At 38.2% G+C, this 72,089-nt stretch overlaps 3 protein-coding genes across 3 annotated transcripts; 2 read left to right on the forward strand and 1 right to left on the reverse strand.

Annotated features, from left to right (window-relative positions):
- The first annotated feature begins 6,473 nt into the window (after window positions 1-6,473).
- On the forward strand, window positions 6,474-8,730 carry LOC128736930 (transmembrane protease serine 9-like). The gene is made up of 4 exons (XM_053831442.1): window positions 6,474-7,366; window positions 7,434-7,680; window positions 7,735-7,922; window positions 8,230-8,730. Exons 1-4 carry the CDS (start codon window positions 6,496-6,498, stop codon window positions 8,613-8,615), a joined length of 1,692 nt encoding a protein of 563 aa, XP_053687417.1. The 5' UTR covers window positions 6,474-6,495; the 3' UTR covers window positions 8,616-8,730.
- A 6,341-nt stretch (window positions 8,731-15,071) lies between these two features.
- LOC128737149 (heparan sulfate glucosamine 3-O-sulfotransferase 5) lies at window positions 15,072-44,542 on the forward strand. Its single transcript, XM_053831714.1, has 7 exons — window positions 15,072-15,136; window positions 35,502-35,679; window positions 37,374-37,505; window positions 37,654-37,869; window positions 38,527-38,690; window positions 39,131-39,324; window positions 44,319-44,542. Exons 1-7 carry the CDS (start codon window positions 15,072-15,074, stop codon window positions 44,540-44,542), a joined length of 1,173 nt encoding a protein of 390 aa, XP_053687689.1.
- A 6,188-nt stretch (window positions 44,543-50,730) lies between these two features.
- On the reverse strand, window positions 50,731-51,156 carry LOC128736065 (uncharacterized). The gene is made up of 2 exons (XM_053830547.1): window positions 50,940-51,156; window positions 50,731-50,894 (listed from the first exon to the last, which is right to left on the reverse strand). Exons 1-2 carry the CDS (start codon window positions 51,154-51,156, stop codon window positions 50,731-50,733), a joined length of 381 nt encoding a protein of 126 aa, XP_053686522.1.
- Between the last annotated feature and the right edge of the window lie 20,933 nt (window positions 51,157-72,089).

Consider the following 72,089-nt stretch of genomic DNA (forward strand, 5'->3'; position numbering starts at 1 on the left):
ATATGTGTATGTGTGTATGTATGTGCGGGATGCTTCTTTTCTATCGCTTGTTGCTCGGAGATGGCTGATCCAACTCGTCCGCTATTACTCAGGGTGTCGATTACCTGGAAAATCATGGAAAACCTAGAAATATCAAGGAAATTCGTTTCAACCTGGAAAAGTTCGGGAATTTCATTTGAAGTCAGGGAATTTTGACATGGGAAGAAAATATACCGGAAAAGTTAAGACTTCGCAAGAATAACATTTACTTCAAATATCTGGTGCCTTTTCATTCAAGGCCTTCGCGTATGCCTAAATCAAATAGAATGCGAGACGTTATTTTTACTCACGTGCAACCAATCTGCAGTGTACAAATTTCCGAGTTTCGAAATTTCGAATTTCACGAATGTGCGACTGACGTGCTTTAAACCTCAACGACGGTTAAACCGATTTGATCGATTCTGGTTTCAAAGGGAAGTGCTCACAATCTATCGATCATTATCAATATCTTTTGAATTCTTTGATATTAATTGGATATTTAGATCAAAATTTGTGGATAGAAAATTTATTTATTTTGTACGGAAAGTGGCATAAAAAGGTCATACCAGCAAATTTTGCCTTTTGACCGGACTGTAACTGCAACGAGGACTAATCGAACTGAAGAAAGATCAGCCTTTGAAACTTTACTAGGTACGATGTTCAACCTGAACGGGCCAGAATCCGGACAACAATTTTTATTCTCATGTCGATCACTAGTGAAAACCTACGCTTAATGCGTATTCGAATGAAAGACCATCTCAGCTTCAAAATTCTGATTTAGTCTAACAAATCAGTCATATCTTCGAAATTCGACTGCGAGCAGAGGGTCGATAGAGTCGCAAACCCGCCTTTTTCCTGAATATCAAAAGCTGGCTACAAGTAGGTCGAATTAAAACAGAAGATCAGGTTCTAAATAATACAACGATGCTGTGATGCTCGTTGAGTCATTTGGCCTCGAAAATTTTTATATTCCTGAGGAACAATTATTTCCTCAAATTTTAATAATAATTTCAAATGCTCAGACAAATCGGTATTTGTGTCAGAAAATATCTTCAAATTATGTTCTAAACTAAAAACCAATTTTTATATTTATTGTTTTGCATAGTTAGATGTTTGAAGCGGATTTATGCCCATTCATTACATGTGGTCTAACAGGCAAAACGGCTCATCCCACAGATAAACCAGCAGACTATTTCATTTTTTTCCGAAAAGACGTCTAGCAATTCTAATTTGGCTTGATTCTTGATTTTGATAAGCGTTAAATAAGTTCGAATTAATTTTAATTTTGCACGTAAAAGTTTTGCATAAAAAGATGAATTTGAATTAAAAAGGAAAATTGAATTTATTAGAAAATGATAATTCAAGAGTAAACAACCAGTTAAGCCAAATAAACACTTTAATAAGTGAAATTAAGGAGATATTTTGCGTCTGGAATTTTTCGAAATACACCTGGAAAAACCTGGAAAAGTCAGGAATTATTTTCGCTGGGTAATCGACATTGCCCAGTATATCACTATTGAATTGTTTTGTGATCCAACGTTTCGTTTAAAAGTAAAAATGTGAAAGCTACGTGACACGGTATTCTCCGGAACCACACAACCGATTTCAACGATCGTAGTAGCAAATTTAAGGGGACATGAACGACTTACATTCTTTAAAACATAATTATTTTTTAATTTCAGATTTTAATTCTTCAGTATTTTCTGCTTAATTTGATACTAGTTTTGTAATGATCCGACCACAGGAAGTGGACGAAAAACGATCATACACATAGGTATTTTAATGCGGCGTGGAATAACCTCAGCGCCATACAACGTCGCTCCTGTAAAACACAAGTTGCAACCTTTATTTACCTTTTTCTCAGAAACTACACAACGTATTGAAACAAACTTTTTTTTGTTTTAATAGCAGAAGCTTGGCAAATGCATTTATAACTATTGAGCTTTGTAAATGAAATACAGCTTAAGCAAAAAGAAAAAAAGAAGGTCGAAGAAATTAAATTTTGTATTCCTTTTCTTTATTCTCTGGCTGTGTCTTGTATACAAAGCTCAAAAGTCATAAAAGTCCGCCAAGCTTCTGCCAACAAACGCCGCACTGGAATGCTTATCAGCGCCGTAGCGTGGGGTTGGCCAGACTGGCCCCCGCTAAGGGCGCTAGCTCTTGGTGGCGCTAAAAAGACTAGTATTCAGTAATGCATTAGCAATAACATATAGCGAAGCGAAAAAGTTGTACATGGTGAAACACTTCGTACCCACTGAATAGAACCAATCTGGCATTTACAACATCCTCCCCCGCGTGAGAGCCGAACGTTGAAGTTGAACTGAAGCCTGGTTCCGGACGCCCGACAGTACTGCGCGGCCGTAACGAGCAGCAGAAGCTGAAAAAATTAAGACTGAGGGCAAGATGGTCTCATTGTTCCGCACCTTAGGGCGGGATGTCTTAGCAACCGGCTAAACGATGAAGAAGTACTTAGCCAAAATTATCATTCTTATGCGGATGCGCCACTCAAGGCAGATTATGTCTGAGTAGCAGGCAATCGCCCAGAGAAAGGCTGAAGGTGCTGGTGAAAAAAATCTTTTCGATAAAGTACGATATCGTAGTCATAATGGACGACGAAAACTACTTGACGCTGGATAGCAATGACTGGCAGAGGACCGAGTATTTTACGTCCCCCACCAAGAAGGCAAGTGATGACGTCAAGTATATCTTCCGCACCAAGTTCCCGAAGTAGATCCTTCTGTAGTATGCGATCAGCGAGAAGAGAATGTTCAAGCCGCTGTTCTTTCGTTCGGGGTTTACCGTGAACGAGAAGATACGAACATGTAGTACGAAGTATCTACCGGAAGTTACCGCCTTCATCAAGAAGTATCGCGTAAAGGATGAAGTCTTTTGGCCGAACCTGGTCTCCGTCCATTGTCTTAAGAGATTACTGGAGGAGATGAATCGGCTGAAAATAAACGTTGTACAACAACAAAGCCATGGGTACGAACGTCCTTCAGAACTTGACCCTTCTTTAGCCGGTTATTAGAGTACAGGAAAAATACGAGGCTAGTGCAAAGATCGTATTAACTCCGTAGCGACAGCGCCCAGTCGAGATTCGAACATACGAGATATGACGACTGGCTTGTTAGACCAGCATCGTACCTCGGAGCTAACTGGGCGGGCATGCTTATGGATCTGGATACCGTGACCGCCAGACATAAAATGTATTGTATTGTCTGGTCTAGCAAGAAGCCAAGTGTTAAGTGACAAATTGACTTTAAATAGGAGTCCCGCCGTCCTTCGTCGGCGCAGAACATTCGAGCCTCCTCTACGAAGCAAAAACTATACGCAGCATAAAGCGACATGCAGGTTAACGGGCTTCAAATTATAATAACTTTGGATATGACACCGAATATGTTACGACGAAGACTTAGCCTGCACTACAAAGGTCAATTATATAGTTTAGATTATATGTATTTATAATCTACTTAATATTAATATAACTTAAGTCAATGTTTTTTTTTATAACTGTAATTCAATTAGTGTTTAAGGGCAAAAAAAGTTTACAAATCCCACCACAAATACACATATATCTTTTGATCGACCGTTGCGAAGGTTCCAGTGAACCGCTGTAAAGCCATCGAAACATTGTTATAGAAGGCTTAATGTACATAGGATTTCAGGAAAATCTGTTTCATTGAATTAGCTTTTGTATTTTTTTTTTTCATTGCCATCCGAAATGAGTCCATTTTTCCATTATATACGTTAAGTGCAGTGAAGAATTGGATGAGAGGCGAATACGAAAAAATGATAAATTGAATTAAGTTCTGAAGAAGTATTGATTTCTAAATGAGCGCTTTTGAACATTTTGACACGATTATTTTTTATTGGAATAAAGTTTCACTGATATGTTGGAAACCACACAAGGATTCATTTTCCGTTAAACATAATTTTTTTCACCAAAAGATTTTCCTTTTAAATTATGTGTTAAAACTACTTATTTGATCAAAATGGTGTCAAAGGAAAATTTATGGGAAATAAAGTGTATTTTCAGAAAAAATTACGCTGAAAGAAAAATGGAAATATCAAATGACAAATTAAATGGTATAACAAAGGTTCCTTTCACAAATAGGTAGATTAAAACGGGGTTTTCATCCCAAGCAACAATGTGAGTTTTATTGTACTCTTATGACGGTTTTCAAGACCAAGTTTGGTATTAAATGCCATCATAAGAATGTAATAAAACCCAAATTGTTACTTGGGATATAAAATATGGCGCAATGGGATGTTACACTTATTGTATTCGTTTGGTTACATTTAATTTAAAAATATGTTTGAATCAACATGATATATCATGTTACATTATTGTTTACCAGTGACATTATAACAATGCGATGTTGCGATGAAGTTTCATGTTACTATACATTAATATATATTGGCACCTAGGATAAGTTTAGGGCAACTTGATTCCACCGTCTTAATAACATAAAGCTGCTCATATGCTATGTATTTCAATACTGTAACCTGCAAAGTTTTTTACAATTTGAACAAGATTTTATAGCAACATGAAAGATCTTGCAAGTGCTGCTTGGGTAAACACCCTGATTACTTTATCAGGGAGCTGTACACAATTACGCGGAAATTACGCGCGCTGTTCCTACGTAACCGATTTCACGACTCGAATGCACGAGATACCAAGTTTATAATACTTCAAGATAAGTTCCGATTTGTAAACGCGTCATTGCTAAGTATACCCAAGTGAATTTTTAAATGACCTTTAAAAACAAGCGCGGTTGGAAAAATGCGACGAGCAAGGCAGAAAAACAAACGATACTAAATTGCCATACGAAACGATACTCATTATGTGTAAGCACCGGCTATATAATTATATAACGAAAAAGAAGAAAAGATGCCTGAAAAAATAAAATTTTGTATGCTTTCTCTTTTTTCTCAAGCTGTGTTTTGTTTACGATACTCAAAAGTTATAAAAGTCTTTGCCAAGCTACTACCAACAAAACAAAAAAAAACTTTATTCCAATAGGTGGTGTAGTTTCTGAGAAAAAGGTACAAAAAGTTTGAAAATCGTGGTTTTCCAGGAGCGGCGTTTTATTCCGTTGAAGTTGTTCCACGCCGCACTGAAATGCTTATGCGCATGATCGTTTTTCGGCCACTTCCCGTGGTCGGATCATAATAAATTTAATATCAAAATAAGCAGAAAAGACTGCAGAATCAAAAACTGAACTAAAAAAATTATGATTTTTTCAAAAATTTTAGTCGTTTATGTCCCTTTAAAGGAACACCAGCTTAATTCGCGGAATATTAGCGCAACTATTGGTGCAATATAATTGAATCGAAAAATGCATTTTTTTCTTCATAAAGCTTCTCGTACAACGAATGTAATTGTCTTGCCTTAGAACAAATACCTTGTGTTTGATAAATTTATATCTCACAACCACAAGCATTAATTGAAGCATATACCTCAACAAGCAAGAAAAAAATATTACATTGTGCTTAGCTACGCGACTAATGGAACGTCTACCCTAACGCTAATATGCAGAGATATAGCACCCTACACGCTTGAACTGTCAACAGAGTAACAAATATACTAATCTGACGAAATTCATTCGTTGCTATTAGGGAGGGTATTTCAAGCATGCTTTTAAATTCAGCCTATTTGCCTTTTCTTTCGCCATTTTTTATTAAAAGAACGTCAAAACCACCTGTTCTTCCACTAGATCTAGGCCATGGGCCGAAAAAATAAATGCAATAGCTTAATGGGCTGGAAATATCCTCCCGTGCCTTAGGTTTATTTCCCAAGCACCTTATTTTGCCGATAGATGCGTAAATCTCCGGTTTTCAAAACATTCTACTGGGCTCTTTTAAAGACAAACAGAGTGTTCTATTAGTTCTAGCAATAGTAGTACTACTTAATTCTAAATTGCAGTGTTACCGGCTACGGTCACATGGAGGCGCTAAGGAAAAACTTGGGACGGCCAGAGCTGTGTTTGACGCTATCTGTTAGTTGCCTTCCCCATTTCATACCCAGCAGAGTGTTCTATTAGTTCTATACACAAATCTTTCTCGCAAAATTAGACCAATTTCTACATTAAATTTTTATATTTGTTGACAAAATTGAATTCATACTGTTCTCGAATCAATCCATTTTTTTAATTTTTTGACCCGGAAATATATTTAATTCGAATTCTTATAACGATGGCATTGCAATAGTCTTTGTTCCGTATGTTGAATGCATAAGGTAGGAAACCTAAAGAAATTAAACAACTGTAAACAAAACATGTAGCGAATGGTATATTATTAACCGGTTTGTTTTGTACGAACCTCTCGGATCAGCAGTCAAACCTGACACCAAGAGCATGCTACTAACACAAGCATTCTTTTCGATGTTTGCTGAGCTTCTTCAGTTACAGTCTGTTTCTCAATATAATCGGTTCATTGATGATAAGAAATGTTTCATAGTACAATTGCTGAAGTCGAATGCCGAAAATAACTATGTTAGCAAAAATAATTATCATTTCTATGGTATTGGCTGCTGTTTTTTGCGATCGAAAAAGTTTACTACAGTGTGGAATCCCTATGATAGAGGGTAATGAATTGATAGTGAATGGACAGGATACCGCTCCAGGAGACTGGCCCTGGCATGCAGCCATCTATCATCGCAAAGGACGTTCGGTTGATTACGCCTGCGGTGGAACTATTATCAGCGAACAATATATCTTGACTGCAGCCCATTGTGTTATGAATGTGGCGAACAGTTTTCAGCTTGCACCGAATCGTATTTTCGTTCGACTGGGGATTCACGATCTAGATGTGGTGAATCCGATATTTGTGCAACAACATGAAGTGGGAAAGATTTATAAATTTGAAAACTTTACTCGACTAATAGATGACATTGCATTACTTGAGCTTAGTACTCTTATACGCTTCAACACATACGTACAACCAGCGTGTATGAATCTTGAACCAAATGCTACCGGCGAGTATGGCACTGTAGTTGGATGGGGGTTGACGGAAAGCGACGAAGTATCACCAGTTTTGAAAAAAGCTGACATTCCTGTAGTGGATCCAGTGACGTGCCTAAAAACAGACCGAGTTCTCTTTGGTCAAACCCTGCACGAGGGTCTTTTCTGCGCTGGGTATACAAACGGAACAGCAGTCTGCAATGGCGACAGTGGAGGAGGATTGGTTTTCAAAAGAGCCAATACGTGGTTTCTGGGTGGCATAGTAGCATTCTCCCAAATTCGATCCGACGGATCCAATCGCTGTTTTACGAAGGGTTATGGAGCGTTCACCAAGGTGCACCATTATTTATCATGGATTAGTGAAATCACAGGGATGCAGTTTCAGCGTAAGTTTCATGGTAAATCGCTTGCAACCTGGCTTTTATGAAAAACGCGGTTTTTATCATATTATAGGCAACAACGAAGTTAAGATTTGCAAAGCGGTAGAACCCGATCCAGCGAAAACATATTCCGAACTGCTACCTCGACACTGTGGCGTGTATGTTCCAAACCGCATCGTAGGTGGTGTTAAAACTAAAGTATTTGAATTTCCTTGGATGGCAATTATGTTGGTAAACGACGACGAATTTCTTTGCCCGGGAACGTTAATCAACAGGCGTTACATCCTTACAGTAGCTCACTGCTTTCGAAATCCCCTACCGTAAATTACCACTTTGATTAACAACCGATTTGAAATAATGGTTACTTATTCTAGCAATAAAGTGCGCCTAGGAGAACATACAATCGGACAGGAAAGGGATTGCAACGAGTTGAATAAGGATTGCGCTCCCCCTGTTCGAGATTATAACATTGAGTGTATCACAACGCATCCAGGTTACTCGTTCCGAAAACGTTCCGATGACATTGCGCTTGTACGCTTGAGTGAAGATGTTAAGTATGAAGGTATCGGATGAAAACTTAACTAACGTCAATCTTGAGCTATGTGGATCATTTGTTCTATTGTTTGATTGTATCTGAGCATTCTCTTGCTACGAAATTTTAATACATTTTGAATTTGTTAACATATTATGTGCAAACTGAATGATAACATATTTTTTATATTTCACAAATTAATTGCTGCAAAACAGTAGAACAAATCTTCGATGGATTCAATAATTATTATAGGTATTGGCGATGTTAAAGTAAATCAGTATAATTTCCTTTCTAGAATATATTCACAATATATAAATATGTATTATTGCATCTATAGATCATGTTCAACCAATTTGCCTACCGCACACGCCGGAACTCAGGGACTATCGTCCTCCTCGGTATATCATCACTGGCTGGGGTCAAGAAGGTCTTAGTTTGATGAAGGAAACAGTTTTTTTGGCCAACAATTCCGAATGCCAGGCCTGGTTGAAGGGTAGAGGAAGCTTCAATATGTCCGAGAAACAACTGTGCGCAGGAGGAGAAAAAGGCGACGCTTGTGCTGGTGATAGCGGTGGTCCGTTGGGGTATGGTGCCAAACTCTATGGCGTGCGATTCGTACAGTTTGGTATAACTTCATTGGGCGCACAGTGTGGATTGGTTCCATCTATTTATACCAATGTAGCATATTACATGGATTGGATCATCGCTAATATGAAGCCGTAACAATTCGTAGTCATGTTTAGTTAAAAGTGTCATCACATCACGAGCTGTGCCATAATATTTCTATTGACTTTTGTGTGTGTTTCCTATCAGACATCAACATATATTTATCATATTTTAGGAAAACAAAATATCTACAAAGAAATCCTATATTAACCAATCAAAGGCTAAGTTTTAAATAAATTACAAAATATTTGCATATTTGTCTACCATTCTGATAGGAGTTAATGAAAAAGAATTATGAGAAATATTCGACCACAGATTCACAAGGTACTTACTCGCTTGCTTCATATGTTTGCTGAATGTTCATATTTAATGAGTCATGATTACCGAAAACATACCAACTCCAGATTTTTTATCGAATTTCATAGAATGCCTATTGGATGTGCAAATTGGGTCGGTCCATTTTTAAAAGATGGCTCTGGCTGTTTTTATAAGTTGTTTTATAGGACAGCTGAATAAAATTTCTATGTCGAGAAACTACAACAATTTGGAAGTAAAATGATCTTAATAAGACAATGTATACAATTCGACTATTCGCATGATTTGTTTGATTCGTTACAGCATAGCAATAGTTATATTGAAAGCTAAAACAATCTCCGTATAGGAAGCGCTTTCTTTATTTAAGCTATCCACCTTTTAATTTTCTCTTTTCCTTGAAAGTACCAACGAAGTTCCACGTAGAATGAAATAAAAAAATTAAATAAAAATAAATTCATAAAACGCTTTACAAAATCTTCTTTATATTTTGTTATACAGATGATCTCGAAAGCAATTGAAATAATAAATTATAACAAAAGCATTTCTGGTCCCACTAGTGACACAGAAGTATCGTATTAAATTGTGATTTTAATAGTAAACGTACTGCAGTTGCACGAACAAGCACAAGGCTAAAATGTTACACATAAAAATAGCTAAAATGTAATCTTTACCCAGCTCACTGAACAATGAAAATATGTAGCGGCAGAGGGGCATTGATGCCCACAGTCCACCCCCACCGGATGGTAACGATGACACCTTTTGTACTCGACGCGGGTGTTTGCATTGGACGCGTAAAACGTGTAGTGAACATAATCTGACGCGTCAGTATGAGTGAACAGGAGGAAACCCGGCTGATAGTACTACAACCCGCATACGTCATCGTTTCTCTCCGCTCAGCTACGAATGAATGAGCTTTCGCGCTCTTTCTCCCAACGTCGCAGCTGCTAATATGTATGGCTATTTGAAACCAGGATCAGGAAGTGTGTGAATTATGGAGACAAACTCGATGGAAAGCATCGACGTTATCGTGAACGGAAAAGGTAAACGGTTGTTGTATGGTACTGGATACCAGATGTTTGTTATGTGGATGATGGTTTTTTAGAAAAGAGCAACAAAATGAAAAAAATCTTTTTCCAAATGTAGACTGTAGAAGCAATGGATATATCACAAATTTTACAAAACTTTTGTAACCTAGCCTTGTGATGCGTGAAGACATTTTGAAAATATTTATATATTGCAATTTTCATTGGTTCTGGTCAATAACTGTGTAGCAGCACACGGGCGGTATCCTATGCTTATGCTGCTTATGCTTATACTTTAGCGGTACGAAATGTTTATATCACTTTTAAACTCCCTAAATAAATGTAAAATCTTAATCTTTTACAAAATAATTTATTGTTACCATTGTAAACTTCACAGCAAACTGTTAGAGCACATGACAATTGCGGGACTAGTGGTATTGCTATCGAGTCTAATAGCCTCTCTCAGCCGAGATTCGAACGTACGACGTCTAGCTTGTTGGAGTAGTGTCATGCCTGGAAACCAACTGAAAGGCTAGTCTCTTCCCTTTTGCATTTACAGCAGTCCCCCGAATAAGGTGGTAAGTGGTGGTGTACGCCCACAACGATTTCTTAGTTGTCCATTAATCAATAAAGTTGATTTTTGGTGTTAGTATTTGGTATAACCTATTCAGTTGTCAAAAATGAACTTTATTGGTTAATAGCCTTTTTGGGGGGATTCCTGTATTATAGTCAGTCGTATAAAGGGTCATCCATATACCACATGGACAGCTTAGAGAGGAGTGGGGGGTACGTGAATGTCCACGCTTGTCCACTGAAGGGGGAGGGGGTATAGAAAATGTCCACGTGGATAAGCGACATTTTTTGCAATAAATAGAACTTTCATTTGTGCCTTTTGAATTAATTAAAATTAGGTCACGACATGTATTGTATTTTGCCTTACAATCAAATGCAGCTCGTCACGAAAAAGAAAATCCATTGACAACGTATTTGAAAAATAACTCGTCTTCCTAAAATTTCACGAACCACAACGGAGAGGTCTTGTGATGTGTTAAAGTCAGCGACCAAGCTAAGGTACTCTGGTTGAACAGGGGTTGAAGCAGATGAATCTTCAAGCGAAGATTAAGCTGGAACAGGCTTTCCTGTAGTCCATCATTTATTTGCAGTGGACAAGATCAGCATGGATAGAAGAACTAGATCTAGATAACATGCCTAGTTTAGCTTGCATTTACGTAAGCTTTTTTCTAAATTTTTTTTATATTACAGAATAACGCAAATGAAAACAGAATTGAGCACAGAATTTCAGATAAAAAAAAAATGTCCACGTGGACAAACAATGGAGGGGGTGGGGGTTGAGTCGATGTCCACGTTTGTCCACGGAGGGGGAGGGGGGTGTTGAAAATTGGCATTTTTGTGTCCAAGTGGTATCTGAATGGCCTCTAAGGAAATATATTTGCTAAATGTGGAAAGGTGATAGTTTTCAGAATTGCTTAAAAAAAGGAAAATAGTTACACAAATCAGTAATAATCGGCAGAAGAACATTTTTACATAAAAATTCTAGAGAGCATCAAACAAAAAATGAACCGAAACAACAATGGAATTTTCCCGCATTAATTTCCGGTTTGGATCCAAAAACACGATATTTTTTGTATTGACACCAAAAAAACAAATATTGTTAGTAAAGAGCACTGACAATTTTAAAAGAACACTTGAGCACTGAAGGAACTTAGAAAAACTAATGATTCCGCCTGGATGTAGAGCCAAACTATGTGCCTTTCAAATGAATTGAAACTTTACCAAACTTTCTTTGATATTGTCGTATAAAAAGTATATTTATGCCTTTCTGCTATATAAATATATAGTATAATGGTATACTGCCCGTAAATGGAAGACAGTCACATCTGCAAAAAAGTGCAACTACGAAAAACGCTGTTGTTTTTCTTTAATTTTGAATCGATTTTGAAAACAAATCGTCCAAATCGTCATAAAATCAATTGAATGTACATAACAGAATACTTTTACAAGCAATTTGTTCACAAGTGACCTAAAATTTGTTCCAAAACTTAGAAAAACTGCCGAAGTTACTGATACGCGTTTATTTGGGCTTGAATAAGCAAGAATAAACGCATAACAGTCACTGGCACAGGGCACAGCATGCCTTGATCCTTGCATTGTCGGTGACTCGGCAGTATTTTCAAGACCACGTGTCGTTGTTTTGATAATTCACGTACTCGTTCAATTCAATTGTTCAAAATGTCCTTTTTGGCTCAAATCTCTTCCTGACCTTTTCTCCTTTTTATTGTAATTTGTTATCTTGAGTTTATAGTGAGGTCGCATGATGGGGTTTGTTTGACTCAGAAGCTGGTCGCTTTCCTGTGTGTCCGGAACACTCCCAGAACGTAACCGAGTATGACCAATGTGAACCTGGACACTATATGTGACAACAAATGAACTATTTCAAACTAGTACTTTCGAGTACCGACTTAGAGATGTCACATGTTGTATTTTAGTTAAATTCAGAAACTGATCCCCGTGGAGGATTCCGGAACATTCACGGACATGTTTAGATGTGGCCAATGGCGTCTTGAACACTTTATACGACTACCAATAGTTTAGATTTGCAAGCCCGTGTATTTATAGGTGTCACATGATGGGTTTGTTGTGATTCAAGGTGCTTCTATGTTCAAGTCCCATATATTCCGGAACTTGTTCCCACTGTAACTTCGGAATCGTACATCCGATCCAAATTCTCCTCAATAGTGTTCTTTTAGGCCATAAAATCGTTTGGTAGTTGCTACAGGTGAATCGGTCCAGGCATTTCCCAAAAACAGATGCTTATTGATATATTTTTACTACTGTGACTGTTATGCGTTTATTTGTAATATGGGACTGACATAGTTTGATATTTTTTTCAACATCTTGGGAACAAACATAACTTTTTTGTTTGAAATATTGAAAGAATAGTTAATTTAAAGATGATTCCCAGGTTTATCTCAAAAGTGGTGAAAAGTCAGATGGGACTGTTATGCATTTATGGGCAGTATAGGAATCACTTGGAAAACCGAAAATGGAGAGAAGGTCCTTCGAGCCGCGTGTGTGTGTGTGTGTGTGTGTGTGTGTGTGTGTGTGTGTGTGTGTGTGTGTGTGTGTGTGTGTACCCACTTTTCTCGGAGATGGTTGAACCGATTTTGATGATCTTGGTATTAAATGAAAGGTCTAGTTGCCTCATAGATCGCTATTAAATTTCATATTGATCGGACTTATTGCATTTATTAAATAACAAACATCCTAGAATTCATTATTATTTGAAAATTACCGTTTACATGCAAAACCAACTTATTGAAAATCGGACGATTCATTCAAAAGTTATTTGAACTTAAACATTTAAGCACCGTATGTTAAACCAGGCTTTGTCTTAGGACGGCAAGCCACCTGAGTAAGTAAGTATGTTAAACCATGCAAAAAAAGTGTGGGTATGTAAAGGTATATATGCGGAGCTTATTAGATGCGTAAAACTATTTACAGCTAAAGAAAGAATTTTTTTAATGTATATTTTTTACATGTTTTCAAATCAATTTTCACAGCTCATTCTTAGACATAATTTTGGTGCAATCGATAGTCTTCGAGATATGATTTTTCAGGCTTAATACCCATGGAAATAAATATGGTCTTGAATCAAAATGGTGCCAATATTTGTGGAAGGTGCATGTTTGTTTTTATCAAACACGTAGGTAAACTTTAATCCAAATTAGAGAGGTTTACTTCAGATTCCAGCCTTTACAGGACGATTTCGCGGGAAATAATGCTTTGCCAACTTTGCCAACAGGGTCGACCTGTGGGGTATAATCGAGAAAATAAATGTACCCCCCAACGGTTACAACTCGCAATCCATTTGCTAAGGGACACACCTTTTCCTTACTCTGCTGGCTAGAAATACCTTTACCCCTGCTTGCATAGGAAAATTTGCGTCATTTCAATACTAACATCATCACTATGCACGTGCAGAGCTAACGTTTACCACGCCCGTTATGCTAATTCAAATAGCCAGTTTTCTTTTTTGTTGATGTAATTAATGAGGTGATTTGGATTACCATCGAAAGGAATGTAACGTTACATTTATACCGATAGCAGTTTATGAACCAAGTGCTTGGAATCTGAACTCAATGCTTGATTTTTGATTTCTTGATCTTCAACTTCTAATTCTTTCATATTTGGTGCGGTAGAATTCAATGGAGCTTCTCACTTTCTAATTGACTATAACAATTTTTAAAGAAATTACTGGAGATCCATCGATATAGCAAACATCAGAAAAAATGCCTTGTCCTTAAAAACTATTCAGCATATTTTCAAGCATATTCTGATAATTTAAATCCAACGAAATTTAAATTCAGTACAGAGATTTGAATATAAACAATAGAGTAACGCAATGAAACCAATTTGTTATTCAATTATGTAAATCATTATGTTATGCTTTCAAAATAATATACAAAAAAGCGTTCAGGTTATTTCGAATTCCAATAAATATATGCAAAATTTTGTAATATTATGGTTATCAACTGCAAGGGTTTTAACAATACTGCAAATTGGAGAAACTTTTACATTTCTTAGCTAATATTTGCTTTTTATTTTGTTTTAGGTTGACGTGAATATCGCCGATGGTAAAAATACATATCAAATCGAATGCCTCATTTAGCAAAGTGCTGCAGTAGTTTGTTCTTATTTTTTGTGTGAGAAGTGGATAGAAGAAATGTTTGGCTTTAAAATAGAAAAATAAGCTTCAAATAAATCTTTACAAAAGATTTGCATCCGGATACATATCAAATTATGTGGCTTTAATAGTGATTACGGGGCTGTTTGTGAGACTGATTGCAAAGTGAGGGATGAAGTAAATGTTTTATCAAATAAAAAGTGCCAGTTGAAGTATCGTCCTTATACAAAGTCTGTGAGATGCGCAAGAGAAGTTTACATATTAGAGTGCTAATCAAATCGTATGAGTGAATTTGTATTGTGTCAATGAAATATTTGAAGATATAGGTGAATAAAAGAATCAAACGTAAAATTGCATCTCGCCACCTCCAGGCAGTTCCGCGCTACAGTTGGTTGTCCGGGATGCACTCACGCGTCCAATGGAACCTAGAAGAACAGAAGAATTAGGATTAAATTGCCACAGATCATACCGATGCCCACAAAACGACGCGGTGACCAATTAAAAGATTGTTTTGTTTCGGTGCCGTTGGACATTCTGTAAGTACAATTTATGATATTTTTATTAAGCCATTTATCTCATAAACGCATTACATCATAATTTCATATATCCCGCTTCAACAATGACGCAAACAACTACTGCTCTTATGATTACCCACGCTTACAACTATGTCTATTTTTCAATCCTAGATCATCATGGCAAAAGTGGTCCAAATTAATTCAATTTTGATTTCTATTGGAAATAGGGACAACTTTTCTCTATCATCGGTTTGCTTGAAAATTTCGAATCCTCGATACCGATTTTGATAGTTTAACCAACTCTTTCATCTGCACGTCCTTTTGCAATTAGGAGGACATGGCTGACTACTAATTTTGTAATGTTTCGACTCGACCACGGGAAGTGGGTGGAAAACAATCACACACAATCTAAAAACACTATTTTCAAACTTTATGTATCATTTTTTAGGAAACTAATCAACGTAATTAGAACATTTTTTTTTGTTCTGTTCAGCGCCTTGCCTCCGTGAGTCCACAGGAAGGGCTTCTAGAGGCCCTCGTCCCGATAGATTTGCTCGTTGATGGTATCCGTCGTGACGTATGGCTTGCTCATCTTGCTGACGGCAAACGGCTAGCCAGACCAAGAGCTTTTTAGCGAATTTGTGCATATGTGTGACAACGTAAAACTCCTGTCTCGGCAATTGCTTTGTGTCCCTCTTGTAAGTGTCGTCATCCTTCACGACGCACCTCGGTTTCGTCAGCCACTCTCGGTACAGATTTTTGGCATGGGTCTTAGCCATCTTGTTTAATTTTTCGTTTCGATCCGATGCCTTCCAGACATTGAAGGTATCTTCTGGGTAGCTAGGTCGGCCGGGTCACCTTGACTGACTTCACCACCCGGGACACCATCAATTGATACATTTCCAGGTGTTTTATCTGTGGGACGCATTTGAATTTTCACGACAGTGCAAATGATTTTTTGAGGGGCTCTGTTGCCGCAAAGCTACCGAGTCTGCTTTGATAAGCGAGTGGTCGTAGGTTCGAATCCTAGTAGTATCAGGTAATTTGATGTCGAGTGACTTAACTGGAAACTAACAATCATTAACTTTTCGTCGGAGAGCCCAATTTCGGAAGCAGTTTTTGGATCCAAAAGTGGGGGTCTATTAATAAAAATGTAAATACTGCATTCTTCTTCCCAATCTGAACCCAGCGAATATATTTTCATGAAAAAACTTTTTGTTTCAAACACAAAAACTGCTTTTGAAATTTTCAAAATCGATGACGACTAATATCACCTTAACATGGGTTAATTCTCAGGTCCCTCATTACCCTTTCTTCATGCTGAATGCTATACAGTAATCCCCCCAATAAGGACGCTAATAGGGACCGCGTTAATGGAAACCATGTTAATGGAGTCTACGTAGCATATGGGAATTGACTTAATTGGTTCCACCATGGAATAACTCGTGATATTGACCGTATAGAAAGTTGGTGTCTTTGACAAAGTTGTTCAGCAGATCGAGGGCTTTTCGTTGGATTGTAGTATTTCGGAATTGCCTCACTACTTGGGGCTAGCGTAAATGTAATAATTTTGTATAGGCTGTATCTTGCGTTGCTGACTATCTAGAAAGTTGCGGTCTTCGGAAAGGTTACTCAAATGGCTGTCACCTTCAAGATGATACAGAAAATAATGCAGAATTGACTCAATGGACGGCGCTAGTGTATTTGTGATTTTTTTGTGTTTGCCATAACTCATGCTTTTGGTAATGTACAAGAAGTTGCTTTCTTCGGTAAGGTTGTTTAAGTGACAGTGGTTATTTAACTAGTTGGAAAATTAGCTAATAATTTGCTCATTATTTAACACAATGCTGGTTGCTTACAAAAATTCTCTGCAAAATACAACGTTGGCAGTCGATGAAATTCCTTAGAATTTTTTCACTCGCACTCGCATTTAACTTGCAATGAACCTGAAAAATAAACCGCAACACGAGAGAGCTGAATTACTAAAAGTAACATTACATATGCCGTTGACTTCACATTATTAATGCTGTGTGACCAAAAATGCCTGTTAAGTTGTTCCAAGTTTCGATTAAAAAAATAGTGATAAAAATGAAAATATAATCGTTCATGAATCATTAAGAATGTTCAGAAAGTAGCTGGAAATGTATTACCGTGACTGAGACTAATTGAATAAGTGAATTGGTGGGATTTCTCTGGCCATTTAGAAAGTAGCATTAATAGTTGGTGAATTAGCACGATAGATTTTTTTGCAGGCAGTAAATGTTGCTAGAGAATAAAATTGAGCGTCGAGCGTTCAGCATCGCAAGACACAACCTGTATAAGAATACTACACATACGCGCCGCTAGTGAGTTATGCGCTATTTTACATACCACCTTGAAGGTGTCAGTCATTTGAGTAACCTTCCTGACGACCGCAACCTTCTAGATAGTCAGCAGCGCAAGATACAGCTTGAATAAGAATATTACACATGCACTAGCGCCACGTAGTGAGTCAGTTCTGTGCTATTTTCCATGCCATCTTGAAGACGGCAGTCATTTGAGTAACCTTCCCGAAGAACGCAACTTTCTAGATAGTCAGTAGCGCAAGATACAGCCTGTATAAACAAATCACATAGACACTTGCGCCACGTAGTGAGTCAGTTCTGCGCTATTTTTCATGCTATCTTGAAGATGGCAGTCATTTGAGTAACCTTCCCGAAGAACGCAACTTTCTAGATAGTCAGTAGCGCAAGACACAGCATGTATAAACAAATCACATAGACACTAGCATCACGTAGTGAGTCAGTTCTACGCTATTTTTCATGCCATCTTGAAGGTGGCTGTCATTTGAGCAACCTTCCCGAAGACCGCAACTTTCTAGGTAGTCAGCAGCGCAAGATATAGCCTGTATAAGAGTGTTACATATACGCTAGCGCCACGTAGTGAGACAATTCCGCAGTACTATAATCCAATGAAAACCCGTTGATGTACTAAACAACTCTGTCGAAGACAACAACGTTCTATATGGTCAGGATCACGAGTGTTTCCATGTTGGAACCAATTAAGAGGAAACCCAAAATGGCTTAAAGATGGCTGGCACATATTTCGCTGCACTAGCGCTTTCCGAAAAAAACAACACCGCGATCTCAAAGTTTCGCCACATCAATGAGCCTCTAAAGAGCTTGCTGTTTTTGCCGAATCGATAAGCTTAGAGAATGTAAACAAACAACAGCTGACCAGCAATCGATTTGCAATCGAGAGCGATTTGCGACTTCTGAGACGACTAGGAAATTGGCGACGAGTGGCCCAAGACCGAGTTGAATGGAGACGAGTGCTTGAAACAGCACGAGCCACCCCGGCTCTATGCTGCTGAAGAAGAAGAAGACCAGCAATCAAAAACTCGCCTTCGATGCAAACGGATTAATTAGCCATCCTATTGAATGCATAGGATCAATAGGATTGCTGCTGCAAATCTTAGATGAATCGGAATGTCTTGATAAAGAAAATAAACCATATTTCGGAATGTTCGTAGTCGGTGCGGTTGGCTGCGGATCAGCTGTGTTTATGTTTGCAAGCTCTGCCATTTGACATATATCACCAATACTAATGCAACATTCAAATAAATGTTTAGGTTTTTAACGAACACATGAGATATACAGTACAGTGTGTGTCGCTCTAACACAATAACGTTAGCCACTTTCGGTGTCTCCTTAAGCCAATTCCCATATGCTACGTAGACTCCAATAAGGACGTTCGACCACGTTAATGGAATCACTCGATACCGTCCTTATTGGAAACGTTCTTATTCGAAACCGCGTTATTCGGGGGACTGCTGTATTACCGCGATGAAGCCTCTTGACAGTGCAAAAGTCACTCTTATAGTTTAAGTATACTTGTCAGAGGAACGCAATGAGTCCTCGCCAGGGACAGTTATAATATAGGATAGTACTGGCAGTGGGAGCGAATGTGTAAAGTAGAGCAAGCTTCGAAGGACAGGTAAACCCAGTACACACAAGCACGCATATTTTAGTAAGCATATCGCTTACTCAATATTGATTTTAACAAAAAGAAACGCAGTGCGGGTTATACAATAAACACCCGGACGATATCAAAATAGATCAACAACGGCCGCAGTGATGAGTCCATACAGAAAAAATTTTTTTTTTGGTACATCTGCTCTTTCTCCGATGCCATCTTGATAATCACTCAGCAGATGGTGATAAAATTCTGTAAACGTTAACACTCGTTGCTAGTTACAGCTAATATTTCATCAATATACAAGTTACAAAACTAATTAATGTGTCTCGCTTTTTTCGAGTACAGTCTCTACAGCACCATCAGTGCTATGTAGTTTCATAATCTGATAGGATGCATGCGACTGCAAAACCTATAATTTTTAATGCAATTCAGTAAATCCAATATCAAAGAAATATATCCCATAGTTGATTATTTGGTGTTCATTTTTAAGAGATGGCTCTGGCTGTTAGCACTGTTTCATAGGGCTGCTGATTTCTGTGATTTTGGGGAGGTTAAACATCAGTCAGTAAACTTCAGTTTATATTGCCTCTTGTTTCATGGTTTTTTTTGTTTACAGTTGTGGAAATGTCGAAGTTTGTGGTAACTAAACGGCATTGGCGGGAAGTTTTAATTTTCTGCTTTAATTGGAAGAAAGCGTATAAAATGCTTGTGGAAGTTTATGGCGACAATGCTCCTACTGATAAATCGTGCAGGAACTAATTTCGACGTTTTAAGCACGGTGATTTCAGTGTTGTAAACAAGGCTGCTCTGGTTGGCCAAAATAATTCGAAGACGAAAAGTTTAAGGCATTAGTCGATGAAAATCTAAATCAAACTCATTATAATATTGCTCAATAATTAAGAGTAATACAATTTTAATATTAAGGACGTTTTAACTTAGATAAAGGACCGAATTCGCACTTCCAATGTAATATTGAAAAAATAGTAAGGAATTGTTAATCAGTAATAATAAGGTTAATGAAAATTAGTTGTAGCTATCTTTTATCTTCTATGTGTTTACACATATTTTGCTGTTTTTCTCCATACTTCATCTGCAGTTTTCAGCAACCGTGTCAATAAAATTCAAAAATTGCAAGATAGGTTCCGGCCATTTTCATCTAATTTTCCGGATGCTCACTTTTATTGGTTTTTTCGCAGTCTCTGTAGAATATCTCGTTTCCATACGAAGCACCAGCAAACCTTGCGCTGTCATACTAGCAGTGCACCAATATGATTTCGGTGTCGGATTAGGGTGGATCGAGCTCTGTTCTGTACAAACGAATTCAACAAACTTATTTCGAAGAGCATTTTCACTGTACTCATAAACGTTGAAATTCCATCCACCCCGTACCTAATAACTACCGCCAAAATATGGACAGATGTTCGGCTGAAATCAATATCCGGTTCATGGCTATGAGAACCAGGTCTGTATATTGGTTCAGTTTCACCCATACGGAAGATCTCCGGCGGGGAAATTGAAATCACGAAACAATAAGGAAATTAGGAAACAGAATAATTCACATTGAAAACGATCGAAAGGGCAACAAAAATCGATACACATGCTGCATCTCGTAGGTAATGACTTTATCCAAATGCAAACGCCCGTAAGTTTTGACAGGTAAAATCGAGGGAATTACTGAGCGCGAAATTGCATTGCGATTGAATGTACGGTGATTGTCTAGATAGTGCATTGAAGATTTCTGCAAACGACATTTCGGCAGGTACATGATTAAATGTCAGCATGATGATTTAGTTTCGATTACTTTTGGGTATGGCAATTATATGAGTATAAACAGAAATAAATTGAGAAAACGATGTAATTCACTATAATTTCCATTTGCTATTTAAATGCATGTCTGTTTATTCAACATTTGTTGGTTGCAATGGTCACAATTATGACAATAGCGAAACTGAAAATTTCGTTGGTCTTAAAATAGAATGATTGAATTGCAGTCATAGTTTATGATCATAGTTTATTATATTTTATAACGATAGTTTTTTACAATCGATAGAGGGAACGGTTGATCCTCCCGGTTGGCTTCGAGGTACGACGCTGGCCTAATCAGCCAGTCGTCGCATGTTCGAATCTTGACTGGGAGAGGCTGTTAGAGCCAATACGATCATAGTCACTGGCCCTGCAATTGTCCTGCACTCTAATAGCTGGATGCGAAGTCTGTCGTATAAAAATAGAAGGTCAAGTTTCGATAACGGAATGTAGCACCTAGGCTTTGCTTTTTTAGAGGGAACGGTAGAAGAAAGTAATAAACATAGGTGTTTATCGTATGTCAGAGAAGACAAGGCAGGAAAGAACGGAGAATTAGGTAAGCGAGGGTCATTGAAGCAACGCTTATTAAGTTTGTATAACAATCCGCTTTACCCAAGCTGGGGATCCGCGGATCGAACTTAGCTATAATGGCCAATGGGAGTCAATTATAATCGGATTCTAACCCAACATCTCTCATAGGCCCTGCGAATCGCAAATATTGGTGAATCAGCGGACTGGATTCAGTTACCTTCATTGAAATCGCCACATACAGCAATTAGGCACTGATGTTCTTACTATTAACCGTTTTTTGGTGGTTGCAGGGCCAGAAAATCTAGATCAGAAAATCACAACATCATGCAATGTGTTGTAGGTACAACCCAAATTCAAGCCTAAAATGGTTAGTACCCGAATGTTTTACACTAATTAAACTACTGCCGCACCCTTATATTAGGTAATCTAATATCAAATTTTGTTTTATTCTCTCAGTTCTATCACACATTCCACACATTTCTATCGTATCGACCGAGTAGTTTATCTTCTCGGCGCTATTTCTACCGCCAAAGAGCAATCATACAAAAAATAATTATCGTCGTCGAGGCGAGTATGTGTGCGAGAAATAATAGAGCTGGGAGAATAAACAAAATTCGATATTAGTTTACCTAATATAAGGGTGCGGCAGTAGTTTAGTTAATAAAACATTCGGATACCAGCCGAAAGAGCGTTGGTGCGAGCCCCATCTGCCATTAAACGATCCAATATATTTTTGGCCTATATATCGAAATTTTGTAGTGCATCCAGTTTATATTATTCTTCAACAATGAACACGTATTGACGTAGGATTACATCTTTGTTTACTATACTGAGACTGAGTAGCACTTTGTGAAAACGAAAATAGAAATGTAACGTTTGAATGAAAGATTTGAAATAGTAATAACTACTAAACTACTGAACTAAACTGAACAATTTATATGTCGTTGGATAGATAAAATGACCAGCAATTTTATGAACGGGGCAAGAGAGCAATTTTATGGAGGGCGTAAGAGGGGGGTGCTTCTATACAAATGAAACACGAATTTCCTCAAAACTCGAGAACTAATCAAGCAAATGGAACCAAATTTGGCATGTGGGGGTTCTAAAAGGCAGTATTTTTTGACGTAGAACTACGTCTTACGGCAAGTTTTGAGATAGGGTGTCATTCCAAAAAATCGAAAAATGCGAGCGTCACGAAAAATGAAAGGTTTTGAGCGCTAATAGTTTAGCGGTTTTCCGATCGATTTTCAATATTCTTACACCAATCGATCGGAAAATCTTCTAAGAATTGACCCAAATGAAGAAAAGTATGGATTCTTGATGTTGAACTATGAAAAAATTGAAAAAAATGAACCTATGTTTTACCAGAATTCTCGCTTCGTGATTGGTTGGAAGATTCTTTACGATGATCTAAACCTATACCAATTTGATATCTGTGCTTGGGAAGTAAGCCAAAACAAGTGACAGTTTCTTCATTTCAACAAGATTTCTTAACACTGCGGTTCAACCTAGACCATTTTGATGTCCTTGCTTGGGAAGTACGCCAGAGAGAGTAACAAATCCCCCTCGCGCCAACAGAGTTCTTACGAACGCGATTAAACCTAGTCCAATTTGATGTCTGTGTTAGGGAAGTGTGCCAGAAAAAATGACACAAGTTCGTTGTTCCAACAGATCGCAAATTCTGTACTGCGAGACGATTAAACCTCGGCGAACTTACAACGCATGTAGCATGTATATATGTTGCATATAGCATGTATAAATGAAGAATCGAATGATTACAAGCATGAATACATGCCACTATCACTACAAAGAGACTTACGTAGTCCTGCGTCACCTATATACGCGGTCGTGTCTTATACACAACCCCTCTGATTTTTCTATGATGAATTGAGACCCCTCCCCTCTTTAAGAGGGGGGGGGGGCTCCCACACAAATGATATAAAATTTTCTCATAATTCGAAAACTAATCAAGCAAAAGGAACCAAATTTGGCGTGTAAGGGTTTTTGGAGGTAAGATTTTTTCTATGGTGTACTGAGACCCCTTCCCCTTCTAATAGGGGGGGCTTCCACACAAATAAAATACAAATTTTCTCATAATTCGAGAACTAATCGAGCAAATGGAACCAAATTTGGCATGTGGGGATTTGAGAAGGCTAGATTTTTTTCTATGGTGTACTCAGACCCCAATAACCCCTTAACAGGGGGGGCTCCTATACAAATGAAACCCAAATTTCCTCATAACTCCACAACTAATTAAGCAAATGGAACCAAATTTGGCTTGTTGGGGTTTTAGCAGGCTGGAATTTTTCTATGGTGAATTAGGACCTTTGCCTTCTTTAGGAAGGGGGGATCCCATACAAATTTCTCATAACTAATAATAAATAATAAATGGAACTAAATTTGGTTGTAAGGAGTTTTGGAGGCATGAATTTTTTTATGATGTTTTGATGCACACAAGTGATTTTTAAAAGAAATCTCTATGTCTCAAGGGTTGCAGGCGTTGTACTTATGAACCCCCGTCGACGTATTTTCAAAACCACCATTGCAATCAATGATGAATTGAAGCTGAATATTTCGCTCTGCACTTTTAAACATTCACTTAAACAAGGCATTCAAAGCAAAGCAAAAAGCAAAGCCTAGGTGCTACATTCCGTTATCGAAGCTTGACTTTGCAGCCAGCTGTTAGAGTGCAGGACAATTGCAGAGCCAGTTGCTACGATCCTATTGACTCTAACAGCCTCTCGCAATCGAGATTTGAACGTACGACGACTGGCTTATTAGGCCAGCGTCACACCTCGAAGCCAACTGGGAGGCTTAAACAATGGAACTCACAGATTCTTATAAACATACATACATATGCCAGAAAAGCAGCTTACATTAGTCTTTGATCTAATGATCTGATATAGTCCTACGTCACCCTTTCGTACAACCCTTAGGGCTGTATACCTTGTAGTTTTTTATGTGTGGCTGTATTGTCATATTCTAGTACTATTTGCAGTCCGCAAACAAACATTCACCATGCGTGTGAGCTGTAGAAAGAGTTCAAATAGTGTTCATGTCACAGGAAGCAACTAAAATTAATTAGGCTACAAATTGAGATTGACTAATTGAATATATATTTGTTGTTAAAACAACTAGTTTTTGAAAATTTGCAAAATTAGCGCGTTGATTTTATCCACCTATCATACCAAAATGCTCGATAAAATTTAATGCGTGTATGCTGCACAACTACGGAAACTGTTAAAAATTTATTGTTTATTCTATCTAATATTTTATTGCAATCACAATAATCGATTTTCGATTCGTTCAGAATGATCTGACAGAAAAAGTTTAACTTTTCTACTCACGGATATATATTTTCTAGTTACAAAGCTATTACAAAGCTAGCTAGCTAAATAAGCTTTTTACTAGAGCAAGCTTTATGCTTTAAAGTTTTCTCGAATAAAGCGAAAAGCTTTATAAAATTATGGCGGTTGCTGTCAAGCAGCGAAAATGGTAATACCACTTGAGCTTATAACCTGATTCTTAAACAGGTTTTAAAAACCTTTTGAAGGGAGAGCCATTTGGTCAGAACGCAGTTCAGAAAGTTAGAAAGTTCTAGTGGAGCCCATAGTTTTATTGGCGGTTTTATGGAATTGGTCATGAAAACCACTAAAGAAGCTAACCTAATCTAATCTAATCTCACACTAACGCAGCCAATTCTTGAAAGCATCGTAGAAAATGACGATTATTTCAATCAATCATTTGTCGTGTCAACGGCCCGGCCAACTGCACAGCATGCACCGCAGAGAGAATTCCATGGAATCAAGTGGAACCAGAAATAATAACTAATTCCATTAAACTCTTTGAAAGCAAAGAGAAGGGAGAAAGCGTGACCCTCCCGTATCAAACGCTTCCCATATAGGTAATGATTTACTTACATTCGTTGGGAGTATCTCTGTTAATAAAGGTTACTTGATACTCCGGACCGTCGGGGAAGAACTAATGGTATTTAGACTAGAAGCCAGGCTGCAATTGACCAAGGATATAGCACCTTATGTCGCTCTTTGAAAATAGATTAGTCTACACGACCTCTGGCCTCCTAGTTTGGCTACTCAATAATACAAATTGAAATATTTCCAGGTATGGCCACGTGGAGGCGCTAGGTAGGGGCTTAGGATGGCTAGAGCTATGCTGGGGTTTTTTTCCTAGTTGCCTTCCCCATGTCATACCCTCATGAAAACCACTAGAGTAGCGTAAACTTAAATTGCTGCTTAGCATGTCTTTCGTGAGCAAAGTTAAGTTTCAAGTCCATAGAGATCCATACCGGTTGATGTGTATGTCGTCAGCTTTGTACGTCGGCTTATGTTCGTTGTTCAAAGCGTTTTGTGGAGGAAAAAATAAGCTTGATTTCCAGTTTGAATGCGTCGTTTGATCTTCTCACTCGTATTATTGTCGGTGGTGACCAGAGGTCCCAAATATACGAACTCATCAACCACTTCTCGTTCATCGCCGTCAATAGACACTATCTGTGAGAGGCAAACGTTGTTTTTTCTGGAGCCTTTTCCTACCATATATTTGGTTTTCGACGCATTGATTTATAGCCTCCGTTTTAATCTAGCGTATCTGGCGTAGATTGCCTCTGCCGTTCCAAGGTTTCTAGTAATGATGTCGAGGTCATCTGCGATGGTTAGGGGTAGGCTACTTTTGCCGGAGATCCTTCCTCTCGTTTCTATGCGCGCTCGCCGGGTCACACCTTCAATAACGATGATGAATAACATGCTTGCCATCACCCTCTGTGCCATTCGAAGTGACTCGAAAGTGCCCCCAATACACGCACGTAGCACATTATTCGCTCCAGAGCAACTTTGATCAGCAGCGTCAGCTTACCCGGAAAACCGTTCTCCTTATCGACTGTATTGTGCGCTATCTTGAAATCCACGAAAATTTTATGCGTGGGTACGTTGTACTCCCGACATTTCTGAAGGAATTGTCGGAAAAAGAAAATTTGATCCGTTATAGCATTGGCTCCCGTAAGGCCCTCCTGGTTCCATCCACTCCTACGAGTTTCTCATCCTTCCAAATCCTTGAAATTATCCTGTGAAGTGTCATTGCTACTAGTTCTTTGCCATTTTCGTAGAACACTGCCGGAAGTTCGTCCTTTCTGGCGGCTCTATTAATCTAAGGCGGACCGATTTCTCTTCGAAATCGGGAGCCGGCAGACTTTTAGCATTTCGGCCCAATAGCCTTTCGGTGTGCTGGTGGCCGACCAAATAAAACAAACAAAAAAAATTTTAGCATTTGTAAGCACATCTAAATTAACTTTCGTTTCGTATCCTTCTGTTTTATTGCTATTGAAAAGCCCATCGAAGGACTATTTCCACCTGTCGACCACGCCATCGACGGCGTTCGTTTGTGACCAGGTTCTTTCCCTCTTCTCCACACATAGCAGGCTTCGCTGTGTATCCTTTACGAACTTGGTTCATCTTCTCATAGAACTTGTGCGTCTCACTAGCCCGGAATAGCTCTTGTAGCTCTTCACGGCTCTGCCCTCATTATGGTACTTTTTCTTCCTCTGGATCGTGGCCAACTCATTCCGCACTCATCGATACCTGACCAAATTCTCCCTCGTGGTAAATGCTTAAATAGTTTTTCCAAGCTTTAGTTTTCCTCTCCATCATTTATTGGCATTCCCCATCAAACCAATCACTGAATGCACTCGAAGTTTCTTCACCTAGCACCGCGCTTGTGGCCTCATTGACATTCGAGCATAACCTGCCATCCGTCTTCGAGCATCGAAGCACCTAGCACCTCACAACATGGCAATTCCCGGGTTGCCTAATTGCCGAAATTTTAACCGAGGATGGAGGCTTTGTCGCGCAATATATACCGTCGGCAGTTTTGATCAAACGTATACTGCTATAAGATAACGATCCGAGGCGATATCCGCACCCGTAGGGAACGTATGTTGGTGATGTTCAAGAAAAAGTATAAGGGTCCATGCCTAGTGGCACGGGCGCAGGCTTGAAGTAGGACTACGAATGTAGAGCAATTCGTCTCCCAATCGTAACACCGGACAGAGCATTTCCCACCAATTTAAGCCGTTCTGCTTCCGCGACCAAAATTTGGGTTTTCTAGCTTATTTAATATTCTATTATAGCAGCTTATTGTCAATTGCAAGTAAAATTGTACCATCCAAAGTGCGATATCGCTCATAAAAGTGCTATTTTGCATTAAATCGTTTCGGTATCTTCGGCTCACTTTTTCGTTATCTTCCAAGCAATAAGTGCGCCGAAGAAACCGAAACGATTTAAGCTAAAATAACACTTTTATGAGCGATTGCACACTTATTGATTGGACAATTTTTCTTGCAATTGACAATAATAGATCGATGTTTCGAATCCAACACGGTCGGCGTAATTTACACTCCACACCAAACAATAACCGGCTGCTGCCGAGTTTTACCACCTTTGCCGTGTCCAGAAAGGGAGATAAAATCGTAACTCTCATTATTATTTGTAACTCAAACAACGCGAAAATGATGCCGTTCGCAAAATCAATTCAACTGCTTCATATACTTATTCAGTAGTTCTTAAAAGAACTGATTGTTTTTTACCAGCTGTTAGTAATACGAATCGAAGAAATTTACTGCTTGGCAGCAGCTTTTTTCGGACCGCATTCTCCGTTAGAACTTGTTTTGGCTTTGGAGTTTTCGATGCCTTGCTATGGTCTTCATTGACTTAGTAATCTTGCTTCTCGCTAGCAAGTTTGGAAGGCGAACGAACCGGAAGCGCCAGTTCTTTGTTTGGACCAGCTTTCTCTTGTTGAAAACTAACTTCAAAGCCTTTTTCACGAATGTGTCCAACTTTGAAACGTCACAATTGTAGCTGGCGGCGATATACTTCTAGACGGCTTGCAACGAAGATCCGTTGACTCTTCGGTTTATTGGCGTCTTGCTTAGTGAATTTGGATGTCTTCGTTGCCTTATTCCGGGGAAGTAGCAACAGCTGAAGCTCAACGATTTTCGAGCGGATTCTATAGAGCGTAAATTAAATACAATCAAATTTTGATCCCTTTGATTCAAAGGGAATTTAATCCATAGCTCTTCTCCTATATATTTCTGTCATCCGTGTTAGGGAAGCATTGGCGTGGGAAGGCAAAAATTTTTAGCAAAAATAAAATTAAAGCAACGTCATGAGTTAGAAGACCGCGAGTCACCACATATTTAACGTTTTATAGATCAAATCAGAAGAAATTCTTCATGATTTAAAGAATCAGCGACATTTGGAAATTTAATTAAAGAAATTTAGTATACAGAAAATTTTCATCTCTTCATAAACAAATTTGTTCGTCCTAAAAAGGACGGGTTGTGGTTGAAAATCCGGCCAGCAGAATGGCTTGAATGTTTGAAACAACACCTCCCAGGGCAATGGTGACAATGGTTACCGGACAGAGCATTTTCCATTGATTCAAGCTCTTGCGCTCCCGCAACCAAATATTCTAATATAGCAGATAATAGATCGATGCTCCGGTACCAACGCGTTCGGCGCACTCTACACCCAACAATGATCCGCTGCTGCTGCTGCCGCTGCGCTGCGTTTTACTAGTTTGTCCTTGCCGAGTCCAGTGAGGGAGATACAATCGCAACTCTCTGCTGTCTGTTCGGCACCGTACCGATGCCAATGCGAAAATGATGCCGTTCGCCGGCTTACTTCTGATTATATACCAGAGCAAACGGCAGCAAGTTGTAACAAAGGCGGATAAACGTAGGGTAGAGAATCATAGACACGAAAGAAAGGCGGTACAACGAAACCGTACATTGTTTGAACAAAACCGGTGTCCGGTGGTTCCTTAATGAAGAGCTACCAGTTTCTGCAGAGCAACCTAATGTGAAGCATCGTCTTCATGCCACCGAAAACCAGTGGAAAGGCCGCAAAGCGCGATAGGAAAAAGAAGAAGAAGCCACGCCACTAGGAGAGTAACGCTATTTTCTTTCATTTAATGCCGACAGGGATGGCACGGCAACGGGCATGGCAGACGTGCACTCACAGTTGTGTGTGGTTGTGCCGGGTGAGTTTGCCAAGCGCGCCGTCTCGGAAGGTACCAAAGTATACCGGCCTATAGTAAATGTGTCTTGTCAGGCTTCTGTAACTATACAATTAGCCCTTTTTAGGGCCTAATATATAAATGAAGATGCAATTCGATTTTCTCACTAAACGCTTTGCCTCGAATTACGAAGTGGCGCAGTTTTCTTTTCAAAGAATTTTGCCAGGTAATGTGGCTTTTCCGTTTCATGCTTTCCAGAAAGAATCACGAAATGGCATAATTTTGCATATGTAGGTAGGTAAATGATCAGTTGTATTCAGTAAGTATGTTATAGTACAGGACAATTATTCAATAACTTTTTCTGCTCATTAACGAGCGTTTTTATTGAAACTGTTGGAAATTGGTGTGGAACTTTTATATTTAATAATTTGGCTAAACTATAATGGTCTTTTCGACTCCATAATGGATCTGTTGTGGGAAAGTTGCTGGAAAGAGAAGGCAACTTATTAAAACAAAATGAAACTGTGAATGCTTGCATCTGTTTGTTCATTTGTTACAATAACCTGATGCTTTTAACATGAGTTCGCAATATTTGTCGTAATGCCGTTTAAACATCCAATTACTGTACGTGTTAAAGCTTGGATAAATAAACTGCCAACTTGTCATGTGCATTTTTAAATGAGGAATATCATTCATGAGAAAAATCAATTCAACTGCTTCATATACTTGTTCAGTAGTTCTTAAAAGAACTGATTGTTTTCTACCAGATATTAATAATACAAATCGAAGAAATTTACTGCTTGGCAGCAGCTTTTTTCGGACCGCATTCTCCTTGGAACGACTTTTTTTGGCTTTGGATCGTTATTCTCGGTACCGATACCGATGCCCATGCGAAAATGATGTGGTTCCTCGGATTACCGTTGGTTATATATCAGAGCAAACGGCAGCAATTTGTAACAAAGGCTGATCCACGTAGAAAAGGGAATGGCAGAGAAGAAAATAAGGCGTGACTTTGTACGTTGTTTGAAGCTTCCAGTTTCTGTAGATCAAGCATCGTCTTCATGTCATGGCACCGACAACCAGTGGAAAGGCCGCAAAAAGCGATAGGAAGAAGAAGAAGCCACGCCGCTAGGAGAGCTACGCTATTTTCTTTCGTTTGTTGACTACGGCTCAGTCAAGCATAATATCAAGTTATAGTGAGTGTGGCTGGCTGCCGGGTGAGTTTGCCATGCGCGCGCCGTCTCGGAACGTACCGAAACAGTCACCAAAGTACAAATACTCATAGTAAATGTATCTGGTCAGGTTTCTGTAACTATCCAACAATTAGCTCTTTTTAGGGCCAAATATATACATGAAGATGCAATTCGATTTTCTCACTAAACGCTTCGTCTCGAATTACGAAGTGCCGCAGTTTGCTTTTCAGAGGATTTTGCCATGTAATATAGTTTAAACATTACTGGCGGGCTCGTACGTTCATACTTGATAAACTTCCAATTTGTCATGTTCATTTTAAATTGAGGAAAAATGTGAGAAAAATCAATTTAACTGCTTCGTACACTTATTCAGTAGTTCTTAAAAGAACTGATTGTTTTCTACCAGATACTAGTAATGCAAATCAAGGAAATTTACATCTGGGCAGCAGCTTTTTTCGTGCCACCTTCTCCGCTGGAACGACTTCTTTTGGCGGCTTTCGGTGCCTTTGCTGTGGATTCCATTGGCTTAGTAGATTTTTGTTCGGGGGCAGCCGCATATTTACTCCAGTAGTACAGCTTTAATCGGAGCCGCCTTTACAGCAGTTAGCAAATTTAATTTGTTATCGTCCGTTTTATCAACCTTGAACGAATCGGAAGCGCCTGCTCTCTTTGTTTGGACCAGCTTTTCAACCTTTTCGACAGCTACCTAATTTCAAAACCATTTTCACGAATGTGACCAAGCTTGAAACGTCACAATTGTGGCTGGCGGCGATTTACTTGAAGACGGCTTGCAGCGAAGATCCGTTGATTATTCAGGGCATTGATAGCAGCGAAAACCATATCGTTCGCTGGCGGACGAGTCGATGGCTTCTTCGGTTTGTTGGCGTCTCGCTCAGTGAATTTGGATGTCTTCGATGCCTTATTCCGGAGAAGCAGCAAGCAGCAACAGCTAAAGCCTAACAATTTTCGAACGGATTCTATTACAAGGCGTAAACTAAATACAATCAAAGGAAGCTTAAACCATAGCTCATCTCGTATATATTTCTGTCATCTGTGCTTGGGAAGCATTGACGTGGGGAGGGAAAAAAAATGAAAATATTGAATTAATGAATGTTCGTCTAATATTTTCTTAATTATTACATGTCTGTTAGGGAAACATGTAATAAACTATGTAGAAATGAATTTTTTGAAAAATTTCCAATCGATTGATACCAATATCTCTAGAATCTATTGAGGGATGACTGAGTTATAAGCGTGTAAACCATAACCACTTTTCGTTACATGTTCCCTTTTCGTTTTTCTGAAGTGCACCCCAATATAGAAATCAAAGAAGTAGTCCTACTTCAAAACCAGTTGACCAGATCAGTTGATTTCCAGATGCTGCAAAGTTGACGTATCGCTGGTCGTTATCGTTCGTGTCGCCCAAGTAAAAATGCTAGTTTTATTACGCACTTATGACGTTTCTGATGAGCAAAATTGATCATTAAAACCGCAATAAAAGCGCATTAAAACTCAAATTGTTACTAGGGTGGTGTACAGGCGATGGGACCCGATCATACCGGGCGATCACCCCGATCTATACATCGTTTCCCTACCAATCTGGGCGTTTATCACCCCTATGACGACCTTGAGGTCCCGTGGCGAATAGCTATCACTGTCATACGTTATCTCCAGCTGCGTGTAGAAAGCTTCCTTCTCGTAGTCTACCTTCATGTGGCCAGTCAACAGTGCATGGTTATGGTTGAAGAACCGGCCTTTTATCCGCAATATAAATCCTCTCGTTGATCGCTGCCAGTCCATCACACGAAGTCCGGTCCCAGTTCGTTGTTTACTCTACCCACCGCTCTGGTAAAATTGGGCCTTGCCACCACGGATGTTTCAAACCTTTTTGCTTTCGCGACAGATTTCCTGCAGTACTATGAAGCCGAACTTTCGGTAGGTTGCCTTACTAAGACCACGAAACCAACAGCTCGTGAGCTGCCAACAGCCCGCGAGCGCAAGGGGAACACTAGAATGTATGGCTGCAGATTTTTTTTTATTTCTTCTTTTCTTCTTCATACTCTCGCTTACACACACGGATAAGAGTGCAGCCCTCACGAGCGTTCGGTCACGACCCGTTTAAGACTTTAGTTTCCTACGAAGTTGGCTAACCATACTCTCCTAGCACTCCTTCATAAAAGGAAAACTTTCTATGACACATGTTAGTACAACCCTCAGATGTATGGATGAATTCTCCCGAAAAGGCGATAAATTCGTTGCATAACACCTTATTGGGACAATGCCGTCGATCAGCAAGAGGAAATCACTCACGACTCCACGGCTTACAATAAACAGGAGCCGGCCACAATAGATTAAATAACTGGTCGCAGTGGAAAATGTACCCAACATGAAAAAAAAACCATACTCCCCTAAGGTTGCTCGTATACCGGCTTGTTTCCACGAAGAAGTAGGCTGAGGACCACTGTGAGGTCTATTTTGAACTTTTATATTTGTGTGAACCATTTCAGAACCGCTATCGTTTCAGTAATCGTTTCAGCTCCCAGTTGGCCTCGAGGTAAGACGCTGGTCTAATAAGCCAGTCGTCCTATGTTCGAATCTCGGCTGGGAGAGGCTGTTAGAGTCAATAGGATCGTAGCACTGACCCCACACTGTCCTGTATTCTAACAGCTGGTTGCGAAGTCTGTCGTATAAAAAAACAGAAGGTCAAATTTCAATAACGGAATTAGCACCCAGGCTTTGCTTTGCTTCGTTTCAGTAAAAAAAAACACCATCATTTTGGAAGCATTGTGATTGGCAAATTTGAACCTTAAGGATTTATGATTGAAATTTAACTATTTCTGTCGTTCAGCCAGCAAACTATTTCCGCCGGAAACAATTCAATTCTTTAACAATTTAATATTCCTATATATCTTGATCAATTATTATAATGTGATTAAAAAATAATTACGATGGGTTAACGTGACATGGTGACAATAATTTAGATGCACTAATTATGCAACGAAACGTTCGTAATACAAAACATTTAGGTTTAATGTGATTTCTAAAAGAAAAAAGTACAACGTGTAACCTATTTGGATCAAATTGCTGATTCAATCGTTGGTTTGCGTTTTATTCAATAGAAGTGGAAATAAAAAGAAGCAAGTTTTCCCTTCTTTTCTTAGGCGATACTAAAGCTCGTCATTTTGTGACGACAGTCAATACATTTTGTAGTATCCTTCAAATAGAGTATGAGAAGTTCCGTTTCCTACAAATGGGAACGTTTGCATGTGTGCATCGCAAGCAGTTTTCCAATATATAGACTAACCCTTACGGTATGCTTGGTCGTTTAGCGTGTACAACAAGTACAACTCCCAACATACTATTATAATTTTGCATATTCCGTTGGCCTCAGAATGCAATTTCTGTAACAGCTAGTGCAGTAATAACAAGTGGTATATTTAGGTAGCCAGACTGTTCGAGGAGCAACACGTTGCTTATGTGCTCGCTGGTATTCGTTGTGCTACCGCCGAACTACCCACAGACCAATTGAAACCTATCCAGAAAGTGTTGGGAAATTGTGTTTCACATTTGTGCTTTTAAACTTGTCCGTGCGAGTGGTGTAGTTGGCCAGTATTGTTGATTTTTTTGCATGTCTTGCGAAATTTATTGACATCTGATGCATGATATCATGCTTATTATGGTTGGTAATGATATGATGTTGCGTGACTTCCATTGCTCAATATTTTTAAGACGTAGGATCAACAGTCGAAAACGTATCCAAGTTTAACACAGATGATTTTGAATACATAATATATGAGGTCACACGAATAATTTTGATCTCATGTGTAAAAATGGAAAATAGGTACGGCAAATTGTGACAATGTAGTTTGCTTTAGCAGTTTTACTTAATTTGACGAATAGCCCATTACAAAGATGATGAAAAAAAGTGAATTCATACCTTTTTGCTTGAATAATAAAAAGAAAGGCATTCGAAATATAAACATATTTTTTCAACATAGAAATAATCATTTAACTATTTGTAGCAGTTGTCTTTGTTGTTTATTATTTAGGTGAAAACAACTTTTGCCCACACCCTCCCTGATTTAGTAATATTTTGACATACCTACGCTGACTAATTTATGAGCGTTTAGCCGCTCGATTTGTTTGTCTCATGCTGCAATAGCAATATAAGTTGTCGAAAAACGAGGTATTAAAAATCAGATTACACGTAAATATTGAGATAAATCAGTTCTCAAACAAAAATTATTAGGGTAGACGCTCCATTAGTCGCACAGCTAAGCATAATGTTAATTCTTTTATTATTGTTTTAGGGGTATATGCTTCAATTATTGGTTGTGAAATATTGATTTATCAAACACAAGATATATGTCACTAGGCGAAACAATTGCATTCATTGTAGGAAGAATTTTTCGATTCATTTAGGTTGTACCAATCGTTGCGCTAATGCTCCTTCTAATGATTTTGGTGTTCCTGTAGTTGTGTTGTTTACGTTATTTACGTATATGTTGCTAGGTTAAAAAACGGAGTAGCGAAACTATAGAGATGAGCATCTACCAGCTGCGCTTAAAGTAGTGTCAGATTTTATAAAATCGTTATATTAGCAAATAACGCTTTAATTTTTAATGGTGTAGTTTAACTACCAATGCTCCCAAGACCTGGTATTAAATAATGAATGTAGTTGTGACGAAGATAAAAGAAGGTTCCACAAAAATATAATGCTTTGCTTTGTCAAAGGATCTTACAGATTTCATGGTAACATTTATTTAAAATTAAAAACTTCCATTTAATATTGTTTGAACCTTTAAATATTACTAAAATCAAAGAATCTCACCAACTACCTATGATTGACCTCTGTATCTGCTTTTTCTTCCTTTCAGATGGTTACCCAAGGCGGCTATGAGGCCCATCGGGCCAGCAGACACCTCCCACTCAGAGTGCGTCCTCGTTGTAGGCGTCTCCCGTCCTAAGCTAGCGGCTTTGTTTTTATCTGTTATGTTGTTATCGCTTTTTCTTACGTTTCATATTTTGTACGATAGCGCAGTGTACAGTATACAGGTAAGTTCCATTTCGACTGTAAAAAATCTAAAAATCAATATTCTATTCCACATTCCTAGATATTTTTAAATACAAATTTCTTAGAGTTACATAAAACTTGATATAAATTAAGCAGAATCCCTTAAAATATATAAACTCAGAGTTTGGGCTGAAAATTTGTCCTATTTTGGAAGATATTTGTCCCAATAATTGAATTATTTACGGTAACTAATAACCTACTTTTGAATTGCTTCTGCGCATTTTTGGGTGCAAAATCTGAGTCTGTACCTTGTATGAGAATTCTAAAGTAGTTCCGATTAATTAATAGGTGGAAATATTTAACAGTATATAGGGTAAGTTATCCTATAGTGGAACCTTTACCTATAATGGACCCCGGGTACAGTTTCGGCGTTTGTTAGCTTTAACTTCTTATTCCTGAAGATATATAACATGAAAAAGAAAGTACTAAACAGAATACACATTTTAGTTTTAGCTGCATTTAATTATCAATGCCTTAAAATCAACATTTTCAACAAGTGAGCGTCCATTATATGGTTAATAATGCCAAATATGTCGCCATTAGTGGACCTTCTCCATGCTAAATTTTTTAGAATTCCTATAATGGACCCGGTCGGTATCCTATTGTAAACCAAAGAGTCCATAAAAGGAAAACGAACATTCCAATTTGTTTTGAAAAATATATAAAATATAGAGGTTTGTCACATAAATTGGTATTTTTTCAGGTTTAATCGAAACCTACTAATATTGTAAGTGCCATCGGTTAGGTGTTTAACATTACCAGCTTTAAATTATTCATAGAAGAAAACAACCCAATCATTAAAGGGTCCACTAATGGTTAATTTACCCTAGACCTTTATGGATCAAATTTTTCGTTCATAATATTATGCAAGTTTTTCATTGTATATGTGATAGTAATAGATGTAGTCAAGGGATTTCCAACAACAATGATTTCTACGCACCTTAGAAAAAAGTTACTTTTGATTACTTTACTGATTACCTCTGATAACCAGTAATCAATCTCTTGTGATTACTAAAAATTAATCATGATTACCAATGATTACTTAAGATTATCATTGATTATTATACTGATTACTTTTGATTACCTAATTAATTCGTAAATGATTACAAAAGTAATCACTGGTTACTACGCGCTGATACGCCTTGCTGGAAACCCCTTGGATGTAATACTGCGAACATTTTTCCATCATCCCACTTCGATCATGTGACTCTAATTAGCGCTTCAAGCGGAACGCCTTGTACTGTGCATTACACAAAAAACCATGCGTCCTCATATTTGTTCATTTGAAATATAAATTAAATCCAAAAACGACAAACCTGCGCTAGACTTTGAAGCCGGCAATAGCTTTAATTTATAGGACAACAACTTAGTCTAGAAACCACAAATAAACGTCGAACATATTTGAAAAATATAATCTTTAATTTTTCCAAATTCAATTGAGCCGTAAAAGCCCTTGTTGACCAATATTATATTCGGGTAATTATCGCTCTGCAGAAGTATCTTACGGAGCAATCAATCTGTGTGATCAATGCTCCGAAGTACCCAAAGCATCAATTTATTATAGATTATGGTCATAGAATCGTATGCAAAAAAAAATAAGTCGAACATTCAAAGTAACAGCTATTTGGCACAGTGCTAAAAGTAATGCTTTGTCTACTTCACTTCTCTCCCGCAGGCTGCAACCGCCATATCCGAAAACAAGATTGCCATACTAACAAATCACATTCCGAACCCACCGGTGATTAATCATCCTGTGGTGTTTCCAAACAGGATCCATTTCCCCAAGACCAGCAGACGACTTCCGCAAGTAATTTATTGGCAGAATAAATTCTCGGCAATTGCACTCATATCGAAAACTGTGTTTTCTTCTTTCTCCTTTGTCTTTTCGGCAAATTTGGTGCTCCTGTTGCTGATGGTGTTTTCGTGTACCGTTTTTGCACTTTCTATCCAACTAGTGCTTGATAATTGGAGTGAGAAAATGTGGCACACGGGCTCTGCTGGAGATGCTTTATCTCCACCCGCGAATTCAGAAAGCAGCAGGCGAAATTCACTTCTTCGACCGCGACGAAAACTATCTGAAAGGACTGGAATGGTACCGGAAAAAAATGCCTCACTCGTTCCGCGGTCAGATTACCATCGAAAAAAGTCCAAGCTACTTTGTGACGCCCGAGGTATGTATACTTTGCTGCTTTCGTTTTCGTACAGTTTTTTCGTTTCTATTTTTATCACTTGTTTCGTGCTACATGAAATCGATTTAAAATTCAATAGAGCTGTTACACTTTAGAGGGATGATAAAACTTTGTTCCGAAAACTTTTTTGTTCGTTCAAATATAGAGATTGATGATGGTTCACCCAACTTACATTTGCGTCATACTTCGTACGTTGACGTCTTGTTTAAAACCCCGATCTTTAAAAGATCTTATTCAAATTTTAGTAGTAAACTTTGAAATACAATTTTAACCCATAATGCATGACTGGAGACTGATTTTTGCCTAAAACATGGAAATAAATGTACACTCAAGTCTTTTTCTACACGATTTGTTTTTTTCGATTACTCAAGAAAGGTGCAACTTAGGAACCATTTAAAAACTACGTGACGAATATTGAGAAATAAATGAATGGTCCCTAAGTTGCCTCGTTCCTAATAATCGAAAAACCAAAGTGTGCAAAAAAAGTACTTGAGGGTAGATTACGACGAGTTGATTCTTGTTCTATGGAATTATATTGAATTTCATTAGCACAGTAATATATCGGATTTACAATAATTATAAACACATGATTTAACGTTATTACTTAATGCTATCTATTTCCAATTTTTAATACCATAGGTCCCAGAGCGAGTACGGGCAATGAATGCCACCATAAAGCTCTTACTGATAGTACGGGAACCGGTGACGAGGGCGATATCCGATTATACGCAGCTGCGGAGCCACGCAGCAACAGCAACATTACCACAACAGCAGACTTTATCTTCCACATCACCTCTATCAAGGTTAGTACAAACAACTATGGAAATTTTATATGTTCACCAGTTTTATGTTGTTACACAAGAATGAATGAAGTTTTGCTATGAGCTTCTTATTTTGGGGTTTCGGTTATCATTATCTGCTGTTTAACTACTGAACTTGTAGTAGAGCTTCCGTCCGGGCTAATCCAACAACTTAACAAATAACTTTTCTGCACCTCTTATGTTTCGTGAACCTAAAATATGTAAACAGAACAAAAAATATTGTGGAAAGAAATCAATTGCAAACCTTGATTATTTTTAAATTTTTCATTTCTGAATAATAATTTTTCATAAATCTTTACAACGACGTTAGGAATTGACGGTTACTAAGAAATGAAATAGTTTTGCCATTCTATATTCTATTGTATGCTATATTCTATCATTTAGTATTCATATGTTTACTAATTTTCACGCACCGGTATCAGGACATTTGAAGATCTTGCAATACTATCCAACGGGACTGTTAATGAAGCATATCGACCGTTGGCGATATCGCAGTACCACGTTCATGTGCATCGATGGCTGGAAGTTTTTCCACGAGAACAAATGCTCGTTGTGAATGGCGACCAGCTAATTGAGGATCCAGTATCGCAGCTTCGGAGGATCGAAGATTTTTTAGGTAAGAATCATTTTATTTATTAAAAGAAGAAGTAAAACTTGTTGTCTGTCATTTTCGGTTATATATAATCGATACCTTTTATCATAGTTTTTCAACATATTCCAATGGTATTGGTATTAACTCTTAGTAAACCAAAGAATCGAAAAACACTCTTTTTTAAACATTCAGTGACGTTCTCATCTTTCCATGACAAATGGAACCATTTGATTGAGTACAAATGCTCGAAAAGAATTGATCAGGATATTATATAATATCAAAAAATAATATTGGTGAATACAAACCAAAAAAGAATAGGTATTTTTAAAGTTGGAGTATTTTTTATCTCTTGGTTAACTAATCTTCTATTGCGGTTGTAGAGACACCCGTCACTTAATACCAAATTTCAATTTACTACAGCCTACAGAAAACCTGCATGAACGCCATTTGATTAAGAATACAGCCAACAACACCATACACGTATTCATAAAATCGAATGTTGTTAAAAACATCGTCGCTAACGAAGTGCTTCAATTGTGAACAAGTGTCCGGAAAGTCCACTTATAGAGAAGGGAATTCGCAACACTTGATAATTGTGCAATTTTGCTTCACCTGTTTCCTTTTATTGGACACTTGCACGGTGCACCATCGTTAATTTCAGTGGTGATTTGGATTCGAAAGTAGAGTCGGAAATAGTTAGGGAAAAGTGGGGTAAAACCGTTTTACTACGATAAAGTATGTAGTTAAAAATACTTAAGGAATCTATTACAAACACAATACTCAGTATATCTATTCTCAATAATTCTATAATATCATTTGCTATTGCTAAATTTGAAATGCATAAATTTTTTTTTAAATGAACTCAAGTGAATCATTTTTAGAATCATTTTAGGGTAAAAATAGCCACAAAGAAGACAGTCGGGGTACTCACAACATGACAAAATAGAGTAAAATTGCAAAATTTGGCAATAAATATTTTATTAGCATTAAACTACAATTTCGTCGCAGTACATGTGTTCTAAATTTATTTAATACTAGTCGAGTCCGAATCTGGCGATCCGGAAAATATAAAAATATGTTAGAAAAATTGCTGATACATTCCATTTTTCCACGGCATGCGAAATTCTTACGATTACAATAGTATAGCTTGAAGATGTTGTACATAAAAGAGTCATAACCTGAAACTGAACCAAATACAGGGATACCTCGATATAAGACAATTTATAATTTCTAAAAGTTGTCTTATATCGAAATTGTCTTATATCGAAACATGGTTTTTTCAATAAAAAAAATTGCATTAGCGGTCGCCAGTTTTGCTCTGTGTTATGTGTATACGGGTTTTGAACTATTTATTATTGTTTGAACTATTAATTTTTATTATTTTTGGGGTTATTTTGAAATAATGAACATCTTCATGGCGCCGATTTCAGAATGGAAAATAAGCTCTGGTATTGTTTCCAGCTATGTCAAAGGGATTTGTTTCGATATAAGACAAAAATTGTCTTATATCGAATTGTCTTATATCGAGGTTGTTTTATAACGAGGCTGTCTTATATCGAGGTATCCCTGTAGTTTTTATGCTCGCATTGGGTTTTATTTAACTGAATAAAAACATTATCTCCAATGTGCTGATTCTAGAAGCGGGCAAAAGGGCTCTGAATCGTACATTTTCTGCCGCGAACGCATTCAAATGAGCGGCACGTTGATATCGCGACGAGCAGTCGAGTCTAGCAGGCGAATCAAGCAGTCGAGTCAAGCAGTTGAGTCGAGCAGTCAAATCGAGTAGTCTAGTCGAGCAGTTGAATCAAGCTGTTTAGTCAAACAGTCCAGTCGAGCTGTCAAGTCGAACAGTTGAATCAAGCTGTCAAATCGAGAAGTTAAATCGAGCAGGTGAATCGAGCAGTCAGGTCGAGTAGTAAGTCGAGCAGCCGACTCGAATGGGCTAATTGATCAGTTAAGTCGAGTAGTTCAGTAGAGCAGTCGAGTCGAGCAGTTCAGTCAAGCAGTCGAATCGAACAGTTTAGTCAAGCAGTCGGGTCTAGTGATTAAGTCGAACAGTTAAATCAAGCAGTTAAGTCGAGCAGTTGAACCAAGCAGACCAGTCAAGCAGTTGAGTCTAGCAGTCGAATCGAACAGTTAAATCAAGCAGTTCAATCGACAGTTCAGTTGAGCAGTTGAGTCGAGCAGTAGAGAAGAGCAATCGAGTCGAGCAGTTAAGTCGAGCAGTTGAATCGAGCAGTCAGGATGAGTACTGAGTCAAGTAGTCCAGTCGAGCAGTTAAATCAAGCTGTTCAGTCAAGTCGATCTGTCCAATAGAGCAATTGAGTCGACCACTCGAATCGAACAGTACAGTCGAGCAATCAGCTCGAGCAGTCTATTCGACCAGTCCAGTCGAGCAGGCTAGTCGACCAGTTGAGCAATCAAGCAGTCCAGCAGTCGACCAGTGAGGTAACTGAGAATAGAACCCATTGCTACGAAAGCATGACGTCCTGTCAGGCTCAGGGGCATGTTTTTAGTTACTTGTAAACCTCTTATGACGTCTTGTCAGAGACCTGGTTTTGGCTACAGACAAGCCTCTTATATGATTGGGTGCTTTGCGATAAACGCGGTCCAAAGGAAACACCGCGCTTGAAGTAAACACCGCGCTAGAATTATTGTCAGAATGTTGTGAACAAACATGTAGTTTACATAACTGTAGCGTCAAAGGTAAATAAAACTTTATGATTTCTGTGTAATTTCTTCCAATAATAACAAAACCGACCCGGCAACAATGAAAGAGCATTTCGTTTTTGAGTTGTGCGGTGGATAACTATAAATGAATCTCCCAATATACAAGAAAAAAATGTTGCGTATTTTGAGGAAGGACATCAGCAAAAGATCTTGAAATAGACACTTTAATAATCCACTTCCTAAATAATTCAAAATCTTTGCTGAAAATACCTGCAGAGATGAAACCTAATAAAACGTTAAAATTTTTCTAACTGTTCGTTGGTAAATGATAAAGCATTGAATTTTAACACCAAACTGTTGGTTGGAAAGCCCATCAAGAAGCAAGTAAATAAATAAATTTAAAAAATTAGTAAAATAGATTTACACCAAATTTATAATCAAAATAAGCAAAAACACAAAAAAGAAACGATGGAATGACAACACAAAGGAAAAGGAAAGGATTGAGGAATGAAAACATTCAAACTAAATTATATTAGCATAAAGAAAACTGAAATGAAAATCTCTAATAACACTAGCCCGTATGAGACATTTTCGATGATTTTTATTTTTGCAAGGGGCCAAATCCTGAACAGATTTTCAATTCCCTCAATATCAATATCAATAAAACTTACCCGTAACTATTAAATCGAATGCCTTTTATCCAATTACTTTTTTGTTAGATTATAGTCCCTTTAACAGCTTCTGTTATTCGTAACTTCTGCGGGGTTGGGATTTGAGCCCGGGTCCTCGGCATGAGAGGCGTGAATGCTATCCAATACACCGGGACTGACCCCTACATAGGAAGGTTGACGTCATAGAAAAATCAATATTTTATTTTAAACTATTTTTGTGATATTTTTTCTGCCAAACGTTAACTTTTATTCACATCACAAAAATGAATTCTGCAAAACAAACTTGACGTGAAAGACTTTTTCTATAATTTTTCCTGAATTCAATTGACAAAAATCTGAAACTTTGTGATTTCCGACGCAAATAGTGCTAAATTCTAGTGTTTGGGCTAAGCAATATAAAACACCTCACGAAGAAGAATGCGCTAGTTTGTGTATGTGTGAGCGTAGTCGCTTGAAGCGCTGGGTAACACTATCTGTGGTCCATTCTTATTGGAACGAAGAGGAATTGAAAAAAATCTCGCGCAATACCTATTGACCAGTATTTAAATTAATTAGGAGCCTGACATAAGTATTTGGCTCTTCATTTGTGTATTACATGAATAAAGTATATTGATATAGTTCGTGATAGTTTATTATTTTAGTTCCTGTGAGTTCTGGTTTTGCTAATGTTACTGAAGTTTAAAGTACGCCAAACTATGTTTGTTACGCAAAAAATTAAGCTGAGAAAATAAAATACTACAAAGAAAATGACTGGGTCTCAAATGTATGCATGCAATATCTGGATGGTTGTGATCGTGTTGACATAGCTAGTAGTTGAGTGACAACCACTTGCTTCTGGCGCTAATGTATATGAACGATTCAATGATACACTAGCGCCAGCAGCAAGCTGTTGTCACTGCAAAACTAATTATCTTCAATGAGCCCGGAATGTAGGCAATAGCGACACGTTATCAATCGGTCTCTCTTTTGATCTGTTTTTGCAAAGCATCTAATCCCTGTGCAGGCTGTTTCGGCCGGTCGGATTTAAAAAACACCGACACCACTACCACTATCAAAAATGGGATCAATTTAGCCGCAGTGACTTCATCATTTCTCGCGACTATAACTCAAAATCAGTAGCGTTTCGTTAAAACCAAAATACACGCCGATATTCAGTAAATAATATTCTATCAACTGGTATAAAAATCTTGCCTCGAATAAATATAGTTTCAACGTAATTCCTGAATATTGTTCAAGCTGCCGCTTAATGGGCTGGAAATACCCTCCCGTACCCTATATTTATTCTTGGCAGATATGTATTTCGCCTACGACTTGCAGGCTTCCTCAATTCGAAAACAGACACTGAGGAAGCCGGCAAGTCGTAGGCGAAATACGCATCTGTCAAGAATAAATATAGATAGTAGAATTAAATTGGATTAGTTTTCTTCTTTTTATTTAATTCCAAGAAAACTTTTCCAATCAAATGCTACTATTTATATTTATTCGCGACAGATACGTATTTCGCCTACGACTTGCAAGCTCTATCAATGTCTGTTTTCGAACACAGATACAACTGAAAAATTTTCTTTTTTATTTAATTTCAAGTCGCTATTTGTTATATTTCTGCAAAAGTAAATGTATTTTCCCTTATCACTGATAATTGCAATCAATTTTTCAATCATCTTCCTTATTCTACAGGAATCGAGCCCCGAATTGGAAGCAATAATTTCTACTTCAACGAGACGAAAGGTTTCTACTGCCTGCGCAATGAAACCGGAGACAAGTGCCTGCGGGAAACGAAAGGACGCAAGCACCCTCGGGTTGATCCGGTGGTAGTGTCAAAGTTACGCAAGTTTTTCGTTGAACATAATCAAAAATTCTACGAGCTAATCGGTGAAGACCTCGGGTGGCCAGAAGAATAAAACATCCAGATTCAATAGTAATGGAACGGCATGGAACGTCCGGCATGGTATCGGAGTGGAAGGCGCACAATGGAGTAAAGTAAACCTTAGCATGTTCGTATGAGTGGTGAGTTTGAAAAAGAACTGAACTTAATTGTAAATACCATCTAATACCATGGTGTTACACAACAATCGTCCTGAAAATCTGAAATTTCCTGAAGCTAACAACAAGTAATATTGCGGGACTACGAAACTGGATATGAGTAAATAAGCTTACTGTACTAGAAAAATGTTTCATAAAACGGATAGATAGGAACCAATTATTAAAATAACAATGATCTCGGTTTATGACCTGCAAAGAGACAAAGAAGTGGTGGTGAGGTGCTGAAGGCGAGATATTGCGGCAATAGCTTGAACATTTATTTTGTGCTTCTATATATGTTTTCTAGTTTTCATACAAATCTTGTGCAAACGATATTACTGGTGAAGTGAAACTAAGACAAGATTTCTTAATTGTTCAAATTGTTTGCTGCAAATCGTTAAAACGAAAACACGCAGAACGTGGTTGATATTACATTTAAAGTGTAGCTCAACAAATATCAGACGCTCTGTGGCTACAATCCAAAGAGCATGAATGTTGGGACTTGAACACAACGTTTCATTTAATTTTAATGAGCGTTGCTTTTGCGAGTTTGTCTGGATCTGTGAATGTAATTGATACGGTAGGTTAAGGATGGGAAAATTCATTTTCCTATTCTGACTGCAGTGCATGGAATGCGGAGTTTAGCATTCGTTCTGCATGGCTGTTACATTTATTACTGGTGGTTAACATTTATTACAGCAGTGTCCCGTAATGTTCCCAAAATGTCCAGTTAATATTGGTGTAAAGGCGACTCTTAGGTTAAACAGAATAGCAACTATTCTGTTCGAAGCCTGAAATTTAGACATAAATTTTTATACACTTTTATACTAATTATAGAATTTTTCATATGTGTTCTAAATATAAAATATCAGATTATAAAGAATAATCTGATTTGCGCATTTAGTTCAGTGGAGGAAAAATAAAAATTATTTATGGAAGAGGTTATTCAATAGTGCTATTTTCATAGAACAGCAGAACTGTACTGCATGGTTAGCCAGAAAACCATTTCTAGTTACTCGCATGCCATTTTCTGACCTGAATTTACCTATCGGAAGTGAATTCCTCCCTAATGTCGGGGTACAGCAGGTGCTTATTTCTACACCTGCTGCTGCTGGTGGTTCTGCTGCTACTGTTGGTAGGACTATATACCTAGCACTAACGAGTAGAAGATTTGATGTGTTTTGAGTGTGGGAGTTATCACGTGATGTGGTAATGATTTCCTGTTGTTTCAGAAGTTCCCGATGAGTGCCTGTCTAGCAGAACACTGAACGTTGCTAGAGCACTCGACCCACAAAGCTTTAGGGTTGATACTCAAATGTTGACTTTTAAATTGACCACTAAGTAGAACGTCGAAACTCAAACGAAACGTCATGCAAATTTGTGTGGGTGTTATTATTTTCGGATAAATAGACCCACTCCCACAAATAATTTGGCTACTTATTCTCCGTTTACCGCAGCGAAAATCCAACGAAAACGAGAAGTTAAAGCAACACGTACATTCTGGGCCAGAGCATAAACCTAAATCAATGCACAGGTTGTGCCTGGATGAACGTCGACGGTTGGCAAACGAAGACAGCCCAAAATGCATATTTCTACAATCTTATCGGACACATTTTCAACCACATCACGCGAACTTGTTATTCACTCGGTAATGAAATTCATCTGTCTTGACACTTTGCCCTTCTAGTTGAAGCAATGTTACATAAATTGTTCCTTGAAAGCTTTTCTAGCCCTGCACTAGAGGAACTTGCTCGTAACAAGGACATCAGAGGAAGCAGCCTGAGTTGAGTAAAAAAGCGTGCTTGGATATGAACAGTGACTGTCGGACGAGAAAGCTTAGCAGTCACGAAGTCAGTCAACAGTTATTCTTCCCGGGCAACACGTTCCAATTGGGAACGTACTGCTGGTTGGGAGTTATACTATACACAAGGCCAGGTTATTCAAGGATGGCACGTACCTATGGCACATACCGTAATCGTAACGTTCCTGATCCTAATGGTTTTTTAATTCAACAACGCTGACCATCAAACCTTTTTCCATATTCCCACAGACAATTCTATAGTATATCCGTCCGCATTAAGAGTTTACTCGCTGCTTTGAATTCCAATAGAAACATACTCGACAATTTTAATTGTTTCCAGGACATGTGGGCGCGCAATATGAAGGTGACTCGCAAAGGACGCGATGGGATTGAACTAGAGTGGCGGAAACACTCAAACAGAGGAACAACTATTTATTTGCCCAAAAATCCAACTTTCTCATCGCGGTTTACGCGATGAGCATTCATTCGGATAAGTGATGTGGTGTTGGCAGCTTCGTGAATGCACTTTTGATGCACAATAGAGTTGTAAACGTTCGTGCGGTAATAAAGTCACGTACCGGTTTCCAACGGATATGCGCTTATACGCTTTGCCCGAGCTATGGGGTGTCAATGATCATCCCCTCAGTGAGCTCAAATCGTTTTTCAGTTTTATTGGTCAATAGTCAATGCTACCGAGTTCGGAAAACGATAACGTAATGGCTCAGTTTTTTTCTTCTTCAACTCTTCGTACGATGAAAAATTTTATCATTACTATCCATCATCATCTGCAGCTGTAAAAACCAACATTCCGAATACAACTGATGATGCTTGATAACAGCATTTATTCATTTATTCGCCTTTATTGAGGTTTCATTATATTGGCATAATTTCTATTCATCATTAAAAAAATATGACGTAATATTATAATACAGACTTTACGCATTCCATCTATGAAACATTAAGTGGTTAAATCTAGGGAGTAAAGAGCCCTTTCGATTAATTCAAATTGTACATAACAAGGTTTTTGCTAATTAATTTGTCAAATTGGTTTAATGAAATGATGCTAGAAGACTGATTTTACCTTGATACTGACTCTATAGCTACAAAAATGTTATAACCAAATTTTTGCTTTTTGACCCAAAACGAACAATCTGGTCGAGTTTGGTGAAAATCCGAGAAGGTCTATTACAGGTGACTCGGGCACTTGACGTGGAATGACCCGTATATATGTTGGTCCCCGGCAGTAAAGTTATTTACGAATCTGCATCTGCAGCAATATTTTCATAATTTATTTAAATTAATTTACTAAATACCTAAAAAGATCCTTCTTTAATCGTTTATAATTTCAATAATAATTAATAATTTAAGTTAATAATTTTTGTAACAAGTAAATGTGCAGAATGCGGCTCGGCCCAAAAGATGCGTAACGGTAACATCGTTGAATGAAAGAAAAATTTAGAGTCAGGTACATACTAGATTACGTAGTTGAAAGCTGAAAGCAAGGGATTCATCCGTAACATTCAGCAGAATAAATATGTTTAATCCGAACGCCAACGCACCCAGCCTTTATTGTGTAGGAAGGCAAGCATCATCATTGTTATCCCGGTGGCAATCTTTTTTTTTCTCTCGCTCTGCGATTTCAACCCACGCAGGACAAAACTTTGCTTCAGCCACCGTCTCTATTTCGTGCATTTGCTGTAATTGGTATACATACTGTTTGACGTCTAGAAGGGCTTTCCACTTGGATCTGATTTGTACCCTAAGAAGATTTGTGCCTATATGAGGCACAATTATGGTTCTACGGAAATTGTATTTACATAAATTACTGCGGAAGTTTCTTCTGCATAGCCCTTTTCGCTACGGTACAATAAATTGTTTTCATGTTTTTTCTTGTGAATTGTTCATATTTTTATACGGGAAAGACAAAATGTCAATTGAACAAACATAAAATAATCAGCTTTATTTTGAATTTTTTAACGTACCAACACCAGGCAAAGATTTGTTTGCAACCTAAAAAATGTTCATACTATATTTTGAATAAATAATATGGGTATGTTAGCGCAATTGCATGATTTATTCAAAGTAATAATCAGAAGAAAATGAGACAACATCGCAAGGCAATCAATGTTTTTGATAGTGAGATGAAAAAAACATAAATGACACATGCAGCTGATCTCGTTGGCTAACAAAGAGCAACCCATTCAGCAAAAGCAAGAAGCATACTCCTAAACTCTTCAAATGACTGCCATATATTTTCGATTGTTGAGTGACCATTTGCAGGAATAGTGAAAGGACAGAACAAACAAGCGAGACAAAGTGCCTCCCATCCTTCTGTCCGCAATACTGGAAGAATGTACGGGAAATTCTCCTCGTCCTGAAATCGAAGGGAAGCATATGTGGATTGAAGGAATAAGTTGAATGTTTTATTTATCGAAATACTTCTTGGTTCTATCTTCGTTTGATCGCAAAAACAAATTCTTCTTTGTTAGCTTGTTCCTTCTATAAACAGCTTACTTTCTCGAGATAAAAGAAAACATATTTGGAAAATTCTGTTGTTATGTCCTTCATTTACAAATAAAGTCCTACCATTATGAATGTTGGACACATTCTGGTCTTTGTCTCATAACTTTTATTTCATTATATTATTATTTCATGGGACAATTTCTCAGAATGTACAAACGTTTGTCTTAAAAGAAAATACAGACATGCTAACATCAGCATGTTCTCGGACAGTCCAGCGAGCTTGAAGCTTTCTAGTGTTCCTCAATAATTGTCTATGATTATAGATTTATGATTGATTCTTGCAGCAGCGTGGTAGCCCTTCGGGTGATGGAACTGCAGTGGTAATAGATAGAGATACATTTGTAGTGGTCGACGAATTTACTTACCTTGGTACGTTAGTGACATGTGACAACAATATGAGTCGTGATGTAAAAAAGCTGAGCTCCCGAAGCCTGCAATTCCGTACAAAATTCGCATTCTATGAGATACTAACTCTCCCAGTGGTACTCGGTGGCCACGAAGCGTGGACGTTGAAAGAGAGCGACCGACGAACTCTTGGCGTTTTTGAGCGTAAGATCCTGCGATCCATTCTTCGCGGCATATTAGACAAAAGAGTGTGATGCAGGCGCATGAATCATGAAACATATTAAGTATACAGAGAGGCGGATATTGTGAAGCGACTAAAACACGGCAGGGTACAATGGGCTAGCCACGTAGCAAGGATGCCAGATGAGAGACCAGTGAAAACAATATTTAGCAGAGAACCCGAGACGACTGATGTACATGTCATTTCCTTACTCACTTCACCTCGTCTTTCCATGATACTGTAATTAATGCATCGCCGTTCTTCCGCGCTTAAGGAACTATAGTTAAGTCTGGAGCCCTATAGGAGCTGGAGAGACCGGCGCCTTCGGAGTGGTGGGTAATGCGCTCACAGCAGAGTTTCCGATAGATCCAGCACTCCAGCAGTTAGTGATAGATGGAGCGTTGGTGATGGGGAGCAACCATACTGCTGAATTCGAACGAGCGTCGTCGAATTCGCTGAAAGCGATACCTGATGCACAAATAACAATTCTAAAGTCGCTCGGTTATATTTTAATTCTCTAAAGGTTTTGTTGCGGTATTAATCATTACCTCTGGTTTTATTATGGTATTATACAATACCAAGAAGATACGAGTTTATAACTAACTATAAAACCAAAATGAAACTGTTAATAAAGCAAATTTAGTTGTTGTGGCGTTCCTGCGCACCTGAAGTAGCTCCAAATGGATCAACCGGCATCAACTCTCGTAATTCTGCAATCGGAACGGATCTCGCCAAGGAAGATAACGGAGTGCAAAACGTAAGCGGATTTGAGTCGACTCAATCCTGACCATCCCGTTTTGATAATACGGATGCCAAACAATGGAACCGTATTCGAAAGTCGAACGGATGAGTGAGCCTTAAGACAATACACGTTGGTGAAGCCTTTAGCGATGCGGAGGACGAATCCTGGAGTTCTGGATGCTTTGTCCACATTGTAGGAAATGTGTCCTCTAAGCGATAACTGACTGTCGAAGATAACGGCGAGATCCTTCACCTGGTCGACACGTTGGATTTCAGTACCATCGAGCTTGTATTTAGTTGAAAATAACAGGTTGACGCATTCGTGCGAACGAAATAATAGAGCATTTCTCAGGATTCACGAGCATGCAGTTCAAGTTACACCAATCCATAAAAGTGTCAAGCTCTCGTTAAAGACGGATTGCAGCGACCTTGGAGATTCAGATCATCAGCGTAGGATAAACGGGGCCTTTAAGAACGTGGCTGACATCATTGAAGTACAGCAGGAAGATTACCGGTCCCAAATGACTGCCTTGCGGGATTCCGAACGAGGCCGAAAACGCATTAAATTGAAAACCTTTAACCGTCACAATCAGTTTACACCCTGCGAGATAGGAATTAAACTAATGCAGCACACTCCCGGCAATACCGAGTCTTTCCAATTTGGTAATTGCAATAGCATGATTGATTTTGTCGAACGCCGCAGATAAATCAGGATAGATGACGTCCGTATGAGCACGATCCACTGAGCTTTCCGCAATATATGATGTGAGACAGAGCAGATTTATAGTGGTTGATCTACCTGCGATGAATCCATGTTGATCATCACTTAAGTATTGTTTGCAGTGTGACAGCAGCGGAGTCATGATTACAAGCTCGAATAACTTCGAAGTGACATACAATGCTGAGGTTCCTCGGTAGTTATTAATGTCTTCCCGATCCCCTTTTCTAAAAACAGGAAGTATAAGGGCAGTTTTCCATACGGACGGAAATACCCCAGAAGTGAGAAAGAAACAATGTTATAATCAATCGGTTTTCCTGTCACAGGAAGCAACTAAAATGGTTTTGCCAGAAATTAAGCGTGATATGACTACTTAATTTTTTTAACTTGATGCTTAAAGAGGAAATAAAAACCTTTTGAAGAGTGGGCAATGTAATAAAACCTGGAATTGTTACTTGCGTTGTCGAGTGTCGGGGATCAAAGTCGCAGTTTTGTGTTTCAAGGCAAACTTGAAGGATACGAAATTTAGCGACTGCGGGTCGGTTTCCTTTTTTACTAGGGGTCCAAACAAAAAAGTGAGTTTTATTGTACTCTTATGGCGGTTTTTATGACCAATTTTGGTCTTAAATGCCCTCATAAGAGTGTAATAAGACCCAAATTGTTAGTAGGGGGGACAACTCATGTAGCATCATATTATCATTTTATGCATATATGTATGTTGGATTCTTATGATTAACTGCACTAGCGCTGACGAAGATAGCTCTAAAGAGAATGTATTATACTTCGCATTTTTATTGAAACGCCTCTAGAGTCTAGGGATAAGCCAAAATCGCAGTGATTTACCATTAGTCTCTCACGGGAGCCCGAGAAAACTTGAAACTTTTTCGTCAATTTCGGCTGGTGCCGATTAATTATTCGAAATTATTCGTTCACCGAACGTTTCATGTTGGCATGTCACGCCGTTTTGTTGAAACTATAGTTACTTTACATTCAGGGCACCAATAGTGGGATAAAAAGTCAGTGATATTTGCTCTATAGCGGTCACCATTAACTATTACCTTCAAACATCATTTTTAAAGAAAATTGGAGCCAAAATTCCTCCGGCCCATAAAGTGGACCAAACAGTGACATTTGCACACAGTGCAAACAGTGATAATGGCACGAGGGTGAGCGGCCCTGTAGCCACAAGTTTACCGAGCCTACCTTGGCAAGCAAGCAAATTAAAGCCTTTCGAGTAAATTAAAACTACATTCCGCGCTTCCTGGCTCTACTGTGTTACCTGACTCATAACGAATATACGTTATATACGGAGGAGGGTCTTGTAACTCACTAACTTTGTGGTTTTTCGTTTAATTGATCATCAATTCGAATAGAGCATACAAATATCAACTAGGGTTTATTTCTAATTCCCGTCGTAGTAAGGAAAGCCACTCTAATTTTCTCATTTCTTAGGTGGATTTAATGAATACTCCAAAAGCTCTGCTGCTGATTTGACTCAAACACACTTACCTTCCGATCCGTGCCCTCTGAATTCACTAAAAAACGATTAATAAAGCATTTGGTTGAAATTACGCAACTGACTTTATATCTTAAATTCGTCATACCGTTTTAAAATCCGTCCATAAAAATTTTTCATCGTCCGAACTAAAAATCATAATGATGTTTACGAAGCTAGCGCGCATGTATTTGTGTAAGACAGCATGACAAATGATATTCTGCAATATTTCTGTACCTTATGCAAGTTTTCCCGGCTGCATAATAATAACAATGCGTTGCGTGAGTTACCCAGTAAACCATTTGGTTTGTATATCTCGATTGCAACTGAGGTATACGAAATCATATCATGAACAGTCATGAATTGTATATGAAGACACGCACGACTGCAAAACAACTTATTGTTCACTTCGATTTGACATACTCTAATCATTATACAATTCCAATGTGAAAATGACATGAAAACAATTTAATGTGAACTTTCTATTACGATTGTGTGTTATCTGGGCGATGTCTGAGAAATTCAGAGATAGTAAAACGATCCACATTTCATATTATATGCAGAACATAATCACTGAGATGGAACGTCTCAGTTCAAATCAGAAATAAAAAGTTGCTTTCGACATAAACAACGATCATCCTCTGATAATATTCTCGTCGAGCATTATTTGCTATTTAACCCTTTTGTAGGATATTTATTTTCTATATTTGTAGAAAACACTGGGATTCATACTAAGACTAACCGCAACCATGCTTTGAGTGAAGCAATATGCAGAGATTAAGTTAGACTATTAGTTTTCAATGATAAATAACGATATATTAACAATCACTTGGCAATAATCAATATTCGAGCGAGCAAATAAGATGCCCGACCTAAAAACTCGTGATATTGGTAGGTTTATTCCGCTTCACATGCCCTTAGCTTCCATATAAAAGGAACCGGCCATATCTACCATGCACCTCCATTACAGGTGTAAAATATCTCGCTGCTGCTTTATGCTGAGCTTTGCTTTAACTTTTCCTGTTAGTATGCGAAATGTATAAAGCATTTGTCACTTAAACTTGGGACTGAGACTTTCGTGAAAATCTAGCATCTGGCATATCTGCGCCAAAAAGAACAATCGATAGTGATTTTCCGTTCATATTTGTGTTTCTTCCTGCGGAGGAGATTTAATCCTACTCCTATAATTTATCAGATTTGCTTAGAGAATATTTTATAAATTTTTTATGATGCCATTTCCACCCAACGGCAAGCAGTTTTAATTATTTACGCTTAGTCTCAACATGCTTGCAGTGTGCACATAAATGTGTATTTCTTTTTATATTGTTTCGTGGAATGGTTATTTTCCTCTTTTGATTGGATTTAGCAACCATTACTGGTTTGTTGGCGTTGTTATGATGGGCTGGCGATGGCCGTTCGTGCTACTTTGACTGAGACTTCATCCTTAAATTTATAAGTATTGGATCGTTTGGGGATTCGCTGATTTGGAATTCCATTCGGGTAAACAAATTTACATGGTTTCCCGATTTTCGTGCCGGATTAAATATGCAAACGTCGATTCAGAAAAAAATATGCTCGCGGCGGACGCTGTCGCGCGGTCTGTAACAAAGCACTTTGACAGACAAATTATGATTCCGTGTATTCCGAACGGGTAGTCCATACACTACCTTTTCTCCTGTTGTCATTCCCGAACTAATTCAAGCGCGAGAAGAGCGGTGTGCAAAAAGTGACGGACGCGTGTTTGTTTGCAGATGTTCTCGTTGTCGAGTGGCGAAGCGCGCCACCCGCCATCCCGTCTGCACGTTGCATTACCAGGAAAGGAAAGTCAAGGAAAAACATATTTACTCCCAGGCTTACCAGAAATACAGCAGGAAAGCTGGCAGGTAGTGGCGACGTGCGGGTACTAGGGGTAGTTAGCGTAAACGTAGCATAAAGCCATGAGCTTGCCGCTCTGCACTGGAAGAATAAAGGTGTTTAGTTTGTGGAAACTATGTACATTGCCTTGTCTGGATGTTTACGGGAGTGTTTTTAACTTCTGTTAATTTTTTTAGTAACTGGAAAAAAGTACTTTCTGGGAATTTATGCAATTGTGCGGCCCGTAGAATACCACAAATTATAAAACTCGTCGCGGTGCATAACGTTTTATTTCCTCTCTTTTTTTGTTATTTACCTAATGAACATAATATAAAGTGAAAATATCGATTTTTTACGAATTTTTTAACTTATTGCCGAGATTCTGGTAGTATGAATTTCATTCACACACATTCAATTTCACGAACAGTCTGCTACTAAATCCGTTAATTACGGTTGGTGTCCCGTTACATGGCTTCCTTATTTGCATATACGTATACCTTACTTTGCTTCCGAAGGGCCAACCAACACCATTTTCCAATGTCTATCCGTTTTGCAGATGCTCATTTTGCAACTGGCTAAATTAACAGGTTGGTATATAATGCCGTCATTACCGTAGTATTATCTCAGTTTTGGCCTTTATGCTGCCAGGCCATTTTCAATAAGGCACCTTTCATTTATAATGAAGCGGCAGGGATACACTGCGGCACCGGACTGATATATCGAACAACAAGATACAGCATAGTGACCCAAAATGAAGACCTGCGCGAGCAGAAAATAGGCTCTTTACTCCGATGTAAATAACATCGTGACTGAATGGATGGTAAAAATGTAGGCTTCCAGTCAACTGCATGGTCACGTAGCCAGGGGGAAGGGGTCAAGCTGTTGCTGATGCTATTGTTCGCCTTTTTGTATAGGTTTATCCTCTCGCGGATTAACCTTTCAATCAGTCGGTGTCAAAAAAGTGCACACTCGCTTTAGTTTGGAGCGCTACGTGACCCGCTCTCAACCAGTGGCTATCTAGCTGGACCTGGACAGTAGCCAATTTTGTACAGACTGAGGGGCGTCAGTCATAGAATATAACTATCAAAATGATAAAAAGATTTCCCCGTAAACCGGATCCAGGGCAAAGGATATTGCCGTATGTCCGTCCATATAGAGAAAATTTCCAATTGAATGGCGAAGTAATTATAGAAATTATGTACGGTAGAGTATCATTATTGCACGGGTGACAGCAGGTTATCCTAATAAAACGAAAGCCAAATAAAAGTTAGCAGAAAATTACAACAGCAGAAAACATAGAATGGCCGGGTTACAAGGTCATACATTTTTCGTTAGCCTTTTCAAGGGATAATGTTGTCATCAGTAGTGTTATGTTTACATATTATTTATTGCAGTATGATGCTGCAAAGCTTGGGCACTCAGGGGGACTAGGAATAAGTAGATAGCTGTTATCTAAATAACGGTGCTTTGTTTCCGCCGAAGAATGCTTCCATAGTCGTAGAAAGCAGCAATTGGATCGAGGCCATAATAGAGTTTTCTTTTATTCTGCTGCACGGAAAGAGCGCTACGTCCAATCGCATCATTTGTTTCATCTATTTTATATAGGAGACGTATATTATGAGAATTCCTTTCGGGCTTTTTCTATATGCAGGGTTCAGTTTTATAGCATCTGCGATTTAGACATCAGTTGTAGTCTAAGAAAACGATTGAAGCAAGTTTGAAAATTGTAAACTATGCTTATTATTTAAAGATTATTTAATTAATTATATATATCAGCATCAGCACTATAACTCGAGCGGAATATTAGTCGATAAGTCAAGCTTCACGTTAATTCGTATTTACAATACTCGCCGTTTTATAATTTATCTACTTGATGGAAGAACCGGGAACTCAATAAAGTAAGGGAATTGTGTGAGAAAAGGTACGGCATAAACAGAACATTTTTCACTCCCGAAGGTATGCTCAACTATCAGCGCAACCTCATATAAAACGAATAGCAAGTCTTCTGCTTTCGATGGAGTTTTGATTTCACGTATGAAGCGGGTTGTTTCTTGCACCGCGGTGGACTCAAGAGACATAAATATAAAAAATACTGCATTGTCAAAGATACGACAGAAATTTTCTAGGAGCGTATAGTTAAACTCCGTGCCATTTACTTACTTGCCTTTATACTTTTTTAATGAATTTGCGTTTCCTAATAGTCTAAAGCGAAGCATAAATACTATTTTTTTTATTTGGCAGATTTCGCAGCCATTAGAGTACAGGACAATTGCAGAGCTAGTGTTACGATCAGGGAATCAACATATCGTTGTTTATAAACAACAAAAATGAAGAGTTATTCTCTGCCTATAAAACAAACATACGTAGCAACCAGAATGTATCACGACAACAAAATAAAGGGACAAACTAATGTCACTTGGCGGGGATAAGTAGGACAACTTTCGATGAGAATATATTTTGATACACACTCGCTCTCACAAGCGCTTTATTTAGTGTTACAGGCATAAAATAAAATATGTGTTTGTCGCAAATCGACTGGTTCAAGACGATACTTTATCAGCAACTTGAACAAAAGGGACAAACAGCAAAAACTTAAGAAAAAGACTAGCTGGCTTTGACCCAAAGTCTGGTGTGCAATGCTTACCACTGGTAAGTTACCAACGTTACCTTGGTAACTACCAAACACTTGCGCTGCGGACAGAGTGCGGCATGATTAGGTTTGTGTTAGACTAAATCAAGTGGGAGGTATGCCTATTTACTAAAACCGTGTTTGTGTTATGTAGCCTAATTAATTAAAAACATTTGTTTCGTGGGAAAGTTGAAAAATTCTTGAAAACTAGGACAAAACTTGAGCACTAGAGCAGCGGTTCCCAAATAAAGGTTCGCGAATAATTTGGCATGAATGGCAGACGTTATATTCTTTGGGTTGAGCATCGAATTCAATATCTTGTGAATATATTTTGCTTTACGTGCTTTTACTGACCTCTTCTACTCCCCGTGTACCCGTAGATGACTCACCCCGAACGTGGCTACGTCGAGCTTCTGCTTTGGCTGCTTCGCCTGGTTGTCCACTCTTCGATGAATCATCGCAGATGTTCCGACTCGGAACTCTGAATGGCTTCTCCGACTCGCCGCCGGCTCCCGCGTGCTTGTAGGGTGTCCGACCCTGATTTCCCGGCTTCCAATCACTACGCGCTCGCACCCAGGCGCTGATTGTCGTGGAGCGTGTTTTGGTTTCAACAACGATACCGTGTCAAGCCGCGCACTTGTTGCCACATTAAAGCGGGTAGTAGCTTGCTCACACCCAGTGACTGATCGCCTCGGAGCGATTTCGCGTTTCTTCACCACAATTTCGTCATGCACTTGTTAGCGTACGAAGTTGTGCACGGACACTAATCGTCGCGAAGCGATGTCGTTTCTGCCACATTTCTTCACAGGCTGCAGCCGGTGGAATGACGACGATTTTTACGATGAATTGCCCATGTGGATGCTCCTATGCGGGGATGATCTTTTTAGGCCGTACAATGAAAAAACGGCGCTCTCGTGTTAGTGATCGTCCGAACCGTATGTATCACACACCAATACTCGAGAACCGTGGCGCGAACGACCTAGACTTGTTCTTTGCGACACTTTTACCGGAGCACGTTTTTCGCATACGGAGGCACGTCTGCCTTATCGCGTAGTTCGAACAAAAGAGAGCGTAAAAATTGATCGGAATTCTTCTTGTCAGCATAAGCCTCTTCTTTTCTCATTGACGACATTAAACGATCTCTTGCACACTCATATAAATGCCCATACGTACGTGTGGGTGAAAATCTGCCAAAATGTTTTGATCTCTTGCGCTTTTTGAGAACTTCCTATTCCGCTTCACCCCTATAATAAACTTTTGGAGGTGGCAGCAACTTACGTTCGTCAACGCGATTTGTCTTTTGACAGTCAGTGCTACCAGTTTTATTCACGAAATGTTTCATACCACGTTATATTAGGTTACCTCAATTCGAGTTGAAATTACACAAACGTTATTATCTGTTAGCGTAGACAATAGAGATGTCACATTTTTACAAATCAGTACAAATACGATACGGGTTAGTTTGGAGCCATTGTTGCGTCCATCGGCAGATTTATTGGATGAGCGGAGAAAAGCGAAAGCCAGCATTGAGAGGGCACGAACCAGATCGGCTGGGTTAACCCCGTTAAATCCGTCAACGATACAGTGGGCTGGAGAGGTCTTTTAAAATTCTTGTAGACGGGGCAAGAGTGCCTGTGTTAACTCTCTAGTTGAGGAGGGAGAATGAAAAAGGATCGCCGCCAATGAAGCACTGCAAACGTTAGAGGATTCCAGAGCTATCCTAGATTTGGTCTATTGTCAATAGCCCCAACTCGTATCTCACAAGACTCCAGCCCTATCTCATGCCAGCAGTGACCCTTATAGGGTCAGACAAGACGCCATTGTGCAACTCCTTCACGAGAACACTTCACGAGTAAGGTAAGGCTGTATGCCCCACTTAAGAACGTTACGTTACGTTAATTAACGTTACAACTACGAATAAACTTGCATAGTAGGCTGGTTTCAACGAATTTTAACGTTTCTCGTTAGTTTTGCAGTTTAATTGATGCTAGTTTGGGAATAAACGAACTAGGGCGTATTGCCCAGCTGGGTCACATTTTCTACATGTCCCCTACTGAACTTCGATGAGAAGGACAAGCTTATGTGGAACTCCTCTGTGCCTAAGTACACCCAAATGTTTTTCGTGATTGAGTCGGTCTTTTCAAATCACCGATCATCAACCGAAGAGAATCCTGGAATTCGTTGATCTGCTCCAATATGATGCGAAGCGTTGTGATAGAGTCTACACTTGACCTGCCAACACGGAATCCAGTGTGCTACCGCCGGAGTGTAGCGTTGCTCTTCTCCTGGATCCGGTGGAGAATTACCTTACAAAGTACTTTGAAAGTGATACAGAGCAACATGATGCCACATCAGTTATCGCATTCAATTAGGTCTCGTTTTTAAAAGACTTTGACCAATATAGCTTGCATCCAGCCCACCGGAAAAGTTCCTTCGTCGACTAGGGACTTAGTCCAGGCTCTCTTGCCTCGCATACAAATTCGTTTAACAGCGCTCTCTAGTTCGGCGTATTGTTGACGGGCAGCTGTCTTAGCCGCTCTGGTTCACGCTCGCTGAATACCGGTTTTTGCCTCTCTCCGTTCGTCGATCTACCTCCAAGTTTCATCCGAAATACATTTGCTCCGTCCGCTGCGCACTTTACCGAGGGTTTCGTCTCTGGTCGTGATGAAGGCGTTCTTGATGCCGGTCCAGTGTTCTTCGACGGTTCCACTAGCTGGTAACTTCGTGGCTCGGAATTCAAATTTTTCGACAAAATTCCTTTTCACCGGCGAACGTCGTAACGACATCCTACTTTCGCCTCCCGTCGTTGGACACGAGCGACGTATAAACGTATCTGGTTCCAAAGATATAGTATACCGTAAAACATATAAACGATGAAGTCCAGCCGTGCACATACCTTGCTTGCAAAGGTATGTGAAATTCAATAAGTTCAAAAATTTAGCTAATCTAAACTCATTGGTGGAACCAGGGTGGGGGCTAGGGGGGCTAAGCCCTCCCTAGGAGAGATTTAGCCCACCCTAGAAAATGGACCTGGCCGACCAAATAAAATGGTTGAAAAAAATGCTGCGGGCTATAGCACCCCTCTAAAAATAAGCGCCAGTTTCGCCAACTAAACTCAATCGTAAAAAACTTATAAAAATGAACAATGCAAACAGTGTAGATAGGCATGATTTCTGAATGATAATATTCGAGGAAATTGAAAGATAATTTTTCTTTAACATATACCCTCTTAAAAAGCTTTTCCATGCACTTTCACGCGATGTATTGATCTGGCCATGAAATAAAAACGTGATGTAGATACATGTGATCGTCTCCTTAAATGTTTTTGGTGCTTCCCTGCAGATGTATGACACACACATGTTATAACACATGTTGATTTAATAAAACGATAAAATACTGCAAAGATAAAACCACTTTTTAAATGCGGGATAAAAGATTTAGTAAGAACTTATTCTTTTACATTTGTTTGAAACATTAGTTGAACGGCTGTGGTATGAAGCGAACATGAATCAATATAGCGGGTCAACACGGATTACAACGTAGAATAGGAACCATGGAAGCAACCAACAGTTGACATCCTTTTTGGGTTTGTTCAGTTTCGTTTCATCATGAATTGTTGACGACCGGATATTTACATAAACGTAAATGTTTTATTGGACTAATAAAGGAAACAAAATTGACTGAATTTTTTGGGGGTCGGGAAACGTCATCCATCAGCGCACCCTTTCTAAACGTTGATGGAAAACTGTGACACTCTATCCGTGAACCTTTGAGAATTTTCCTCATCCCTTAAATAATCATAGGGACCGAGACTGATACATCTTCTACCTCAATTTATGCCTTTTATTAAAGTTCCGGCAAATAGGTGTGGGAAGGAAGACACGGAAACTTTTTCGTTTGTATTTGCATGCGAACGCCATTAATGATTAGCTCACAGCGGCATTTGCTTTTTGGCATTTTACTAAGTGGTAGGTTCTTTAAAATCAGTTTTTAGGGGTCGAAATTAAAGTTTCAAAAACTGGTACCTATTAGAGAACTACGTATGAACCTGTGGAATTCTATTGGTGATTGGAATTAAAGTTTTCATTTTGGAATGTGACATGTACTGAAAAATAATGATAGTCTCGTTGCTTTTCTAACCATTACCCTCTATTTTCGGAAAATAAATTTCAATTTTTAAATTTTTGATTCAATTCTGTCTCCTGCCACATAATGTATTATACCATATAAATAATAACTAATCAAAAATTTAAATTTACAGTAGGTATTGGCATATGTTGCAGGCCTGTGAATTGAGAAAGGGTTGTGGGGTGGAAATCTCCCAATGATTCTTTATTGGAAATAGCTATCTGTGCTTTTCTATAGTTAACGATTTATTTTGAAGGAGGCGCATGGTATTCCACTCCATAATCCACTGCGAACGAGTTGAAACTTGTCCATTGGAAAATGAAAAATGCAGCTCGAATAACATTATCCTGTACCGAATTTTTATTTTTCTTAAAAAAGCTTTAAAATTTTAAATTTCGAAAAAACATTATTTATTTGTGGAAAATATAAACTTTCGTCACACTGCTAATTTAATTTTTTTATGCTCTGTAAATATTTTCGACCAAAGTTAGCACGGAGGTTTACATTCCAAGACACACACCGGGAAAGAAACTTTCATAAAATTATTAAAAACTTATTATCCATAATTGTAGCATTCATCAAAATTATGACAGCATTATCTTCTCCCCTTCATGCCGTTTCCATTCGGCGTAACTCAAATGGCACAGAGAATCAAATTTACCATAGCAACATCCATTAGCAAATGTCACTGACTGTCAATAAAGTCTTCTGCTCTGTTACTCTTGGCGCCACTGGGAAATGGTTTCATGCTTGTTGTGGTTAGTGCAATGTCTCAGAGCTTCAATGCCATAGCCACGTTATTCTAAAACTATATTTCCGAAATATAAGCATCGCTAGTTGAGAATCTACATTGGTAATTCCCAACGACGCATGTAAAATGCATGTAAAACTAAACAAAAATCCACAGCTAGCTCCATAGACAAAATACATATTTCACATGACCGTAAGTTCAAGCTCGTCCGCACCAATCTCACCACACTCTTTGAGGTCGTTCTAACGTGGCAAACAAGTTTGTAAACCGTTAGGTTAGGTTAGGTTTTTTCTTCCGCAGTATTTGCATTAAATAAACATTAGTGTAACGTTTTACTTATTTAGTTACTTCCCTCTACAAGTCCCGTTCTATTACACGTATGAGACAGGGTTAGATGCGCTCCTAAAGATGTGATGCGAAACAGGAAACTAGCCCAATGCAATAGGAGCCAAGCAGCTCGATGGTTATCGGAAATCAAAGCACGAATTGCGTTTGAATAAATTTACGCTTGAGAATGGCGAGCGATGAAAACTAAAAATAAACCACGACGGCAAAAGAAACATTACCAACAAAAAAAGCAATATACATATCAGACGCGTAGGGTTTTTCTTTCTATTCGCGATTAAACTAACCACCCAGAGAGTTGTAATTGTGTATAGAATATGATTTATACCTACAGTGAAATTAATTGTAATCTAACGTTAGGATAAACATGTCAGGAGAAGTTATTCTAACGTTCGGAAGTGTTGATAAAAAAACATCGACATAGCAGAGGCAATTTGAAACTGAAGATTAGAATGTGTTCATTGAATACTTTTCTATCAAATACATATCATAAATCAGAAACTTGAAATGTGATCATATAATGAGAATAAGCTGAAGCATTTAAAGAAACCCGTTAGTAAATATTTCACAAAAAGTTTCTAAATTCAACATTAATCAGACTACGAATATAATCAAGCATCAAGTTGTGTTATTTTTGACTTGACGTGAAACTATGTCTACATGTTTGAAATCTGTTCTTTGTTACTGTCACTGTGCTGGGCTCATCCTTTTCATGCTGTTGCTAATAAGTGCTAGCTCTCAAACTTGCTGTTACTATCGAAAAACTGATTACTGCACGGTACGGAGGTGTTTATTGAGATAATTCAGATTCAGAGATTTAATAAGCTGGAGTTTGATTTTCCAAGAAACATATTCAACAATTACATCAATTCAACAGGCTAGCTGATATCGAGTTCATCAAGTACCATGTACTCTCCTTTAATAACGAAAATATTTTATTGATGTTTTCAAGCTATGCATAATTAAATTATTAATTTATTACTGAAGAGCAAACAAAAATAAAACTAGTGAAAATCAATTAAAACCTACTCACGTGGATATTCTTTACACAAAGTAGACGAAAATAGTGTATTAATATGTATAATACAAATGAAAGACTGCTAAGTTGACTAACTAACTGAACTCGAGAACAACAAGCGCGTTTTCATTTTGCTTCATTGCAATATACGTAATTGGATACTTTGAACGTTTGGCATATTAATCTACATATGGCAATTGTAGAGACTTTATAAATGCCTGTTTGAGAGATAGTTTTAGACGATTGTTCTGTCAACATTTTGACCGATACCGAAAACACAATCGGACCTATTCCGTACATGAACTGTTCAGACATGTCTGCTTATTGTTGCTTTACATAGCGAAGTCAACTCTGTCAAAAATAGTAATGTAATCGTACGAAAACCACCGTGAATATCATTATGTATAAAATAGGACAAACTAACGCAGAAAAATTAATTGGATGCTAGGTAATATTAATATGACAGACAAAGCCAACTAAAAATGCAATGTGGACATGATTTTTGCATCGCCTGTCCTGTTTTAATGGGACAGTGTTTATTTGTTTGTTTTACACTCCATCTGACTTATAAGTCTAAATGAATTTACTCTTACAATCTATGACAAATTCAATCTCACCAGCCGCTTAAATTTATTCAGTGATTCGCCAAATTAGAAATGTTCCTCAACACAGCTAAAAACTCTGACACACGATGTGACTGGTTCGTTGCGGCCAAATTCGGTACGGTGAAACAGGTTACTCAGCAACGACGACGGCCTCAAAGTCCTTTCAGATGCGCGGAAATTCATAAGCGACAGCAATTTCGGTGAGTCAATTTTGTCGTTTAACAGTTTTGTCACGAACAAAGCCTATTGTACCTTACGTCGACATTCTAATGTAAAGGGCAGCGGTCAGTAAATGCGGAGGCAAACTTGTTGGCTTACGCCAAGGCAGATTACGTAGAGCCAGTCGTATAAACTTCCTCTGGACTCGTTCAATTCGAAGGCTCCAACAGAGCTTGGGTGGAGTCCAAACTATACATGCGTTTTCGAGGATCGGACGGACTAGTGTGCAAAAGAGTGCTTTGAGAAAATACGGATCATTGAAATTTCGGTAAATTTTGGCTATAAATCCAAGCTGGCGCATCGCTTTTGAGATTATCAGTGCTCGATGACGATCAAACACCATTTTCGAGTCAAGTGTGACACCAAGATCGTTAACGCAATCGGCCCTTTTTAATATCTGACCGTCAATTCTGTAGTCATATACGATCGGCGATTCGATACAGTGGAATGTCTTTCTCATATTTAGTAATGCTGATGGTCAAGTAGTTCGATTTACACCAGTTCACAAATGTGTCCAAAAGCATCTGAAGACGATGACAATCCTCGATGGAACAAATCGTGAAGAAAGTTTTAAGATTGTCAGCATATACTAGTCTGCAACCAGTTCCTAGAGCAGACGCAGCGTCATTGAATAATAAAATAAACAAAAGCAGACCCAAGTTACTGCTTTGAGGTACACCGGATTTATTTGTGAGCAGCGACTTTAAAATCTTCTTCTTCGCCTTCACTTGAAGTTATTGCTACTTTATGCAGGATTGATTCATTGTCGAAGCAAGTATCTAAGGCGTGGCCACAAATTACTTATCGCAAAACAGTTACAGTTTTGCGTTAACCCCTCTCTCTCCTATGTAACAATAAAGCGTTAGCCAAAGCCACCCTTCCCTCTAAATTACGTAACGTTAACTAAAGCTTTTATATATCTAGACGTTAACTTTTCTCAACATTGAAAAAAAATCGTGAAGGCCGCTTTTTTTATTTCATCGAATTCAAGAAACGCCTTGTTTCTGCCATGTTAAAAGCATCATTTTTTGCTGTTTTTAGTCGTTTTTCCAGTATTTTTATTCTTTCCTAAATTTTATAATTTCTTGCTTCCAATAAATGAGTCTAGTAAGGAGACCGTGATTTCTTTAAAAGACCTTATGTGACCACTTTAGTTCATTATACGCATTAATAAGTTTCACATTCCAGTGCAGAATGTATAAAAATACCTTCCAGAAAATGTAACGGTCAAAATTTCTCTCCAAACTCTCTATTGAATCAGGATAAAACAAAGTCACACACTAGAGGATTCTCTTTTGAAAACTTAGCTGAGTGTATGTGCATGCGTGCATGCAGGCGTACGTGTTTGTATGCAGGTATGTTTGTGTGCATGTGTGTACTGTGTATTCAAACAAAATAATCTCGATTGACTTCATCACCTGCAACTAGTCCGGTTTGATGTAATAGGGGTGTGTGAATTAGTATTTGCAATGTTTAGAATAAAAATCAATCAAATTGCGAAGCCACACTTATTTGGAACGAAATGGAAGGAACTGCTTTTAGTACGGTATTCAATTGATTATCGTGGTGAATTACCAACTGGTTAAAACCAACTTAAAATTAACATAAAAAAAATTATCGGCTTTTCTAATCCATCTAGAAGTGACAGGAGAAGCAACAATTAATTTCAGTTTTCGTTAATTTATATAATGATTTAAAAAAATATAAATATATTGTTGATTGTTGTTTTCAAAATCAACAAAACATAATGTAATGTGGGACTGGAATGCGAAAGTAGGATCAATTTTTTTGCAGAATGTTAAGTATTTGCAGGGTTAGCACTGCAAATTCAAAATCAATATCACAAAATGATTTAACCGACTAAATGAATGATTTTTACACCAGAAGCATCTACTCATATACATATTTCTCCTATACCATGCAGTAGCCAAGCAGTTAAGCAAAAAAAATGAAACTATCAAACAACATATCGTAACTGAAAAATCTCTTTCGAATAAAAAAACACTATTTTTGATGTCGTACTTATTAAAACAATCTAAGGGCGTAGACTAGATTTAGAATCGAGACGCAGTAAATCAATAGTATTATGAGAAATCCAGAAACCAAAACATATCATGAAGTACACTTAAGAAAATTGCTAGCATAGCATTTATAAGACAGTATTTAAATACAAAACTGAAGACGAATGGTGATAGAACCCAATCAATCAATATGAAACAAGCAAAACAATAGGTGAATGAAATTTAACAACAAATCCTAGGTTGGCATCGGAACAAGGCTTACCTAACTGATTTCCATTATTTGCTGATAATAACACACAATTGCGGCAGGTTTTTCCTGCACTGAAGTGAACAGAAGCGAATGCGTTTGTTATTAATTTTTTTCTAAAAATAAAAAGCAGTTTTGTGATGATGATCGAGTTGGAAATAAAAATGAAATAGAAAAATCTTGATAAGAATCCCTATCAGAAACAATTACATATCATAATGACTAAGATCCTGGTCACAAGGGAACGTATATATAAAGAAATACAACAACTATTCATTGATAGGTTTAAGCGAATATATATACATATACTATTGTAAATACCGAGTCGCGAATCAAGCGAGTTACTATGCACGTATTCGATGGCATGAAATAAACATATTTATATATAGCGGTATATTTTGACGATGCAAAGAAAAACGGAGAGTTTTAACGGATTATTTATTGTAAAATATTTAAATTTTAGATATTTGCGATAAGTGCGCGTGTGCGAATACTGTGTGAATAAATTGGGTATTAATGAAGTTTTAGTAAGGTATAGTTTTTAGAACTAAGTGCGTGTTATTTTAACATTCATTCATATTGAATAGAGAGAAGCGGAAATTGATCGAAATGCCATTTAGCTAAGTATATCATTATATAGCAATGAACGAACTTTTAATTTAAGTAAAGACAGCAAAGAGATGCATTTTAGCTTATATTAGGATTACAAAGGTATCTGCCATCCGAATTTGAGTATACAAAAAACATGTTATGCATGCAAAATCGTTTATTTACCATTATCTGGTTACGTTTTACAAACTTTCTAGCGAGATGCCCCAATAATTAGTTGTAGTAGACAATACCGCAATTGAAGCAAACAAAAGTTAATAACCAAACAACGATAATTTTTATACGTTGAGAGTGTGTGTTTTATCGTTCTCACTTTGAGTAAGACAGATAAGTAACATAACCTTTATAGAAATCTTCTCTGTTATATTTGACACGGTTAATGCTTTACGCGAATTTACAAACAGTTGCTTCCCAAAACCTAAATCATGCTAGAATACAAGATTTTGTTTGAAATTATAAAGAATGTTAGTTAAACGGTAGAATGCCAAGTGTTAATTGATACGCAAATTTATTACTTGTTGCCGTTTTGATTTTAGTGCAAATTTTATTGAACTACACGTTCACTGTCCGTAAAGTTAAAATTATGTAATAACTGACTATTTCGTTTTACCAGAAAATTGATGTTTGCAAAAAGCCATGTAATATTCATATCTTGAAAAAATCAAACGAAAGCCGTTTTTTTAACATTGTTATTAAGTTCAGTCTCCTTTTTGAAGAAACAATGAATTTTTTAAAATTGTATTACCTGTTCTTTCCCATACTCTAAATGTGTTTTCTGTGCATTTTGTCATCGTTAGTGTACCTAATACTCTTTCTCTCCTCAAAAAGCACCGATACTGAAAAAAAACTGAAGAAGGAAAAAAGCAGTTATTCTAATAAAACCATAATAATGAAAGGCACACGAAACCGACTATACTGTAAAATATAAAACAGCAACTATCAATGCGAGAAGAATTTCACAATGAGAAAGCGAAAACCATACATATCATGTTTCAAAAACTTTTTTACGACTCTAAATTTATCTACATGCATAGATTACGATAAGTTACTGTACCTCAGAGAATGAGATGAAGCAGATGAAAAAATGACGTGGAAGGTGTTAAAATAAAACAGGTGAATGTATTTTGAAAACTGAACAGTTCTTGTTATTATATTTCGAAAATTCTTTTTGAAATGAGACGATTTTGAAATTGTGACACTCGAAGTCCTCGAAGTCTGCGACTTCGATTAAATTTTAGCGGCGGACAGCATATGATTGAAGAAAAGCTCTCCCATGTATTACTGAGCCGTTTCCCAGGCGGGACTGTTTATTCTGGTTCATTCCAGGTAAGGGTAGCAAGCTTATTTCATTAATGCCATCTGGCGGTAAACTATAAACAAATAAAACGTATTGAAGATAGTTCATTTTGAAATCACTTTAGCTTGCTTTTGGCGCTAGTGTATATTGAATCGTCTGCACGCAGTAGCGCCAAAGCCAAGCTGTGGTTATTTCAAAACTGACTGCATACGCGAAATGATTAATTTGAAATGAGCATTAGAAAGAGTATGCGAAATTTTGAATGCACTCTTAAGGGGACATGAACGACTTAACATTATGAAAAAATCATTATATTTTTATTTCAGATTTTGATTCTGCAATCTTTTCCGCTTAGTTTGATACTAAATTTGTAATGATCCGACCGTGGGAAGTGATCTAAAAACGATCATACACATAAGCATTCCAGTGCGGCGTGGAACAACTTCGGCGGAATAAAACGTCGCTTCTGAAAAACTATGATTTTTAAACTTTATGTACCTTTTTCTCAGAAACTACACAACATATTGGAACCAACTTTTTCTTGTTTTGTTGGTAGTAGCTTGGCAAACACTTTTACAACTTTTCAGCTTCGTAAAAAAACACAGCTTGAGAAAAACGAAAAAGAAGAAAAATAAATACCTGAAAAAATAAAATTTTGTCTTCTTTTTCTTTTTTCTCTAGCTGTGTTTAGTATACGAAACTGAAGTTATAAAAGTCTTTGCTGAGCTACTACCAACAAAACAAAAAAAAGTTTGTTCCAATCACATCCCTGGTACGACAGCTGTCAGCTGAAGCCGCCACCGGTAGTGGTGGTAATAGAGGTAGACAACAAATTTTGAAACAAAATTTACACGAGACAACGCATGTATTTAATGCTGCGCAGTATGACGAATGCAGCGTGTTGTTTCCCCTCTGTCGTGTATCGTAAAAAATTACACTATCTAAAGTCAGAATTGTTCTTATCTTACGTTGCCGATAACAGAAAAAACGAACTTCTTTCACTATCTACATCCCACATGCAACAAATTTTCTGAAGCATAAAACCGTATGATTGCGTAATTCTTACAGCTGCTGTCAAATTTGACGTAAAATCGAGCCAGCAAGCCTGGCTCAAACGGTTTCAATGAAAATGTATGAGAATGACGTTCGTGCCAGGGATGTGGTTCCAATGCGTTGTGTAGTTTCTGAGAAAAAGGTACATAAAGTTTGAAAATCTTGGTTTTCTAGGAGCGGCGTTTTATTCCGCCGAAGTTGTTCCACACCGCACTGGAATGCTTATGTGTATGATCGTTTTTCGACCACTTTCCGTGGTCGGATCATTACAAATTTAGTATCAAAATAGGCGGAAAAGATTGCAGAATCAAAAAAATAATGATTTTTTTTTAATTTTTGTCGTTCGTGTCCCCTTAAATAAGTTTAACTATAAACTAGATGGACTTATAGCAAATTCATAAATTAACCTGGATTCGTGCTAACTCGAACCCGAAATTTATGAACGGGCAGTTTGACAGTTCAACCAGTAAACCGTAATGCTAGACAGTTTTAACCTGCGCTTCAAACTGAATGCTGTCAGCACAGACTAACAGACGTAACAATTCGAACAAATTTTCTAACAAAACATCATTTCATTGACACCCCTAAAACTTGGACAAAACACTATAGCATCAGTATAATCAATATATATAGAGAATGCCAGTGTCGCTGGTGTTTCATGGATATTTTGGTGGCAAACATGTTGCTGGTTCGTGTCTTGGATACGGGAACTACATTGTCAAATGGCCCTATAGAAAATTTTCCAGCCGACAAAATACCCCAAAACGATCAAATCGGGTGGTTTATCCTACGTGATTCACGGAAAAGCAGAAGGATTTTTTATTGGGTTGCCTTTTTAGTTTGACAATCAGATTCCCGTTTCGAATCGATCACTCATACATATGCGCATACAATGTAAATACATAATTTTCAAATGTGTGATGTTTACCACGAGCACTGCAGCGACACTGGCATTCTATATATATTAATTCTACTATAGCATCACCTGGTTTAGTCTTCGCGCTACGCAAAGTAGGTTGCTATAAATTTAGCAATGCTATAAATTTACTTGTATAATATCTGACATCAGCGCCAGCGCAGGCGAGCGGCGTTCTCGCGCAGCGACTGTTGTTTGAGTCTTGGCTTAAGCGAAAATTTGAAATGATCGTTTTTATTGACGATGGAATGAGGCTTCAGTGTTACGTCTGTTAGTCTGTGCTGTCAGTTTAACCGAGATGATCTCGGTTAATTTATAAACGCTTTGACAGCACTTCGATTAAAGCTGAGTGCTAATCGACATGAGCCAGGTTAATTTATGAATTCGCTATTTTAGTAGCAGTGTTGGGCACCGCTAACCGAAAATTTAGCGTCGCTTACCGCTAATCCGCTAACCGCAAAAGTTATCATAATCGCTAATCGCTAAATCTTAACTACCCTAAAATTACCACATTTTTGATTGAACATATACCATAACCATGTAGCGCAAATAACTATCGACAATTACTAATTTTTGGACATAACATATGCATAAAAATGAACTGATTTTAGCGATTATTCATGAGGTTACCCAGCCAACTGGTGATGAATTCACCTATATACCGCCAATAACAGCAACCCTATTGTGTACAGAAATAATTTGACAGTGTTATCAATTGATTTGCAGCAGCTACATGACGAAAACAGTCAAGCGATTACATTCGATACTTTGTTCATATTGCTAGCCTGCAGCCCGTAGTGAAGAAGTTGGACATTTTGAGGAACTTCGTGTGCACCGGATATAGCCGATAAGGCACATACAACATCTTCTCACTTCTGGAGAAAGGTTAAGTGCAGCAGAAGCTGAAAAGGACACCGAATGCAAAGTGCCCTCAGCCTACCGCACGTTGGGGAAGTCGGATCCAACTGGTGAAGAAGCACCTCGCCAAAATGAACATTCTAATGTGGACGCGTCAGTCATGATCGACCATATCTGAGCAGCAAGCAATCTCGACTAAAGGTACTGGTTAAAAACATCTCTCCGGAGAACAATGACGAGACCTACTTGATGTTGGACGGCAACAATTGGCAAGCACTGGGTACATTACGCCCAACCACCCCCTATTTACGCGATCTCAAAAATCTTAAATATCAAATATATCTCTAACACCAAGTTCCCAAAGAAGGTGCTTCTTATCTGGCGATCAGCGAAAATGGAATGTCCAATGCGCTGTTCTTTCCTTCGCGGCTTGCGGTGAACGGAAAGATATGCAGCATGACGGACTTGCCAGAAGTTGCCACCTAGATAGAGCATGTGATCATTTGGAAGGCCTAGCCATGGCCCATTATGCCAAAAGATCGCTGGAGAAGATGCACCGGCTAAAGATAATCGGTAACTGAATACCGCCAGCCCTCCCAGCGTCATCCAGCTGCAAACAATAGAACATATTTGGGCGAATAATTTCGTGGCCAAAACGGAGAAGCCAGCTAACTACCAACGCCATGACAGCTCTCCCATTAATATTGTGTAACAGCAAGATTAGTTTTCCGTTTGATATTTTTAATAGCAATTAAACGGATTCACAGCACGGAATTTTTGTAATAAATTTATATATTTTAACCAATAAGTCAAAGTCAATGAAAGCCTTGGGTTAAAAACGTCTTTAAGACTTGAGCTTTCTTTATCGACAGTTTTCGTAACCGGTTATTAGAGTACAGGACATTTATGAGGCGGTGCTGCTAGAATCCGACTGACTCTAAGTAGCATTACCACCCAACCGAGATTCGAACATACGACAACTGGCTTGTTAGACCAGCATCCTTGACCTTGAGGTTAATCGAGCGGTTACCAC

Source organism: Sabethes cyaneus, chromosome 2 (genome assembly GCF_943734655.1).
Source record: "Sabethes cyaneus chromosome 2, idSabCyanKW18_F2, whole genome shotgun sequence".
NCBI classification, from domain to species: Eukaryota; Metazoa; Arthropoda; class Insecta; order Diptera; family Culicidae; genus Sabethes; species Sabethes cyaneus.

Coding starts and splice junctions, on each gene's coding strand:
- LOC128736930 (XM_053831442.1), top strand. CDS start 6,496: ATGCCGAAAATAACTATGTTAGCAAAAATAATTATCATTTCTATGGTA. Junction 7,681..7,734: donor TGCTTTCGAAATCCCCTACC/GTAAATTACCAC, acceptor TACTTATTCTAG/CAATAAAGTGCGCCTAGGAG. Junction 7,923..8,229: donor TGAAGATGTTAAGTATGAAG/GTATCGGATGAA, acceptor TTGCATCTATAG/ATCATGTTCAACCAATTTGC.
- LOC128736065 (XM_053830547.1), bottom strand. CDS start 51,156: ATGACTCCGCTGCTGTCACACTGCAAACAATACTTAAGTGATGATCAA. Junction 50,895..50,939: donor TACCAAATTGGAAAGACTCG/GTATTGCCGGGA, acceptor CCTATCTCGCAG/GGTGTAAACTGATTGTGACG.
- LOC128737149 (XM_053831714.1), top strand. CDS start 15,072: ATGCCCACAAAACGACGCGGTGACCAATTAAAAGATTGTTTTGTTTCG. Junction 37,506..37,653: donor CCAGCAGACGACTTCCGCAA/GTAATTTATTGG, acceptor CTATCCAACTAG/TGCTTGATAATTGGAGTGAG. Junction 38,691..39,130: donor TCCACATCACCTCTATCAAG/GTTAGTACAAAC, acceptor CACCGGTATCAG/GACATTTGAAGATCTTGCAA.